The sequence below is a fragment of the Oncorhynchus keta genome, chromosome 36 (assembly GCF_023373465.1).
Source record: "Oncorhynchus keta strain PuntledgeMale-10-30-2019 chromosome 36, Oket_V2, whole genome shotgun sequence".
Lineage (NCBI taxonomy): Eukaryota > Metazoa > Chordata > Actinopteri > Salmoniformes > Salmonidae > Oncorhynchus > Oncorhynchus keta.
In genome coordinates, this window is record NC_068456.1 from 9,019,302 (window position 1) to 9,091,390 (window position 72,089).

General features: G+C 43.0%; 2 protein-coding genes across 5 annotated transcripts; one reads left to right on the forward strand and one right to left on the reverse strand.

Annotated features, from left to right (window-relative positions):
* Positions 1 to 19,641: 19,641 nt before the first annotated feature.
* Positions 19,642 to 25,268, reverse strand: LOC127916497 (uncharacterized). 2 transcript variants are annotated; one of them, XM_052498417.1, is made up of 4 exons: positions 24,870 to 25,268; positions 24,510 to 24,770; positions 24,302 to 24,403; positions 19,642 to 24,177 (listed from the first exon to the last, which is right to left on the reverse strand). In XM_052498417.1, the coding sequence occupies exon 4, from the start codon at positions 23,736 to 23,738 to the stop codon at positions 21,720 to 21,722; it is 2,019 nt and encodes a 672-aa protein (XP_052354377.1). In that variant the 5' UTR covers positions 23,739 to 24,177; positions 24,302 to 24,403; positions 24,510 to 24,770; positions 24,870 to 25,268; the 3' UTR covers positions 19,642 to 21,719. Both variants share the same exon structure in this region, with proteins under 2 accessions (XP_052354377.1, XP_052354378.1).
* A 2,130-nt stretch (positions 25,269 to 27,398) lies between these two features.
* Positions 27,399 to 46,898, forward strand: LOC118369571 (alpha-2,8-sialyltransferase 8F-like). Of its 3 annotated transcripts, none has more exons than XM_052498420.1 (7): positions 27,400 to 27,751; positions 28,266 to 28,346; positions 30,675 to 30,761; positions 38,438 to 38,695; positions 38,910 to 38,993; positions 46,220 to 46,502; positions 46,613 to 46,898. In XM_052498420.1, exons 1-7 carry the CDS (start codon positions 27,660 to 27,662, stop codon positions 46,787 to 46,789), a joined length of 1,062 nt encoding a protein of 353 aa, XP_052354380.1. In that variant the 5' UTR covers positions 27,400 to 27,659; the 3' UTR covers positions 46,790 to 46,898. The 3 variants fall into 3 exon arrangements, with proteins under 3 accessions (XP_035609952.1, XP_052354380.1, XP_052354381.1); XM_052498421.1 differs by having other exon boundaries at positions 28,269 to 28,346; XM_035754059.2 differs by lacking the exon at positions 28,266 to 28,346 and having other exon boundaries at positions 27,399 to 27,751.
* Positions 46,899 to 72,089: the final 25,191 nt, after the last annotated feature.

Consider the following 72,089-nt stretch of genomic DNA (forward strand, 5'->3'; position numbering starts at 1 on the left):
CAAAATTGGAAGGATCACCAGCAGAGTCACTTTCTTAATGGAGATAGTACATCTGTTTCTCAATTGTCTGAAAGATTGCCAGTCCACTACAGAGTCAATTTTCCTTGCTTTGGCACAGTCCTGATTTCTCATCTGAATGAGCTCAGATAGCTCTGAAGACAGATCTATCTATGAATTGTTTAAAAAGGGTGTGTTTATAGATAGAGGGAGAAATAGAGAGAGGGAGGGAGAAAGAGAGGGAGAGAGATATAGGTAGAGAGTGTGAGAGAGAGAGAGTGAGAGAGAGAAAGAAAGAGAAAGAAAGAAAGAGAGTGAATGAGTGAGAAGCATGAGAGAGTGAGAGAGAGAGAGGGCGAAAGCGAGAAGGAGAGTATGTGACTGTGGTGTTTGTATAGTTCGGTCTGAATGTGTGTGTCGGTCTGCATTTTATGTAATCTCTTTACCACTTTACCTTACAGTATCTTGATGATAAAACCTGTTGATCTTGCTCTGTCCCCAACTCACCCCAACACTTCAGTTCAGTTGAGTTCACTTCAGTTCAGTTGCAGTATCTCTGAGAGGGAGAATGAGAGAGAGGGAGAGAGAGAGAGAGAGAGAGAGAGAGAGAGAGAGAGAGAGAGAGAGAGAGAGAGAGAGAGAGAGAGAGAGACGGGGAGAGAGAGAGAGAGAGAGAGAGAGAGAGAGAGAGAGAGAGAGAGAGAGACGGGAGAGAGAGAGAGAGAGCGTGAGAGAAGGAAAAATAGCGAGAGATGGAAATAGAGAGAGAGAGAGAGGGAGGGAGAGGGAGACATATCGAGAGATGTAAATTGCCATAGAGAAAGAGAAGGAGAGAGAGAGCGAGAGAGAGAGAAAAAGATGGCTAGAGGGAGAGTGTGTGACTGTGGGGTTTGTAATAGTTCGGTCTGAGTGTGTGTGTGTCAGTCTGCTTTCAACGTCATGAAAACCTTTTGATCTTGCTATTGTCTGTCCCCAACTCACCCCGACACTTCAGTTCAGAAGCAGCATCTCTGAGAGGGAGGGAGGGAGGGAGGGAGGGAGGGAGAGAGAGAGAGAGAGAGAGAGAGAGAGAGAGAGAGAGAGAGAGAGAGAGAGAGAGAGAGAGAGAGAGAGAGAGAGAGAGAGAGAGAGAGAGAGAGAGGTATTTGTATTGTTCGGTCTGAGTTTGTGTGTCAGACATGTCAGGGGCAACATCTCAACTTCTCTGTGAGGAAAATAGAGAGTGTGAGAGTATTTGTGTGTGCCATCTATATCTGTATGTGTGTAGTAGTGTAATGGTTATGTAGTATTGGTTTGTGTGTGTGTTTCTAGCAGTAGTACTGTGATAGTAGTGTAGAAGTAGTGTCATAGTGTAGTAGTAGTGTGATAGTGGTTTGATAGTAGTGTACTAGTAGTGTAGTTGTGGTGTAGTAGTGGTGTGATATTAGTGTTATAATGTAGTAGTAGTAGTAGTAGTAGTAGTGTAGTGGTGTTATATTACTTTCATAATGTAGTAGTAGTGTGATATTAGTGTACTAGTATTTGTGTAGTAGTACTGTGATAGTACTGTACTAGCAGTAGTGTGATAGTAGTAATAGTAGTTGTGTAGTAGTAGTTTAATAGTAGTGTGATTGTAGCATAGTACTAGTGTAGTAGTAGCATGATAGCAGTGTAGTAGTAGTGTGATACTAGTGTAGTAGTAGCAGTAGTATTTGTGTAGTAGTAGTACTAGTAGTCGTAGTAGTAGTCGTTTGATAGTAGTGTAGTAGTAGCAGTAGTGTGATAGTAGTGGTGGTAGTAGTGGTATGATAGTATTGTAGTTGTAGTGTAGTGGTGGTGTAGTAGTGATGTGATATTAGTGTTATAATGTGGTGGTAGTAGTAGTAGTAGTTGTGTGAGAGTAGTGTTGTAGTAGTAGTAGTAGTGTGATAGTAGTGGTGGTAGTAGCGGTGTGATAGCTGTGTAGTAGTAGTAGTGTGATAGTAGTGGTGTTAGAAGTGATGTGATAGTAGTGCAGTAGTAGTGTAGTGGTGGTGTAGTAGTGATGTGATATGAGTGTTATAATGTGGTGGTAGTAGTAGTAGTAGTAGTAGTAGTAGTGGTGTGATAGTAGTGTAGTAGTAGTAGTAGTAGTAGTAGTAGTAGTAGTAGTAGTAGTAGTAGTAGTAGTAGTAGTAGTAGGGTAGTTGTAGTTGTAGTGTGATAGTGGTAGTAGTAGTGGTGTAATAGCAGTGTAGTAGTGTGATAGTAGTAGTGTAGTAGTAGTAGTAGTAGTAGTAGTAGTAGTAGTAGTAGTAGTAGTGTGATAGTAGTAATAGTAGTAGTAGTAGAAGTGGTGTGATAGCAGTGTAGTAGTAGTGTGAGAGTAGTGGTGTGATAGTGGTGTGATAGTGGTGTAGTAGTATAGTGTAGTAGTAGCAGCAGTAGTAGTAGTGGTGTGATAGCAGTGTAGTAGTAGTGTGATAGTGTTGTGATAGTGGTGTAGTAGTAGTGTAGTAGTAGAAGCAGTAGTAGTAGTGTGATAGCAGTGTAGTAGTAGTGTAGTAGTAGTGTGATAGTAGTAGTGTGATAGTGGTGTAATCGTAGCAGTAGTAGTGTGATAGCAGTGTAGTAGTAGTGTCGTGGTCGTGTGATAGTAGTAGTGGGATAGTGGTGTAGTAGTAGTGTGATAGTAGTGTGATAGGGGTGTGATAGTGGTATAGTAGTAGTGTAGTAGTAGCAGCAGTAGTAGTAGTAGTAGTAGTGTGGTAGTAGTGTAGTAGTGGTGTGATAGTGGTGTGATAGTAGTGTAGTAGTAGTAGTAGTGTGCTAGTAGGAGTAGTAGTAGTGTAGTAGTAGTGGTGGAATATCAGTGTAGTAGTGGTGTGATAGTGGTGTGATAGTGGTGTAGTAGTAGTATAGTAGTAGCAGTAGTAGTAGTAGTAGTAGTGTGATAGTAGTGTAGTAGTGGTGTGATAGTAGTGTAGTAGTAGTAGTAGTAGTGTGATAGTAGTAGTAGTAGTAGTAGTAGTGGTGTGATAGCAGTGTAGTATTAGTGTGATAGTAGTGTGATAGTGGTGTTATAGTAGTGTAGTAGTAGTAGTGTGATAGCAGTAGTAGTAGTAGTGTGATAGTAGTGTAGTAGTGGTGTGAATGTGGTGTGATAGTAGTGTAGTAGTAGTGTGATAGTAGGAGTAGTAGTAGTGTAGTAGTAGTGGTGGAATAGCAGTGTAGTAGTAGTGTGATAGAAGTGTGATAGGGGTGTGATAGTGGTGTAGTAGTAGTGTAGTAGTAGCAGTAGTAGTAGTAGTAGTAGTAGTGTGATAGTAGTGTAGTAGTGGTGTGATAATGGTGTGATAGTAGTGTAGTAGTAGTAGTAGTGTGATAGTAGGAGTAGTAGTAGTGTAGTAGTAGTGGTGGAATATCAGTGTAGTAGTAGTGTGATAGTGGTGTGATAGTGGTGTAGAAGTAGTATAGTAGTAGCAGTAGTAGTAGTAGTAGTAGTAGTAGTAGTGTGATAGTAGTGTAGTAGTGGTGTGATAGTAGTGTAGTAGTAGTAGTAGTGTGATAGTAATAGTAGTAGTAGTAGTAGTGGTATGATGGTTGTGTAGTAGTAGTGCGATATTAGTGGTGGTAGTAGTGGTATGATAGCAGTGTAGTAGTGGTGTAGTAGTGATATGATATTAGTGTTATAATGTGGTGGTAGTAGTAGTTGTGTGATAGTAGTGTAGTAGTAGTGTGATAGTAATGGTGTGATAGTAGTGTAGTAGTAGTAGTAGTGTGAAAGTAGTAGTAGTGGTGTGATAGTAGTGTAGTACAAGTAGTATTGTGATAGTAGTGTAGTAGTGGTGTTTTGATAGTAGTGTAGTAGTAGTAGTAGTGTGATAGTAGTGGTGTGATAGTCGTGTAGTAGTAGTGTGATAGTAGTAGTAGTGTAGTAGTAGTGTGATAGTAGTGTGATAGTGGTGTGATAGTAGTCTAGTAGTTATGTAATATTATTATTATTATTATTAGTAGTAGTAGTAGTAGTATTAGTAGTAGTAGTGTGATAGTGGTGTGATAGTAGTGTAGTAGTAGTGTAGTTGTAACAGTAGTAGTAGTAGTAGTAGTAGTAGTAGTAGTAGTAGTAGTAGTAGTAGTACTAGTAGTAGTAGAAGTGTGTCAGGTTGACATGTCAGGAGCAACATCTCAACTTCTCTGAGAGATAGAGGGGGGGTGAGAGTATTTGTTTGTGCTATCAAATCAAATCAAATTTATTTATATAGCCCTTCGTACATCAGCTGATATCTCAAAGTGCTGTACAGAAACCCAGCCTAAAACCCCAAACAGCAAACAATGCAGGTGTAAAAGCACTATATCTGTATATCTGTGTGCGTGTGGTTTTGTATTAATTGATCATGTGATCATAAATGTTGACACTGTATATAACATTAGTTTTATGATATGGAAATATGACGTGCACATTTGGACTCACAAATCCTCAATGACTCATCTTTTCAAATACATAGAGTCCTCTTAATTTACAGCATTTTCCTTTCTCAGACAACAAAACGTGCAAAAGTTGCCCAATTAGCGGGAGGGGTGGGGGCAATTTGTTGTCACGTGAGGTGCTCAAGTTCAGAACAGCTGTCAGTCAAAACCCATCCAGCGCTGTGAAGCTGTGAAGATTTATTGGTATGGAAAACACATGTTTACAATGCCAAACAAATGGAATAGATAATAAATAAATGGGAAATAAACAAGGGAAACATTAGTGGACGTTACATTCGCATATGTTTTAAAAGAATATAGACATTTCAAATGTTTTACTATTGGCTATGTACAGTGTTGTAACAAAGTGCAAGTAGTTCTCTCCCCCTCCTCTCTCTCTTCGCTTCTTAGCATCAACACCAGGACTTTACAGTTTTCTTTATTGCTTTGGTGCTATTTTCACAAGTATGTGGTAAGTTTTCTAAACTCTTAGTACAACACTCCAAACTGGTAACACTTGTTACACAGTCTTATATTGAAAACTTTTTTATTGTTCATTCGTTTTGTTTGGAGACATCTTTCACCACACATCCATTGATTCAAAATATACGTTTATTGTGCAATACCATGACAACTCACCAAAACACAACATAATGAGTAGTACCGTAAATGACAGTACATTACCCTATTTTCACATTAGGCTATACACTTGCACTACCCATTAAATATCACCCATCAAAAATGTAAAATTCCATCCCATGTGCAAATAAAGGTGTTGTCACGCCCTGGTCTTAGTATTTTGTGTTTTCTTTATTATTTTGGTCAGGCCAGGGTGTGACATGGGTTATTTATGTGGTGTGTTTTGTCTAGGGTTTTTTGTAGGTAATGGAATTGTGGTTAGTGGGGTTGTCTAGAAAAGTCTATGGTTGCCTGGAGTGGTTCTCAATCAGAGGCAGGTGTTTATCGTTGTCTCTGATTGGGAACCATATTTAGGCAGCCATATTCTTTGAGTGTTTTGTGGGTGATTGTTTCTGTCTGTGTTTGTTTGCACCAGAATAGGCTGTTTAGGATTTTTACGTTTATTGTTTTGTTTGTGTTTATCTTTTATTAAAGATGTAGCGATATAACCACGCTACATTTTGGTCCTCCTCTCATTCACCGGAAGAAAACCTTAACAGGTGTGATAATTTAAGACATCTTTCAAAACCATTGAACCAAAAATATATTCTTCAGATATAATTACAACATAGGTGTACTGTAATCAAATGAAACGAACATAACGTTTAGCGGGCACTAGTTGCATCAAGCCTGTCTTTAACATTTTTGGCCATAGGTTCTCATCAACAGTGCAGTGAATGTCCTCGTTGTTCATGCATCTGTGGAAAAAAAAAACTTTTAGCGTGGCGAATCCAAGCCTTGCATACAGCAGGTCAGAAATGATGTCATTGCATGCCTCATCCATGGCCTGGAGGAGGGTGGCACGCTCATAGGGATGAAACACCTTCCACCTGCATAGAATAGAATCAAACTTTATTGTCCATCCAGGATAGACATTTTTCTTTGGCATCACCTTCCATTAATATATCTAGAATATATAGAATCACATACATTCTCACATCAGACACATTTAAACCAGTCAGTCCATCATGTTGCATACACTAACAACATAGAGGACATGAATACATTCACTCACAAACGACCACTGACCCAACTGCACTGGATAGATAAATACATGTACTGATGCAATTTCCGTTGCACTTAGTAGTCCAACAGCACAGGGAACTAATTAATGTTCTGTCACGGTGCTGACTTTTGCCCAATACCTGCAGCAAAAGCCTCTACCCCGTCCTCTGGCCGGGCAGAGTACTTTAAGATTTGAGTTACTTCGGTGTAACAAGGGCCTTGCCGTGTGGCCCTATCAACCTTCCTATGTATTCGTAATGGCCCTTCGCGTGAGTTGGGGTTGTTCCTTCTTTCACGTTGTCACTTCCTTATTTTCCGGTCTAGTATGAGGCCTTGGATAGATATACTCCTATTTAAATATTCTTAAGCGTTATGGATTCCTATATTTCCTTACCCTCAAGTTATCTTTACCTATGTATATATCAATACCTAATAACAACTCCTATTAGTTATTATGTAAGTCGCTTTGGATAAAAGCGTCAGCTAAATGGCATATATTATTATATTATTATTATTATTATTATGCTCGTCAGCTAGTAGTCACTCAGAAACTAGTATTGGTATATGTTTTGACTCTCTTAAAAATATATTATTGTCCACACAATGAAATATTCTTTAGTGCAATCACTTTAACCTAAAACCAGGGTCACTTTCTGTTCAGTGAGAGTGTCAAAAGCGTTTGCTCTCCAGATCGTTAATCTGGCGGAGTTGTCAAAGTTTCTAGCTTTTATTAAGTCACTCTGTTTTTTGTCTTATACACATCATTACAATTCAATGGTTATACAGTTTCTAAATACAACATTAATGCTCAATCAATCCTTAATATGCCAGATAATATTGCAAAACTTTAAACTTTAAAAACTTCTAACAATATTGACTAAATAGCAAAAATAGTTCAATTACCTTAAATGCTCAGCCCCTTGGTCACTTTCCCGTAATCGGTATTCTCGCAGCTATGGCGCTAGATTCCGAATTCCAGTATTTTAATACCCTTACAACTCTGTGTATGGACTCAATATATTGTAACTGGTACTTTGCTGTTTCCTTGTATTGCCAATCACATCTGTACATGATGTCTCACTGAGTGACTGCCACTTCGTCTGTATTCATGTCACGCCTTGGTCATAGTGTTGTGTGTTTTCGTTATATTATTTGTTCAGGCCAGGGTGTGACATGGGTTTATTGTGTTGTCGTATTGGGGTTTTTGTAGGCATTGGGATTGTGGCTGCCTGAGGCGGTTCTCAATCAGAGTCAGGTGATTTTCGTTGTCTCTGATTGGGAACCATATTTAGGTAGCCGGGGTTTCACTGTGTATTTCGTGGGTGATTGTTCCTGTCTCTGTGTAGTTGTTCACCAGACAGGCTGTATTAGGTTTTCACGTTCCGTTTGTTGTTTTTGTACTTATTAGTTATTTCATGTATCGTCATTTGTTTTATTAAAGACATGAGTAACCACCAAGCTGCATTTCGGTCCGACTCTCTTTCGACAAACGAAAGCCGTTACAGAATCACCCACCCTACACGGACCGAGTGGCGTGGTTACAGGCAACGACAGCAGGAGCAGCGAAGGGAGGACGTTATGGACAGCAGAAGTATGGAGTATACGACGTGGGAAGAAATAGACAGGTGGGCGGTCGACCCAGAGAGAGTGCCGGAGCCCGCCTGGGATTCGCTGGAGCAGTGCGAAGAGGGCTATAGGAGAATGGAGTTGGAGAGAATATCACGACGGCGCAGAGGAAAGCCCGTGAGTCAGCCCCAAAAATGTATTGGGGGGGCTCAGAGGGAGAGTGGCAAAGTCAGGAGTCAGACCTGAGCCAACTCTCCCTGTTAATCGTGAGGAGCAGCGATCAAAGGACTTCTGGACTTGGGAGGAGATATTAGACGGAAAAGGACCCTGGGCTCAGCCTGGAGAATATCGCCGTCCCAAGGAAGAACTGGAGACGGCAAAAGCGGAGAGGCGCTGATATGAGGAGGCAGCACGGCGACGCGGATGGAAGCCTGTGAGTCAGCCCCAAAAATGTATTGGGGGGAGGCTTACAGGGAGTATGGCTATGCCAGGTAGGAGACCTGCGCAAACTCCATGTGCTTACCGGGGGGCTAGAGAGACCGGGCAGGCACCGTGTTATGCTATGGAGCGCACAGTGTTTCCAGTGCGGGTGCATAGCCTGGTGCGGTTCATACCAGCCCTTCGTATTGGCCGGGCTAGAGTGGGCATCGAGCCAGGTAAGGTTGGGCAGGCTCGGTGCTCAAGAGCTCCAGTGCGCCTGCACGGTCCGGTCTATCCAGAGCCACCTCCACACACCAGTCCTCCGGTAGCAGCTCCCCGCACCAGGCTTCCTGTGCGTGTCCTCGATCCAGTATCACCAGTTCCAGCACCACGCACCAGGCCTTCAGTGCGCCTCGCCTGTTCAGCGCTATCAGAGCCTTCCTCCTCTACAGCGCTGCTGGAGTCTCCTGTCTGTTCAGCGCTATCAGAGCCTTTCTCCTCTCCTGCGCTACCAGAAGTCTCCCGTCTGTTCAGCGCTTCTAGAGCCTTCCTCCTCTACAGCGCTGCCGGAGCCTCCTGCCTGTTCGGAGCAGCCTGAGCTGCCAGTCTGCATGAAGCAGCCAGAGCTGTCAGTCTGCAAGGAGCTGTCAGTCTGCAAGGAGCTGCCAGTCTGCAAGGAGCTGTCAGTCTGCAAGGAGCTGTCAGCCTGCATGGAGCAGCCAGAGCTGTCAGTCTGCATGAAGCAGCCAGAGCTGTCAGTCTACATGAAGCAGCCAGAGCTGTCAGTCTACATGAAGCAGCCAGAGCTGTCAAGTCTGCAAGGAGCTGCCAGCCTGCATGGAGCAGTCAGAGCTGTCAGTCTGCAAGGAGCTGCCAGTCTGCAAGGAGCTGTCAGTCTGCAAGGAGCTGTTAGCCTGCATGGAGCAGCCAGAGCTGTCAGTCTGCAAGGAGCTGCCAGTCTGCAAGGTGCTGCCAGCCTGCATGGAGCAGCCAGAGCTGCCAGTCTGCATGAAGCAGCCAGAGCTGCCAGTCTGCAAAGAGCTGTCAGTCTACAAGGAGCTGCCAGTCTGCCAGGATCCACCAGTCTGCCAGGATCCGCCAGAGGTGCCTGTCGGCCAGGATCTGCCAGTCAGCCAAGATCCTACTACCTGCCTGAGCTTCATCTCAGTACTGGGCTTCCTCTCAGTACTGGGCTTCCTCTCAGTACTGGGCTTCCTCTCAGTACTGGGCTTCCTCTCAGTACTGGGCTTCCCCTCAGTACTGGGCTTCCCCTCAGTCCCGAGCTGCCCCTCAGTCCCGAGCTTCCCCTCAGTCCCGAGCTTCCCCTCAGTCCCGAGCTGCCTCAGACCCGAGCTGCCCCTCAGTCCCGAGCTGCCCCTCAGTCACGAGCTGCCCCTCAGTTCAGTGGGGTTCTGGGTGAGGACTATTAGGCCATGGTCGGCGGCGATGGTGGATTATCCCAGGACGCGAAGGGGAGGAACTATGACATTAATGGAGTGGGGTCCACGTCCCGAACCGGAGCCGCCACCATGGACAGACGCCCACCCGGACCCTCCCTATGGTTTTGAGGTGCGTCCGGGAGTCCGCACCTCATGGGGGGGGGGGGGTTATATTATTTGTTCAGGCCAGGGTGTGACATGGGTTTATTGTGTTGTCGTATTGGGGTTTTTGTAGGCATTGGGATTGTGGTTGATTAGGGGTGTGTGTAGTATAGGCTTGGCTGCCTGAGGCGGTTCTCAATCAGAGTCAGGTGATTTTCGTTGTCTCTGATTGGGAACCATATTTAGGTAGCCGGGGTTTCACTGTGTATTTCGTGGGTGATTGTTCCTGTCTCTGTGTAGTAGTTCACCAGACAGGCTGTATTAGGTTTTCACGTTCCGTTTGTTGTTTTTGTATTTGTTATTTCATGTATCGTCATTTGTTTCATTAAAGACATGAGTAACCACCAAGCTGCAATTCGGTCCGACTCTCTTTCGACAAACGCACGCCGTTACAATTCAAGAGGCGTTTAGACCTCTGTGTTTCGTAGACTCAGTCTCGGGGTCACTAAATTCAACCAAGTATATTCAGATAGTGATCCAATAAGTACTTAGGCAAAATAATCCAGTTCTCTAATATTGGTATAGTCTAACAAAGAGAGTATAGTGCAATAGTAAATTTACCTGTGATGATTCTCCATATGAAGTCTGTCTCATATGTTAACGAGGATCATACTGTCTTATGATCTCTGTTCTCTTTATATACCTTTTTACATGGGAAGTTCCCACTGGTGCTGTAGACCTACATAACCTTAGGTCTGTGTGTTAAACGGAAGCTTCCTATTATTACTATTTAAGGTCATGCACTACTGACTCTCACATTGCTGCTTCTGTGTTACTGTTGGCTGATTCGACTCAATCATACCAGCTGAGAGAGTAATAGGATACGGCATGTGTCAAAATGATTGATTGCTGACCTTATGGCCTGATGACGTGTACATGTCTGAATATGCCCCCCCCCCCCTGTTCCTGTGTTCACGTGTTAGAGGGTGTGTGTTATTTTGTAGCTTTATGTTATGCTTTGAAGTAGGCCTGTTGTTTGATGTCTAGGGGGGTTGGTTGAACTGGGGAGGGTGGTGTTTGAGTGTTTGAACTTTTGGGGCCCGTACATGTCCCCCCACCCCCCAGTTTTATCTCCCTTATGGTTGTTATCTATGAAGCAGGAATGTCCAGGCTTGTGTATCTGGGGCCTAGGCTTTATAGATGTCCAGAACAAGCCATTTTTTAAGATCTGAATATTAAACATCTAAAATATGTCTACAAGGGGAATTCTCGGAGTGCTCTGTAGCTCATGTCACGAACCCAACGCCAAAAGCTTGGAGGATATTTTGGTAGAGGCTCCCGAATGTTTTAACGGATTTCTGTGTACAAGCGAGGGCCATATTTCGTACATATTCAACCCGGAGGAATCTACGGTTAAGATATTCACAGACAGCGTGTCCCAACCCTTTTATCGTGCAGAACCTGAGCCTTTTTCTCCAGCGCTAAGGATGCGAGAATGGCTTAAAATAAGGCTAGCTTTGTGTCAAATGGAACGAGCCCTGAGTGCTTCAAGGCTGCCAGGATATGCGTTGGAAGAACAAGTCTGTGGACGCCAGGATCTAATGGCTCTGAGAGTCACTTCCATGGGGTATACCCCGGACTACCCCCCTACGTCATGATGACGCGTGCATGTTTAAATATGTGCCCCCGCCCCCCCCCCCCTGTTCGTGTGGTCATGTGTTAGAGGGTGTTTGTTATTTTATATCTATATGTTATGCTTTGAAGTAGGGTTGTTGTTTGATGAGTAGGGGGGGCTGGTTGAACTGGGGAGGGTGTTGTTTGAGTGTTTTAACTTTTGGGACCATGGCCCCCATCTTTATCGCCCTTATGTTTGTTATCTGATGAAGCAGGAATGTCTGGGGCTATAGCGCTGGGGCCTGCCTCAGCATTATAAATGTCCAGAACAAGGCTTGCGAACCCAGAACCGTAAACCCTATTTTTTAAACATGGATTTTGCGATCAGTGGCAAAGCTGTGATGACTGTAGCCTCGGAGGCAGGACCGCGTCTGAAACATCGAGAAAGGGCAAAGTATACAGCCGCAATATACGATGCCCCCAAAAAGCGGTTTCTAAACGTGTATAGAACCCAGATACCGCCCGCAACGGCGCTGAAAGATGAAGTGTTGATGTCTAACGGACAGCAATGGGGGTATCTGTTTGATTACTTGGCCTGTAGCGTGAAACTCTATACGTTAGCCGAAGGAGAAGAATATACCGACCAGAAATTAGGCGTGACTTATGATGTTGAAGACTGGACGGTTTTTCGACAGGTTTTGTGTCCCGAACTGAGCCGTATCACCAAGGGTTACAGCTTGTTCACAGGCTACGAGACCCATTGGGAAGGTACCCCGGACACCTCAGGAAGAGTATTTCACAGAGTTAAATTACAACGTAAAAACGGACTCCCTTGCGGTTGCGTGGAATTTTACGTCAGCACCGCGGAAATCCGAAACCAAAACATCAGGGATGGCGGTTCGGACGGGGATTTCCGGCTTCGAATGCTTATACCCTTTAAAAGCTGGCCTTTAATGGAATTGAAAATGTTGGAGCTGTTGGACACTCTGTTTGTACAGAGCCAAAAGTGCCAGAGCATTGTACGGATAAAGAAGTGCATAATATATACGAATCCTGAGGATTACGACTCAAAGCAACCCCAAGAAGATACAACATCAGGAGAGGCAGCCCCCAAAGAAAGCGAGGTAAGCGGTGTTGTTAACCCCGCCCAGATACCCCGAGGGTTGGTTCAAGAATAAAAAGGCTGGTTCTTAATTAAAACCTACAGTTCTTAACCTACGCATTGACCATGGATATTCCTAACGCATACCCGAACTCCGAAACGGCCTGGGCTCCCGACACTAAGGATTGTATGCCTCGCAGCCCTCCATTCTACTCCCCCCTGGCAAGACCCTCGACACCCCCTACCTGTACACAACCTGAGGACGTGTTTGATGGGGTGGTCAGTACTATTTTTGACACAATCAAGGCCTAAGTAGCCACGCTTTTAGACGTGGTGATTGGAGAATATATACGAGAAAAATGCATCGGTTGTGAGATTAATCACCCCAGCCAGCGAAGGCACCCCTGCCTATACGATCCCCCAAGATACTACTTCTTCAACAATTTTGAGGCGCTGGTGAAAAGACTTTGGTCCCGCCGGTTTATACCATCGCTGGTCAGAGCCCTGGAGGCTATGGGCCTTGTGCCGTCTATCCCCAGAGTTTACGGGGTAACCGAAGCATTCCTACACGAGCTAAAGGAGGCAATTCACATACACGAGAAACTCAAAGAAATCCGACACACCCTGGTGGAGGATAACAAATACAGGGAGGCTGTGGTGTCGGATGTGATGACTTTCTGGCTCAATAAACCCCAAGAGCCCGAGTGACATTTTTGTTATTTAGATGTAGAGCAATGGGTAACTATATGTATACGATGTTAGATAGAATAAATACATTTTTTCTTTTGAGAGAACTTACAAGTGTTATGCATCAAATAATTGAGAATAAAGTGAACAATGTCTCGTTCTACAAAACCCCCAATTCCGGGGCTAATGTAGAGCGTGTTTTGAAAATGGACCAAATCATGAATCATGTACGCCATGCTGGCGAGGTTCTACAATGGACACAAATGGTAACCCGGCTTGGTGGTGATTCTTAAGAACTAGAAACAACCTTGTCTAAGATTTTACTTTATGTGTTTGAAACACCTTTTAATTGTACCATGTATCATATTTGTTGTTTATATACTTTTATAGCGGATGTGTCTGTTGTAAAAATTCAGCGAAACAAACCTGTTAATCTAAGCCAAATATACAAGGTTTTACATGATTCGATCATAGAGAAAGGGGGGGGCATGTATCCTGCAACGAATTAGGGATTGTCTGTATACGTAATACCTAATGTTTTCATGAAAATAAAAATCCCAAAAATGAAAATGAAATGTTGTTGTTATTTGAAAGTGGCTCATTAACATTATTGTACCTCAGAGAGGCAAGAAGGATGGCAGAGCAGATTTTGAAAAACATTTATTATAATCCCTCTAACCCGGGGTCTTATGGTGGTAAGGAGCGTTTACAGCACGCTTTAGCCGAAGAAACAGGTCACAGGTTAAGTGATGCTAAAGTCACTGAGTGGCTATCCGAACAAGATGCGCACACTCTACATAAACCCGTGAGAAAACATTTTCCTAGAAATAGAGTTTTTTCTACACACCCATTGTCCCAATTTCAGGCGGATCTATGTGACATGCAGGCCCTTGCAGATAAAAATGAAGGAAACCGCTACATGCTAACGGTCATAGATATTTTCTCTAAAATAGCTTTTGTCCGGGTCTTAAAGAATAAGAGCGGCGCTGAGGTGACCAGGGCATTTGCCTCTATCTTGAAGGAAGGAGGCGCCCCCAAGAAAGTGCAGACCGATGGCGGAAAATAATTTTTTAATAAGACCTTTCAGAAACTAATGAAAAAGCACAATATAGTACATTTTGCTACAGGATCGGATTTGAAAGCTTCTGTGGTTGAACGCTTTAACAGGACTCTGAAGGAGAGGGTGTGGCGCTATTTTACAGCGCACAACACGCATAGATATAGTTCAAGATTTAGTAATTGCGTATAACAATAGTTATCATAAAAGTATAAGGATGAAACCCTCCGAAGTCTCTTCGGAAAACTCTTTTCAAGTCTTTAAAAATCTGTATGGTTTGCTCCCTCTTCGCCGTAAGAAAAAAATACATTTTAAATGTATTGTGGGGGACTTGGTTCGTATATCCAAGTTGAGGGGTGTTTTCGATAAAAAATACGTGCAAGGATACAGTGATGAGCTTTTCACGGTTACAGAATGTCTGCCGCGCATACCCCCGGTCTACATATTAAAAGATTATGACGGGGAACTTATAACGGGATCTTTTTATGAGCAGGAATTACAGAAGGTAACGGTTGGTAAAGACAAGGTGTTTCACGTAGAGGAGATTCTAGATCAAAAGAGAGAGAAAGGTCAAAAATGGGTGCTGGTCCGCTGGAAAAACTGGCCGCTAAAATTCAACAGCTGGGTATTAGAGAAGGATGTAGTGGAGGCATCAGGGGTTAATTTAAACCCCCATGCATGATAAAATACATCCTCATTCGGTTGTACACCGGAGGGCATAATGGAACACAGCGGCTTCTACCTGACTCTCCCCAGTAATGCGTCCGCACACATATATCGTAATAATCAGAGTTCTAATTATACAACCAATTTTCCAAAGCCTATAGAGTTATCAGAGGCCTGGGAAGTAGGGCTCAGCGAGATTACATACCCCCATAGCTGGTATAATATCAAAGATAAGGACCGGGAATTTTATTTCAAAAAGTTAACGGAACCTGCTAAATTTATTAAGGTTAAAAAAGGGTTCTATAGAACCGTCGAAAGGCTCGTCGAAAGGCTGAACGGCTATCGCAGAACAGTATGGAAATATTCCTGATGTACAACCCTATACATAAAAGGGTACAAATCTCAGGAGATGCTTCCGGGGGGATAAAGACCAGTGGTAATTTAGCCTACATGTTAGGGATGGGGCCCAATAAATGGACGTATGTGAGAGTTAAATTATTCCCATTCCCCGCGGATATACATGCAGGATTTTACAACATATTTGTGTATACCGACATCATATCCTATCAAAGGGTCGGAGACAGCTGTGTGCCACTCCTGAGAACGGTTCATATAGATGGAAAGGATGGGGACATCGTCACTGTCACCTACGACAAGCCACACTACGTACCTGTAAGCAAGAAATATATTGAAAACATTCTTGTTGAGCTTAAAACGGATCAGAACGAAAACATTGAATTTACTTATGGTAAAACGATTGTAAAACTCCACTTTAGACCCACCAAAACCTCTCTACATATATAATATTAGTATTATATATTTTATATACATAATACATCTAAATTAAAATTATGGAACACCGACATCTCGACCCTAACCGGTATGTCACATACTATGTGGATCAAGTGGGTAATGGGTTACCAGGATATTATGGATCGCCCACCATGTATGGTTCGGGGATCGGAGGGATATTTCGTAACCTCTTTAGGATGGTTTTACCGTTTATGAAGAGAGGCTTCAGCATAGCCAAACCGCATTTAAAATCAGCAGAAAAAAATATAGTAAGTGAGGTTGTCGCCAATGCGATAACCAGAAGGGCGTCACCAGATGTCGAGAGTCAAGAAGGCTCAGGGTTGATGATGTTGTCTCGAAGACCGAAAAAGAGACCGCCCGGTATAAGGCGAAGACTTGCGCCTAAAAAACGGAGGTTAACGGTTAAAAGAAACTCAGTTAGTCAAAGACGGGGTAAAGTGAGGGAGGTCTGGACCAAAAACGGTAAAAAGAATACTCGGAAGTATTTTCTAAAAGAACAAGCACCATGGCTCTTTTACACCGCATGTCCTCTGAAGCTATAAAAACAGAGCTCGATCTTTTCACGGCCCCCTTAACCCAACATTCAGTAGAGAGGTCCAGTTATGTGGAGATAGCCCCACTCTCTGCCATTACAGACAACGGCCCCATAGAGTTTTTCATACCAGGCCACGGTGACAACTATCTGGACCTCAACAACACCTTGGTGCATTTGCGTCTAAAAGTAACCAAAAGAGATGGTACTGATATTGCAAACGATGCCAAAGTGAGTCTCATTAATTACCCAGTGGCCACCATCTTCTCCCAAGTGGATGTGACTTTGGGGGAACGGCTAATCAGTCAAAGCAGTGCCACATATCCCTACCGTGCCATCATGGAATGCTTACTCAACTACTCTGAAGACACTCTCAAGACCCAATTCAGCGCAGGGCTTTTTAGCAAGGATACTGCAGGAGGCTCTATGGAATCGACAGACCCATCCACAGGTGCAAATAAAGGCCTGGCCGCCCGGGCTCGCTACTGTGCAGAATCTCGAGAGTTTCATCTGCTAGGCCCTATACACTCTGACATTTTCTTTCAAGAACGTTTACTCTTAAATGCGGTTGATTTAAGACTAAAATTAACCAGGGCCAAGGATGAGTTTTGCCTAATGTCTGCAACGGATGGGGACTTTAGCTTAAAAGTGTTGGGGGCCACGCTTTTTATTAAAAAAGTATCGGTATCTCCGGCAGTTCGTCTGGGTCACTCACAGGCTTTGCTGAAAGGAAATGCCCTTTACCCTCTCCAAAGAATTACCATGAAAACCTTTAGCATACCTGTGGGCAGCAGAATCTGCAGTCAAGAAAACCTATTTCTAGGCCCTTTACCGCGATACGTAGTTATAGGTTTGGTTGATCACGCCTCCAATACGGGCAGCTTAAATAAAAAACCCTTTAATTTTCAACACTTCAATGCAGAGTATGTCGCTCTGTGTCAGGACGGACGTCAGGTCCCTGCTAAGGCTTTCCAACCGCAATTTAATAACAACATATCTGTGAGAGAATTTTACAATCTATTCCTGGCTACCGGGAGGCATCTAAAAGATCTCTCTTTACCTATTGACAGAAATGATTTTGCCGAGGGTTACACAATGTATGCTTTCAATTTATCCCCAGATGATGACACCTCAGGAAATCTTTCTGTGGTGTCCCAAGGTAACCTCAGGCTGGAAATGCGTTTCCGTACACCTTTAGCCTGTGCCGTTAGCATGATTGTTTATGCCTGCTCTGATTCAATCTTGGAGGTGAATAGCCGAAGACAGGTTTTAGTAGATTATTATTAAGGATCGTTGAGCAAAAGACATGAATACCCAAGAGTTGGAAGGGCTGATGAGCCGACTGATTGGAAAACAATTTTGCGGAGTGTTGGCTTGTGATGAATTACCTATGGAGAAATGGAAGGTGCGGCCTGCAATGTTTATTGTCAATACCCATCCTAAAAACATGCCGGGTGAACATTGGCTAGCTGTGACCTTAGAAGAGGAAGGAGGAAGAAAAATCTCAACTTTTTTTGATTCCTATGGTTTTCCCCCCGGTTTTTCACATTTCCCCAAATCTATTAAAGAATTTCTGACCAAAAATGGCTCAAAGATATACTACAATATCAAACAGGTGCAAGATACCCTTTCAACGACATGCGGTCAACACTGTGTATTCTACCTATGCCAAAGAGCCCGGGGAGTTTCTTTTGAAGATGTTATGTCTCTTTATAAGGATGATTTAAGAAGTAATGATAAAGTTGTAGCTTGTTTTGTTAGAAAATATCAAAAGTGTTCAAATGTGTATCCTCTAAGAACGTGTAATCAAAGCGTATGCTCACGCCAAATGTTTCAAGAATGCCACAAATGTTAAATTGCTTATTTTTCAAATAAAATTTATTGAATTTAATCATAGTCATTCAAAAGTCATTCAAAAGGCTAACCACCCAGAGAGATCGGGATTAGGGAAAGGTCCAGAGGCGTTCAGGGGGGTAAATGGGTTATCGTCATTCATTTCATTAGGATGCGAGGGTTTTTGGGCATCTTTAGGGGTCCTGTATCTCGGTGACGGTTTGTGTTTTAAAGAGTGAATCTGTTGCCGAATCTTATAGTTGGGTACACCCGAGAGGGGTATGTTGAGGATGGCAAGGGCCTTAAGAAACTGAAGCCACCCTGGAGGTCTTCGGTCATCAGCCACCTTGTGGGCAGATGTGGTACTTTTAAGCAAGTCAAGTATATGTGAACCCTTGACAACAGCCCCCTGAAGGATAAACTCTCCTTTGTCATTCCAAGTAGCTGCCCCATTTGAGTCTTCTAGCTTGTTCATAATGTAGCTAACATTTTTCCTGTTACGTGCCGGAACATGGGTTAACAAGTCATGCATAACTTTATCTTCAACAGGCATTTGATCTTCAGATGGTAAGCCACGCCCCCTTACAGGGGCGTGGCTCTCGCGAGGCTCGTCATCTTTTAAAGGGTCCTGTAGGGAAATAGTTAAATGGCCTGTCTCTCTCTCCCCTTGTTTCACCAAGGACAAATACCTTTGCAAGAGGTTTGTGTATTTTTGGACCTTATCATAGGGGTTCAATCCTTTTTGATTCAAAATATCCTTCATGGCCGTATCCAAATCATTTTCCGCTGTTTGTCTGATATTTTCGGGGGCCCCTGCATTTGTTTTTTTTAAGTCTATCCAACTCTTGTTGTGGCACCAGATACATTTTATTGGCCATCACCCTATGTGTTCAACCACCACGTCGGGCTGCAATAAGGCTGGTGATGAAGGGCACGGCTATACTTAGTAAAGGTAGAATAAAACCGCCAGACTGTTGTACGCTATGTCGTTTCTTTTGAAGACTGACCCTTTTATTGGCAAAGAGCTTGATTGAGGTCTTTTGTCTCTTTAATTTTTTCAATTGTGTCAGGGTGAGTGGAATGCGTCCTTTGAGAAGATTCAAAACAATCTCACATAGGGATAATATGAGATCTGAAGAACAGTGACCCAAGATGGCCTTCCGTTCATTAGATGTAGCCCCAACTAGGCTTCTCAAGAGGGGCAAGTTTCTTTTTAAACGCAGAGACATAGTGGCTACTTTTTTTTAGGAATGTACGCAGCCGGCCACTCCCACGGGAACAGACCGGTTCGTAGCCTCAGGTGTTCTGGAGTATTTGCTTTTAAATCCACGATTAAATAAGAAAATGGCGCTTGGGTTGCGTCCTCGTAGCTCTCCATGAAGTAGGATTTCCTTCCCGGGTACATCTGCTGAGCTAGAGTGTTAATTTGTAGTTTGTCTCTAGGATTTTTGAACAAAACCATGTAATTGGCGTTCAAACTGATGGTGCAGCTATTTTTACCTTGGTGAAATACATTCTGCACCAAGTAAAGCACGGACAGGTTTCTATGATGAGTATATTGGGTAAACGCTCGGGCAATTTCGGGATGTTCGCTACCTGCAAATAGCATATCGTCCAAAACCAACAGATTGTTTTTATGAGGAGGTAAAAGTTCATCATCAGACAGGGTATCAGGTATTCCTTCAACAAACTTGATTTTTATTGTCTTCAACAATTCATCATACAGAGGTTGATAACATGAATAACACCACACAACATTATCAGGCTTTTGAGATAACACATGTTCAGAATTCTCTAAAATACTTTTTACAAAACAAGTTTTACCACTATTCGAAGGCCCTGCGATTAAGGCCGAAAATGGTAGTTGCAACCGGGGGTCAAAACCTTCTACAGCAGTCATTATATCTTAAGCTTTAAGACCCCTGTAGCTTGTAGCATAAGTCAACACCCAAAGGGGTAATGTGGTCCAGTCAGGCAAAAGCAGTCTCTTGTCATAGACAACCCTGAATATTTTAGTAAGTGGGGCCTTCCTCAGATGGAAGCCCTTTATTATACACAACAATCTTTTTGTAGGAGCTCCTAAATCTCAAAGTCACTATTCCTGTCATTTAGGAACCCCCCCTCAAACAAACGTGTGATTGATTCCTAGTTTTTACACGAGGGGTATTTTTTTCATAGTTTTTGAGTCACGCCTGACACACTGCGGCCTGTAGCATAAGTCAGTAGCCATAGGGCAATGTAGTCCCGTCAGGCAAAAGCACTCTCTTGTCATAGACAACCCTGAATCTTTTAATGAGTGGGGCATTCCTCAGATGGAAGCCCTTTTTATCCCTAACAATCTTTTTGTAGGAGCTCAAAATCTCCAAGTCACTATTCCTGTCATTTAGGAACCCCTCGACCAAGCGTGTGATTGATTCCAAGTTTACACGCTGGGCATTTTCATAGTTTTGAGTCACTCCTTTGGCTTTCAATACCACGTGATTCTTTAGCGTTCTAAAAGCATAGCTTTTGGGCCCACAGGATGACCATTCTGTGATATGGTCACCCTCTGCGAGTTCGCTCGTTAAGCCACCCAGATAGTTGCTGAGTGGGGGGCTCCAATCCCCTGGTTTGCTTACATAGACCACAGAGTCTGTGTCGTGGTAAAGTACCCGCCTCTGAAGCTGCTCCATGAGCCTGTACAGTTCAAGTCGGCCATAGGCCGTGGTAAATGCTGCAAGAAACACATTTAGAGAATTCAGCTGTGACCCATACACCTGTCAGTGCTCTTTCTTGATCGGTGTGATCACATGGGGTTTGTTGTATGTTTTCACTGCAGGTGCGACAAAGGGGAAAGAAACGTTTTCCTTGAGGACCCCTGTAAGGCAACACAGGTATAAACAAACCCCTTGGAGGGTAGACTGTTGCTTTGATCAGACCAAAATAGTTTTGAGGTAAGTCAAAATCACGATGAATAATTTCAGGATGACCTATAGGATAGCATGAGGAACTCATTACATGAGGATAAAGGGATGTAAAATCCACATAGCCTATTGTCTCGCCGGGTTGCGCTACATACCTCAATGTCAAAGCATTGGTATGGCCGCCATACAAGGCCTGTCTTGGTTCCAGAGGTTCTGGGATGTCAAAGCTGGAAAGGAATGCTTGAACATGAGGATCAGACTTTTTGAGGGCTGTCCATTCGTGCTCCCACAAAACAACCACTTTTAGACCGTAAGTAGCCTGTAACGAATCAACTTTGTCTTGAAACTCTTGGTACATTTCCCCAAAAGTATTTTGGGTTAGGACACATATGTTCTGGGGCACAAAGCAAGATTTGCAACCATGGAAGAAACAACCGTTGTACTCATACACGGTCTCAACCCCGTCAATCTTGGTGTAGCCATCTACATGGTAAGAGCCAAATGCCTTCTCCCCTCGATTCAAAGCATGTTGAATAAAAATGTCTTTATCCTGGGCCATATACTCTAGCCATTGAATGGACCCACTAGAGTAGGCCTTGAACTGGCGTCGGTAGTTGTCAGGCGAGGGGATAGCTATAGAGGATGTAGGCATATAGTGTGTACGGTATGTTTTCATGCATGCCGATGCAATCGTTGTACAACTCCAAGGGTCAATACCTGCATCTTTGATTACCTCTTCTCTGAATCTGAGGCATCCTTCACGAAGTATAACCACATCATTGTCACAGTATGATTCCATATCTTTATGGAAATCAAAGGTGCCATGTCTTACTGTCTCATACCAAGTCATGAATCTCTCTCGCTCTTTGGGAGACATTTAATCACACCCATACATTTCTGGGCTGGGATATGATCCTATATAGTGTAGATTCTCCTCAGATGTGAAGAAGTGGGGGAACCAGCCTTTCACAGAGTTTTCAAAACCCAAGGCCTCTGGCATTTGAGCCAATCTCATGGGTAAGAAGCTTAAACTGTCAATGTATCTCTGGTTGAAGGCGGGATCTACAAAACACAGGATTTTACTCCCTTGCGCTAGGACCCTGGGCGCTATGCCTTGCTGTATCAAGGGGTTCAGAAGAAGGTAAGAGTCGTAGGCTCTAGCATTGTGCGCTATGAACGTAAAGTTTCGGTACTGTGGTTTTCTAAAATGTTTTAGAAAGAGTAGTGCACAATTGGATCCTTCTGCAGACCACTTTTCCCCCGTGAATGTCATGGTAGATACAAAAATAGGCAAATGATCCCCCGATTGCTGATTTGTCTCAAAATCATAGAACACATATTTCTCTGAATGTTCATCTTCAGCCAAGGGCTGAATATAACACTCGTGTGGCACTTCTTGAACCACTTCAGCATTTCTGCTTTTCAGAGCCCCTTTACAGATTGGACAATGAGGGATTCCACAAACATGTGGTTTAGGGCTATCTATTTTAAGGCTGTAATTGCAATGACATTTTGGGCATTTCTTGTTAATGGCACAAATGCTTACAGATTTACAGGCCTTGGGGTGCCATGTTTCAATTTTGTGTTTATCGTAACAGTAGGTCGAACGACATGTGCGATGGCAATCCTCACATGGTGTCAAGTTTAGGGTCTGCATAGGGCACTCTGCATCCTGACATACCGAACAGTTATAACGGCACGAGTGCCCCCCCTTTCGGTTGTAGCCGGTATGGCAGGATCTACACACATAGGTTGCCCCTAGGAACGCCGTGACGTTTGTAACGGCATAGTAATGTTCGTTTTGCACATAAAAGTACAGAATCTGGGGGTGCGGTTGGGGTGTGTTTTGGAACTTCAAGAGAGCTGCATTAGCTCTACTGTGGTACAAAACCACAATCTTGATATTCAGAAGGTTTTCAAATTTGACAATGTCTGAGAATGCCACGCCTTCATGGATCCCGAGACCCACCGCCGTTTGGATCTCTCTAGCCTTTTGCAATGCCGTCAGATCAGTACATCCGGGGTTAAGTAAATGCGCTAGGCCTATTGCAAAACATAGCTTATTATCGGGATTGTGAACGTTTATGAGGTAGGCCCTTTTATTGCTTATGATTTCTGACTGCATTAGGCTATCAAGCTTCCTTCTCTGCCCACCGCCCCCCTGCGGCTGACGTATTATTTGCACTACAAGCTCTAGGGTCCGATCGGCTATGATGGCTAAATTTGACTGAACAAGGCGTTCTACCAGCGCTGTAAATTGTTCAAGATCTGCTTCGCCATTGGGTAAAATAAGAGATACTGTATTATGCAGGCTATCTCCACATATTTCCAACTGTAAGACATCACGAGGTTCGCCATAATCTCTTGCTGTTTCTAACAGGTCATTCAGAGTGTCCATTATCATCATGTAAAATACAGCATAGTCAAGATTCTGATTCACACATAGGAAATTGAAAAACTGTCGAATCTCTGTATTGTTGAATTTATTCCTGTACACAACCCTGACACATCTATCATGAACATCTGCCGCCAGATTTATTAGACAATTGTCCAATTCCCCAAAAACATCTTGTGGCGTTTCAGACTCTACGGACCTAGGCGTTACGGGTTGTTCTATCGCTGTCGGGGTTGTCGGGGCCGAAATTGTCTGACTCTCGTTCATCCGATTAATTAAGGTTATGAGGGCTTCGGGAAACTGGGATAACATGTTTTCCTCAACCCCCCCTGACTGGTTCATACGATTAATCATTTCTAAGAGTTCGGATGGAATCTGTGTTAATATGCTTTCATCTAACGTTCCTGAATCGTTCATACGTCTTATAATTTCTAGGAGTTCGTCTGGAATCTGGGATAAGAGGCTTTCAACTGTCTCCCCGTGTTGCGTTAGTTCTGCCATTTTTGGATAATTAAGAGTGTTCGTTTTTTTTTCTTTCTGTAATGGTTGGTGTTACATGTATGATTTTAGCGTCTGTATTTGCGTTTTTTAATGGGGTTGCTGTTTAACATGCGTGGAATTGTTCTATGCCAGAATAACATATCGTCTCTGTACTGTCTCTCAATTAAATCCCCCAGTCGTTTGTATAGCAAAACATTCCTCGATTTCAAAGCCCTGGAAAATAATGTGAAAAACCTTTCTTGTTCGGCTGCAGGTACTGAGGCCGTAGAATTGACTGGGTCTATAAGGTTGGCCGCATCAGAGAATAGCTGGTCATCAACATCTGACATGTCATTAAAAACAGGTCTCTCGGGTGTTTCATCCGGAATGCTCGGGGCGCCGGAATCCCCCAGCTCTAGATGTATGTGGTCGTCTGTGCCGTTTTTCGCCGGGGCGGAGTCTGAATGAAAATAATACATACATAATTACGTTATTAGATATAAAAAAAATTATGTTAGCTACATACAAATGTCAAATACCTTTCCGTTATAATAATATATATTAACAATACATAGTTAAAATACCTCGGCTTTTTTGGCGCTTGTTGTGACGAATCGCCGAAACCGGGGGTGTGTGACTTTTTCCCTCTAGCGTTCCAGATTCTGCTGGGCCTGTCTCCGGGCAGTCTGAAAAAAACATTATTTGTCCTTGTTTTAACATAGGCTATCAACAGATCTATAACTAATAAAAAAGGCTGATAACTAATAACAAAACTGTATAATGGTCCCATACCTTGTCCCTGGAGCGCCGGCTCGTGAAGCAGCAAGTTCCCGGCCCAACAGTAGTTTTCGGGTGGGCTTGATTCTGAGCAGTGTACTTGGGCCGCAGTTGTTCGTTGCCTGTTGGGGTCTGGAATATGTCGGGAGGGGGTCGATGTTCCCTGGATTCGCGGTGAGTTTGAAAAATCGCTCGTACAGAACGGTAGAATTGCATCAAAGTCCTGCGTGTCAGATGTCCATAATGCATCCTTTAGCATACCGGGCTGTATGTCGGCTGTAAATACATAAAATAGTTTTTAAAAATAGTACATCCTATTTTTAAAATGTTTATATATAAATATGCTTGGGTATGTGTTTAATTATAAGGACTTACAACGAAAAAAGGCCGTTGGTGATTGTCTGCCAGACTTTTGCTCCTGCGAACCCCCATCATGTTCCAGATCAGGTAAATCGCGTAAAAGCTGCGTAAATGTCGGGGATCCTAGATTCCATTAGACAATGTTAACAGTTATACGCTATATCTACACTTTTTTTTTACCTATATTGGGCTTTTGGCCTGAAATACCCAAATAACTAGGGGTTAATATTCCAATAATATTCAAACAAATCTTAAAATATGTTTTTTTCATTTACTCACATCCAGAAATATCCATTATGCGAGATTCCCTTATTCCGAATATTATTATTATTATTTTAATCTGTCCGTGCAGCTCAATATTCGGGCCTTTATGTTTGCGCTAAAGCAATGCTAACAACGTTATTAAATAGTTCTGTCCCTAACTATCTAAAAGTACGGAATTAGTTTTTTTGAGAGATGTATGCTACACCCCACCCCTGTATGTCTGTTTTAGAACCCCCCAAAAGGCTTTGAATTCAAAGTACCGTTCTGTCTGCATTGGGTTTGCTAGAATCCCTGTGTGTTGATTAGATATCAGTGTTTAACCCGGGCTGTAGGCCTATATCTTGACAGGCCATATGGGGGATAATGTAAACCTTGGTTTCAAACGATTCTCTACAGATAAGAGTTCTGGGACCCCTGGTTGAAACCCCCCAATTTTAGGATTTATGTAACACACACACACAACCACACAACCACACACACACACACACGCCTGTTGCTACACCTCAAGACCACTCCCACACACCCAAACACTCTGATTCTATTTTACTTCTCGACAGAGCTGGAAGACGTTGTGAAATAGGCTGTTCCCATAGTTAAAGGGTGAGATACCGTTTTTAAACATTCCTTTTATTGAATTCCAAAATATTTCGTACAACCTTTAAGACATGTTTGAATTAAGTAACACATTTGAATAATATTTAAACATGCAGCACACGTGTTTTATGTAAAAATAAAAAAACCTTGGATGCAGGTCTTTGTACATTATTACAAACTTTAATAAAACGTAATGTTCATAACATACCCATGTAGGAATAGACTATAAAATAATACATGTTTTTTTTCAGATCTTACAGTTGTCTGCGCCAGACCCTAGCTTGAGAGAAAAGAGCGCTACCCCTTAGTTAAATGGGGGGTATACATTTTCAAAAATTAACACCTACATTTTAACACACGTTATAATTCAACATTTATTTTAACTATTTCTTACGGATATAGGGGTCCTGTTAGCCCTGAACATTATCCGTTTCCAATTCCCCATCACAAAGTCTTTTCCGCGCTCCGTCGAAGCTCTGTCCACTTTCCTGCCAGGGAAAGATCCGCCTTCGAACTTGTTGTTGTTCCGGGGTATGTCTCAACGATAACCTCGGCCATCGCCGTAATTGTTCACGATTTTCGAAAAGACTGTCCTGCTTATTCATCAGGGTTCGGAAAATGTGGTAATCGCGCCATTTAAAACTGAACATTATTTGAAAAAAATGTACATCCTTGCATGCTTTGGAGGATACATATGAACTGACCGTTTTCGTAGCATTTGACCTGTCAAATTGTTCACATGCTAAAATTGTCACTCTGGAGTCCGGGGTATACCCCATGGAAGTGACTCTCAGAGCCATTAGATCCTGGCGTCCACAGACTTGTTCTTCCAACGCATATCCTGGCAGCCTTGAAGCACTCAGGGCACGTTCCATTTGACACAAAGCTAGCCTTATTTTAAGCCTCCTTAGTGCTGGAGAAAAAGGCTCGGGTTCTGCACGATAAAAGGGCTGGGACACGCTGTCTGTGAATATCTTAACCGTAGATTCCTCCGGGTTGAATATGTACGAAATATGGCCCTCGCTTGTACACAGAAATCCGTTAAAACATTCGGGAGCCTCTACCAAAATATCCTCCAAGCTTTTGGCGTTGGGTTCGTGACATGAGCTACAGAGCACTCCGAGAATTCCCCTTGTAGACATATTTTAGATGTTTAATATTCAGGTCTTAAAAAATGGCTTGTTCTGGACATCTATAAAGCCTAGGCCCCAGATACACAAGCCTGGACATTCCTGCTTCATAGATAACAACCATAAGGGAGATAAAACTGGGGGGGTGGGGGGACATGTACGGGCCCCAAAAGTTCAAACACTCAAACACCACCCTCCCCAGTTCAACCAACTCCCCTAGACATCAAACAACAGGCCTACTTCAAAGCATAACATAAAGCTACAAAATAACACACACCCTCTAACACGTGAACACAGGAACAGGGGGGCATATTCAGACATGTACACGTCATCAGGCCATAAGGTCAGCAATCAATAATTTTGACACATGCCGTATCCTATTACTCTCTCAGCTGGTTGTTTCTACCACTGGAGGTGGCGTAGGTGGTATGTCAAGCGTCAGTTGGGAGATGTCTATGATAGGTATCTCCTCTGCCTCTACCTGTTGTTCAGGTTAATGTTTGACGAGTGTTATCAAAAACACAAAGAACATCTCTTTCACTCTCTCTCTCTCTTCTCCCTCTCTATTGCTCACAATCCCCGCCCCTCTCCTCTCCCTCTTTCTGTTGGTCTGATAGTGTTATACTTCATGTTCGTGTCTGTGCCTTAAATGCAAAATACATTTAAAATCTATGTATTAGGCGACAGATGTCTTGTTCATTATAGAAAATCTATATCTACGAGGATTAAGCACCTCATTCTGTAGATCACCAACTTGGGAGTGAGAAGGAACTAGATGGTGATGAATGGTTGACTGGTTATTGTGGCAGTTGGCATCATGCGTTATAGTATATATCTGGTTCTATTCATTCTGTTATGCTCTACTTCTCTGCTGTCTGTCACACTCATAAGGATATACTACCACAAAAGGTATGTTTCTTTATTTTATGTGATTAATCAAATTAACTATGGGGCAAATTTCAGATGTAAGTGGTATTTTCTCGAACACTCTTGAGTAAGGACTTACCACGGTGTTTTACCAAGAAGGCTCAGGCTTTTATGCTTCCACCTCTACGGCCCGGTTGTAATGTCACTGAAGCCATGGCCTCAGTGGACCTGCTATGACTTGGGGCAAAGGTTAGGCCACTGGTACTTTTCAACTGGTACTTTTGGTAGGCCACTGATACTTTTCAACTGGTACTTTTGGTAGGCCACTGGTACTTTTCAACTGGTACTTTTGGTAGGCCACTGGTACTTTTCAACTGGCATTTACACAACAGTGGCTATTTGTGGAAGTGTTTTGTGAAACACCATATGAACTGTGTGTGTGTGTGTGTGTGTGTGTGTGTGTGTGTGTGTGTGTGTGTGTGTGTGTGTGTGTGTGTGTGTGTGTGTGTGTGTGTGTGTGTGTGTGTGTGTGTGTGTGTGTGTGTGTGTGTGTCAGGAGTGGTGGGTTTGACCACTATGCAGCTCTTCTCTGTAACAGACTGAGACTCAAGTTTCTCACTCTCACTTCAGCCAAGACGTAAGTTAACACACAAACACACACCACACACTCGAAGAGGAACATTATTTCTGTCTGATATACACTACCGGTCCACAGTTTAAGAACAACTACTCATTCAAGGGTTTTTCTTTATTTTTTTACTATTTTCTACATTGTAGTTCAATAACACATACGGAATAATGTAGTAACCAAAAAAGTGTTAAACAAATCAAAATATATTTTATATTTGAGATTCTTCAATATATATATATATATATATTCTTGGCATTCTCTCAACCAGCTTCACCTGGAAGGCTTTTCCACCTGTCTTGTTGGCTGCTTTTCCTTCAATCTGCGGTCCGACTCCTCCCAAACCATCTCAATTTGATTGAGGTTAGGGGATTGTGGATGCCAGGTCATCTGATGCAGCACTCCATCACTCTCCTTCTTGGTAAAATAGCCCTTATACAGCCTGGAGGTGTGTTGGGTCATTGTCCTGTTGAAAAACAAATGATAGTCCCACTAAGCCCAAACCAGATTTGATGGCGTATCGTTGCAGAATGCTGTGTTAGCCATGCTGGTTGAGGCGAGGGTTTCCCCCTCCCGTTCAGCTGAAACGTTGGCGTAGGGAATGCAAAAGTATTCTTAGAAATATTTAACCTCCACACATTAACAAGTCCAATACCTCAAATGAAAGATAAGCACCTTGTTCATCTACCCAGCGTGTCAGATTTTTTAAATGTTTTACGGCGAAAACACAGCATATATTTATGTTAGACCACCACCAACACAAAGAAAAAACGTAGCCATTTTGTCCAGCAAAATATAAATTGACAAAAGCAGGATAAAAAAAAAAAACATTCACTAACCTCTTGAAAATCTTCATCAGATGACAGTCATATGACATGTTACACAGTAAATTTATGTTTTGTTCGATAATATGCATTTTATATCCATAAATCTCGGTTTACATTGACGCCATGTTCAGAAAATTCTCCAAAATGTCCGGAGGAAATACAAAATTACAACATATATATTCCCTTACCTTTGATGATCTTCCATCAGAATGTAGTGCAAGGAGTCCTAGTTCAACAATAAATAGTTTTGTTTCATAATGTTCAATTCTAGTGTCCAAGTAGCAGCATTTGCTACCACTTTCAGCTCAAATGCCCAAAAAATGACTTCTGGTCCAGGATAACTTTGCATCAAAACTTCCAAATTACATATTACAGGTCGACGAAACTGGTCAAACTAAGTGCAGAATCAATCTTCAGGATGTTATGATCATACAGACCGAATAGCATTCCAACCGGGCCATTCATGTTCATCTGGGGCTGATTGGAACGTATCCTCTGCAACAGAGGTAACTCTGGGTCTTCCCTTCCTGTGGCAGTCCTCATGAAAGCCAGTTTCATCATAGCACGTGATGGTTTTGGTGAGTGCACTTGAAGAAACTTGAAAAGTTCTTGAAATTTTCCGCATTGACTGACCTTCATGTTTTAAAGTAATGATGGACTGTTGATTCTCTTAGCTTATTTGAGCTGTTCTTGCCATAATATGGACTTTAACCCCCTACCTTGTCAAAACACAAGTGATTGGCTCAAATGCATGAAGAATGAAACAATTCCACAAATTAACTTTTAAGAAGGCACACCTGTTAATTGATATGCATTCCAGGTGACTACCTCATGAAGCTGGCTGAGAGAATGTCAAGTGTGCAAAGCTGTCATCAAGGCAATGGGTGGCTATTTGAAGAATCTCAAATCTAAAATACATTTTGATTTCTTTAACACTCTTTTGGTTTCTACATGATTCGATATGTGTGAGGGTCGACGCTGGCAGACGAGAAGCAGGTACAGGGAGTGAACATTTAATTACCAACAGACATGGAACCGGACAGGACAGCGTTTGGACATGAACACATAAGGACATTAATGCTGATACAGGGAACAAACGGGGTATCAGACAGTTATAGATGGGGAAATCAACAAAGGGAAGGAGTCCAGGTGAGTCCAATGAGCGCTGTTGCGTGTAATGATGGTGACAGGTGTGCGTAATGAAGGGCAGCCCTCGAGCGCCAGAGAGGTAGAGTGGAAGCAGTCGTGAAAATATGTGTTATTTCATAGTGTTTATTTCTTCACAATCATTCCACAATGTAGAAAATAGTAAAAATAAAGAAAAAACATTGAATGAGTAGGTGTTCTTAAACTTTGGACCGGTAGTGTATTTTAACCGTAAAATATATCAGAAATACAACACGCTCACACTTTGTTTGTTTCTCTTCTTTCTTTCTTTCTTTGTTTTTCTCCCCCTCATTCTCCCCCCTCCTCACTCTCGCTCCCCACTCCTCACTCTCCCTCTCTAAAGTATCAACACGAGTACTCTAATAATGGACGTTAGACAGTTGATGAACTGCCCTCACAGACCCAACATCACCCAGAGAGAACTCTACAGGTAATGTTTGATCACTGTAGCCTATCTGAGATCTACAGGCAATGTCTGATCACGTCTCTCTCTATTTGTGCTCTAAAGATAATGTCTGATCACGTCTCTCTCTATTTGTGCTCTAAAGATAATGCATGATCACGTCTCTCTCTATTTGTGCTCTAAAGATAATGCATGATCACGTCTCTCTCTATTTGTGCTCTAAAGATAATGTCTGATCACGTCTCTCTCTATTTGTGCTCTAAAGATAATGTCTGATCACGTCTCTCTCTATTTGTGCTCTAAAGATAATGTCTGAACACGTCTCTCTCTATTTGTGCTCTAAAGATAATGTCTGATCACGTCTCTCTCTATTTGTGCTCTAAAGATAATGTCTGATCACGTCTCTCTCTGAGCTTTGTCGGTAATGTCTGATAGACATTGCTCAGTACCTGTTTACATATTGTCATCCATTCTCTAGAACCGATTTGTTTCATTCCATATCTCTCTCAGTTCAATTCAATTCAGTGACCATATTGCCAAAGCTTACTTTGGACGTTTAAAAATATGAACATAATTAATAATAATAATCAATATTGTCAACGGGACAACAGTAACAACAATAACCAAAGGTCAAAATAACCATACATTTAACAATAACAATAAGCATAAAGGACATGTGTAGGTTGGTTGGTCTTCTCGGACAGTGTCCCTCATTTTATGGCAGGCAGCAATGTAGTGCACTGCCAAACCACAGCTCTCTGCGTCCTCCCCCAATAGGACGGGTAGCCTATCCTCATCAGAAAGGTCTTTGAAACCTTGAATAAGGGGAAATTACACCCTCTAATTGTTTTATATTTTTTTAATTTTGTCAGGAAATGCAGCTCTGTCTCGGGTTCTGCTGTGGTGTAGTGTTTGTAGTGGTTGCCTTTCCTGTATACAGGGAGCCATGTTTTCTTGTGGCTTCTCAATGGAAAGGCTGTGCTCACTGAGCCTGTACTTTGTCAAGGTTTTTCTAAGGTTTTGATCAGTAACCATGGTCAAACAGTTTGCCACAGTGTACTGTTGAGTTAGGGCCAGATAACACTCCATTTTGCTTTGTGCTCGTGTTTCCCAATAAGTAATGTAGTTTTGTTTTGACTGTGTTGCAATTTGGTTTGTTCTGATTGATCGGATGTTCTGGTCCTGAGTCTTCGGTGTGTTAGTAGAACAGGTTTGTGAATTCAGTCCCAGGACAAGCTGGATGAGTGGACTCTTTTCTTTGTTCAGCTATTGGTATTGCAGGGCTTGTTAATGATATGGTATGGTATATTGCGCCAACAGTTGTTGCCTTCTCACCAAGCTGCTTGCCTACTGTCCTGTAGCCCATCCCAGCCTTGTGCAGGTCTACAATTTTATCCCTGATGTCTTTATACAGCTCTCTGGTCTTGGCCATTGTGGAGAGGTTAGAGTCTGTTTGATTGAGTGTGTGGACAGGTATCTTTTATACAGGTATAAAGTTCAAACAGGTGCAGTTAATGTGGAGAACAGGAGGGCTAAAAGGTCTGTGAGAGCCGGAATTCTTCCTGGTTGGTAGGTGATCGAATACTTATGTCATGCAATAAAATGCAAATTAATTCCTTAAAAATCATACAATGTGATTGTCTGGATTTTTTTTTTAGATTCCGTCTCTCACAGTTGAAGTGTACCTTTGATAAAAATGACAGACTACATGCTTTGTAATTTGGAAAACCTGCAAAATCGGCAGTTTATCAAATAGTTGTTCTCCCCACTGTAGATACTTTTGTACCTGTTTCCTCCAACATCTTCACAATGTCCTTTGCTGTTGTTCTGGGATTGATTTGCACTTATCGCACCAAAGTACGTTCATCTCTAGGAGACAGAACGCGTCTCCATCCTGAGCTGTATGACAGCTGCATGGTCCCATTGTGTTTATACTTGCGTATTATTGTTTGTACAGATAAATGTGGTACCTTCAGGCATTTGGAAATTGCTCCCAAGGATGAACCAGACTTGTGGAGGTCTACAATTTGTTTTAGTATATGTAAAATTCTGACCCACTGAATACAGTGAATTATAAGTGAAATAATCTGTCTGTAAACAATTGTTGGAAAAATGACTTGTGTCATGCACAAAGTCGATGTCCTAACCGACATGCCAAAACTATAGTTTGTTAAAAAGAAATGTGTGGAGTGGTTGAAAAACAAGTTTTAGTGACTCCAACCTAAGTGTATGTAAACGTTCAACTTCAACAGTAGGTCTCCAGCTTCAGTGATTTTTGCAATTCGTTCCAGTCATTGGCAGCAGAGAACTGGAAGGAAAGGTAGCCAAAGTCAGTGTTGGCTTTGGGGATGACCATTGAAATATACCTGCTGGAGCAAGTGCTATGGGTGGGTGTTGCTATAGTGACCAGTGAGCTGAGATAAGGCAGGGTTTTACCTAGCAAAAACTTGTAGATGACCTGGAGCCAGTGGGTTTGGCGACGAATGTTTAGCGAGGGCCAGCCAACGAGAGCATACAGGTCACAGTGGTGGGTGTGTATGGGTTTTTTTGGTGACAAAATGGATGGCATTGTGATAGAATTACATCCAGTTTGCTGAGTAGAGTGTTGGAGGCTATTTTGTAAATTACATTACCGAAGTCAAGGATCGGTAGGATAGTCAGTTTAATGAGGGTATGTTTGGCAGCATGAGTGAAGGAGGCTTTGTTGCGAAACAGGAAGCCGATTCTAGATTTCGTTTCGGATTGGAGATACTTAATGTGAGTCTGGAAGGAAAATTAACAGTCTAACCAGACTCCTAGGTATTTGTAGGTTTCCACATATTCTAAGTCAGAACCGTCCAGAGTAGTGATGCTAGTCAGACGGGCGGGTGCGGGCAGCAATTGGTTGAAGAGCATGCATTTAGTTTTACTATCATTAAAAGCAGTTGGAGGCCATGGAAGGAGTGTTGTATGGCATTGAAGCTTGTTTGGAGGTTTTTTAACACAGTGTCCAAAGAAGGGCCAGATGAATATAGAATGGTGTTGTCTGCGTAGAGGTGGATCAAAGAATCACCAGCAGCAAGGGCAACATCATTGATATATACAGAGAAAAGAGTCAGCCCAAGAATTGAACCCTGTAGCACCCCCTTAGAGACTGCCAGAGGTCCGGACATCAGGCACTCTGATTTGACACACTGAACTCTATCAGAGAAGTAGTTGGTGAACCAGGCGCAGCAGTCATTTCAGAAACCAAGGCTATTGAGTCTGCCGATAAGAATGCGATGATTGACAGAGTCGAAAGCCTTGGCCAGGTCGATGAAGATGGCTGCACAGTACTGTCTTTTATCGATGGTGGTTATGATATCGTTTAGGACCTTGAGCATGGCAGAGGTGCACCCATGACCAGCTCGGAAACCAGATTGCATAGTGGAGAAGGTACGGTTGAATTCTAAATGGTCGGTGATCTGTTTGTTAACTTGGCTTTCGAAGATTTTAGAAAGGCAGGGCAGGATGGATATAGGTCTATAACAGTTTGGGTCTAGAGTGTCTCCCCTTTGGTGATCTCAGACGATTCAAAAGAGAGGTTGAATAGGCTAGTAATAGGGGTTGCAACAATTCAGACGGAAAATTTTAGAAAGAGATGGTCCAGATTGTCTAGCCCAGCTGATCTGAAGGGATCCAGATTTTGCAGGTCTTTCAGAACATCGGCTGTTTGGATTTGGGTGAAGGAGAAGCGGGGGGGCTTGAGCAAGTTGCTGTAGGTGCTGCAGAGCTGTTACCTGGGGTAGGGGTAGCCAGGTGGAAAGCATGGCCAGCCGTAGAAAAATGCTTATTGAAATGATCGATTATCATACATTTATCGGTGGTGACAGTGTTTCCTAGCCTCAGTGCAGTGGGCAGCTGGGAGGAGGTGCTCTTATTCTCCACAGACTTTGCAGTGACCCAAAACGTTATTATTTAAGATGGTGAGGAAAGCACTTTTAAAGATGCCTGCTCATCTGCGAAAATATTGAAGAGTGCAGGGCTCAGATTGCAACCCTGGCGAAAGCCTCGCCTCTGGTTAAAGAATACTGTTATTTTCTTGCCAATGTTGATGCTGCACGTATTGCCATTGATTTAATTATGACATATGTTTTACCCCGTACACCACTTTCAATAACTTTGTAGAACAGTCCTGTAGGCCAAATAGAATCAAATGCTTTTTGGAAGTCGATGAAGCAAGTGTACATTTTGTTATTATTTTGGTTGACATGTTTCTCTATCCGGGTGTGTAGGGTGCAGATATGATCGGTCATATGATGTTTTGGTATAAATCCAATTTGGTTTTTACTCAAGACATTGTGCCTATTAAGGAAGTTTAGAACTCTTACATTTATAATACTACAGAAAACCTTCCCCAAGTTACTGTTCACACAAATGTCTGTTTTGATGTTAGGGTCAAATTTGTCTCCGTTCTTAACTTCTTGCGTCGAGCCATCCCGGATCCGGTATTGTGACTACAGCCTTAAGCTCATTACCATAACGCAACGTTAACTATTCATGAAAATCGCAAATGAAATGAAATTAATCTATTTGCTCTCAAGCTTAGCCTTTTGTTAACAACACTGTCATCTCAGATTTTCAAAATATGCTTCTCAACCATTGCAAAACAAGCATTTGTGTAACAGTATTGATGGCGAATGTAGCATTTAGCGTTAGCATTCAGCATGCAACATTTTCCACAAAAACCATAAAAGCATTCAAATAAAATAATTTACCTTTGAAGAACTTCAGATGTTTTCAATGAGGAGACTCTGTTAGATAGCAAATGTTCCGTTTTTACAAAAAATATTATTTGTGTCGACTAATCGCTCCGTTTTGTTCATCGCGTTTGGGTAAGGAAAAAAAAAAGTAATTAAAACGCTAACTTTTTTCCAAATTAACACCATAATATCGACAGAAACATGGTAAACAATGTTTAGAATCAATCCTCAAGGTGTTTTTCACATATCTATCGACGATAAAATCCATCCTGGCAGTTTACTTTCAATTCTGAAGAAATGGAACGCGCATGGACTTACTGATTACGCACACAGGACACCGGGCGGGACACCAGGTAAATGTAGTCTCTTATGGTCAATCTTCCAATGATATGCAAACACGTCACAATGCTTCAGACACCTCGGGGAATATACAGAAAGCGCAGGCTCATTCCTGGCGCATTCACAGCCATATAAGGAGACATTGGAACACAGCGCCTTCAGAATCCGGGGCATTTCCTGTATGAAACATCATCTTGGTTTCGCCTGTTGCATTAGTTCTGGGGCACGCACAGATAATATCTTTGCAGTTTTGGAGACGTCAGAGTTGTGTCTTTCCAAGGCTGTCAATTCCATGCATCAGGGGTCCCCAAACTTTTTCCTGTGAGGGCCACATAACTTTTCCCTTCTCTGATGGGGGGCCGGTGTCAGTTTGTAACAGAAAAAGTGTGACGATCGTAGGGGAGCTTAAAAAATTGATTGTTTTCCAGAAAGCCACACATAACCAAATAACCCTTTCCAGGTTCTTTACAGAAAAAAAGTCAGGAAACAAATAATAACACTATTAATGAAATAAATAATAACTAAATAACCCTCTCTGAGTTCTTCACAGAAAAAACAGGAAATAAATAATAACTAAATAACTCTCTCTGGGTTCTTCATAGAAAAAAAAGCCATGGAACATTAACTTTCTGTCGTGCCATGCACAATCTTAACAGATAAAAGTTCAGCTCAGTTGTCAGAGCAGAATCTCTCTGACACATATGAGCAGTCTCTTAAAGTTATTGTGTTCCTTCCTTATAATCCTTTTGTAGGTTCCAGTAGGCTTGTAGACACCGCTGTTTGCAGCTCTCTCTCATCAACTTCCTTGTGAAAACCACAAAAGAAGCAGGTTGAGAAACTGAACTAAGTGATACAGCACCTACACAGCACAATACATTTCACTACCAGTATGGTTGTAAAGATGGATTTTATCCCAGTAGATTTTATTATGATTATATTTGTTTATGCTCAGAATGACTCATTCAAGTCAGAAAAGTGAGCTTACCTCTATGTATGTTCATCAGTGTGAACTGTGGGCCTGCATCTGGCTGGTGAGAAGTTGAATATCAGGTTCCATTCTAGTTACAGCCAGTCTCAAGCACTGATGCAAATGTTCATCTGTCAATCTTGATCTCATCGGGGTTTTCAGCAGTTTCATGCGAGAAAAGGTTTTCTCGCAGATATATACGTGCTGCCAAAAACTGTGGACATTTTCATTGTGTGTTTTTTGATGCTTGGATATGTGTCGTTTGGGAGGGCGGCATAGAAGTCAATGAGACTGTTGGGCTTGAATGAGTCTTTCAGAACATCACAGTTCTGTAACTCAGCCAACTCAAACTGATATGAAGGCTGGGCTTCATCAATGTCGGCAACAAAGGGGTTCTGAAAAAGACGGATTTCTTTTGCATGAACATGTAGTTCACTGAATCGCACACCGAACTCCGCCTTCAGCATTTCCAGTGCTTCCACGCACTTTTCAGCTGGGAACGGGACTGCTGGGTTCTCTGTCGACAGGTTTTGCGTAGCAGGAAGATGGACGAAGTTGCGCTTTTTCACTTGTTCCAAAAGCAGCGCTAATTTCACCTCAAATGCTTCTTTGTGTGAATACATGTCGCAAATGAGTTTCCCCTCGCCTTGTAGGGTTAGGCTGTAGTTAAGGCTGTTAAGTATTTCTGTCACGTCTGTTAAAAATGCGAGGTGCCATTTCCATTCTGGGTCGATCAGCTCTGGGACCGTTTTGTTTTGATTTCTTCAACGCGTCTGGTGATTGTACTCGCCGACAGACTTACGGCATTAAATGCATCTTTCTTCTCGGGACACACCTCCTCCGCGACAGCATCCATACATTTCTTAACAAACTCTCCGTCAGTGAAAGGCTTACCGCTTCTTGCTATCAGTTTAGCAACCCGAAAGCTGGCCCGAACGGATGCCTGGTTCAGCTGAGCTTGGCGTACAAATGTATTCTGCTGAGATAGTAGTCCACTTTTTAGCTTTGAGAGTTTGTCTGCTCGTATTTGGCCTTGCAAGCTATCGTACTTGTCTTTGTGACGGGATTCATAGTGTCGGCGAAGATTGTATTCTTTGAATACCGCCACCGTGTCTTGACAGATGAGACAAACAGCCTTTTCTTTGCATTGAACAAAAAAATAATCGTTTGTCCACTGCAGGTTAAATACCCTGCATTCTGAATCCATTTTTCTCTTACCTAACCTTTTCGCCATTATTCCGTTCTCTCTTTGACAGGGCCGGGCCTAGGATTTTTTTTCTGGAGGCCAAATAGGAAAAAAATTCGATAGCGTCTCTGGTATTGTTCAGAGGGCCGGGCCAAATGTGCTGACGGGCCGTATCCGGCCCGCGGGCCGTAGTTTGGTGACCACTGCCATGCATAGTCGAGCATCTTTTCGTGACAAAATATTGCGCTTAAAACGGGCACGTCTTTTTATCCAATAATGACACAGCGCCCCTATAGGTTCAAGAGGTTAAAGATTGGGCTTTTGAGTCCTTGATTCCAGATGTCAGGGAAATAACCTACACTCAGGATCAAATTAAACAGTTTTAATATGGCCAATTGAAAATGGGCACTAGTGAGTTTGACCATCTCATCTCTCTCGCTCTCTATCCCTCTCCTGCTCTCCCTCCCTCCTCTCTCCTCTCCTATCCCAGGGTGATCTTACGTTCCTGTTGTAATGCTACAGGTGAGATGATCCTGACCAATCAGAACACTAAGTCTGGCCAAAAGATCCACTATGAGACCAACCAAAAGCTATTTAAAACGGTTGACAAGAAACTACACAGCATGCTGGCAAAGGACTTACCTTGGAGCAATGGTTTGTTGGGTCATTGTGCCGTGGTGGGAAGTGGAGGAATCCTGCAGAACAACAGCTGTGGAGCAGAGATAGACCGTGCTGATTACATCATCAGGTAACCTTCATCATTATCACCATCACCATCATCACCACCCCCATCATCCTCAACAACATCTCTCTCTTTCTCTCTCCTCCCTCACTTCACTTCTCTCTCCCCCTCTCCCCCTTTCTCTCCCTGTCTCCTCTCTCTCTCCTTCCCTCCTCTCCCCTCCCCCTCTCTTTCTCTCTACACTCTCTCTCTCACCTCCCTCCTCTCTCACTCTCTCTAGGTTTAACCTGGGTCCGGTCACCAACAGTAAGGATGTAGGGAACAAAACCCACCTGATGACCATCAACCCCAGTCAGATCAGAAGGTGAGAGAGAGAGATAGAGAGGAAGGGGACCAATGACTCACTATATGAATGGACAAAGCCAACAATCACATGGCCCCATTCATTCCTAATTGAAGACTCAATAGCACACTTGAAGCCAAGAGTTTCGCTTTTAGCTTCTAAGATGATGTCTCAGGGGGGAAACTTATGTAGACATAACATGCACAGTTTGAGCTACTCCAGGAAGTGACGTTGCAGGCTAGCTCAGTGCTGCACCCTCTCATTGAGTATCTCAAGTTCAAGGTCGTCTGGGTACTGTAGGTTGCCAGTAGCCACTGAATTATCCTTATAACTTCTTCTGTGTGCAATTTAAAAATAAATCTGTGTAATAGAAGCAATTATTGGTACCACGATTGTCTTGAAAAAAATATGTACACAAATATTACCATTTCCCCATTCACTTTTAAAGGGGAACCTGTTTCCTGAAAACAATGCCTGCACTACTGGGGTCAGCATTGAACTTTGTGGCTTCAATGAGAGTTAGCTGTCGTTCTCTTCTGGAGAGGACAGAGAGAGAGGGAGGAAAGGAAGAGAGACCAATTGGGATCATAATAAAGCTAACTAGAAGGTAATCTTCCATGAAGAAAAATTGTGTGTTGTTTCCGCTGGCCAAAATCATTTTTATAGTTGTCTGAAGTTTAAAGTAAAAAAAAAACTGTAGTAGTAGTAGTAGTATCAGCAGCAGTAATATAAGAAGAAGTAGTAGAAGTAGTGGTAGTATATATTGCAGGGGTCTCAAACAGGTCGATTGTGAGCTACCAGTAGCTCGCAGCCCACCTATGAGTAGGTTGCCAAACAATTCTGAAAGTACGTGTTCTTTTGACCAAGCTTCATCTCCCTGACTGATGTCTTGAGATGTTGCTTGAATATATTCACATCATTTTCCGTCCCCATGATGCCATCTATTTTGTGAAGTGCACCAGTCTCTCCTGCAGCAAAGCACCCCCACAACACGATGCTGCCACCCCCGTGCTTCATGGCTGGGATGGTGTTCTTCGGCTTGCTAGCCTCCCCCTTTTTCCTCCAAACATAACGATGGTCATTATGGCCAAACAGTTCTATTTGTCTTTCATCAGACCAGAGGACATTTCTCCAAAAAGTACAATCTTTGTCCCCATGTGCAGTTGCAAACCGTAGTCTGGCTTTTTTTAATGGTGGCTTTGGAGCAGTGCCTTCTTCCTTGCTGAGCGGCCTTTCAGGTTATGTCGATATAGTACTTGTTTTATATACTTGTGGATATATACTGTATCAGAAATACAGCACGCTCACGCTTTTTTCTTTCTTTCTCTTCCCCTCCCTCTTGACATTATCCCACCACTGGTTATGCACTATTGGCTTAAAAAGCCTAACCTAACACAATATTGCCCCTGTCTGTCTGTGTGGTGCGCACGTTTGTCTATCCCTCCATGTGTAGCCAGTTGATGTGATAACTATCTTGTAGGTTGACAGAAATACTTTCCCCAACACCTTCTCAAGCAAATGTTAACTTCAAGTAGGCTTACCTGGCAGAAGTAGATCATGAGTAAGTATGTCATTTGTATCTATTATTTGTAATTTGCTAACTTTGCCATGAAATGAGCAGCAGCAGTACAGAACCATCGCAAGACCGGCACATTAAAACGGAACATTCCCGTGTACTTTCTCTTGTACACTAAGGACCCGGGGAAGAGTTGGAAAATGTGCCTTTTTGAAAGCTCGAAAAAAAATTGTCGGTCACGAGTTGTTTCATTTTTTAAAAGTAGCTCCCATGCTAGTAGAAGTTGGAGACCCCTGATATGGTAGTAGTGAGTGTGGTGGTAGACCTAATAGTAGAAGTAGTTGAATATCTGGAATGGTCTTGTGAAGCAAGGCTAAGTAACTATAAGTCAGAAGTCAGTGGAATTCTTAGGGTTTTGGCGAGATGTTACCCCACTGACGTTAAGGGATAACATTTGTGTAGTTACGAAGACATCACTGATCAGGACCATGTAAGAGTTTTATAGGGCATTCTCAGGACGTCACGCGATGGTTATCTGGGTGACCTTTTTGTAGTTCCCTGTAAGTTACCAGGACGTCATCAAGGAACATGTTAGGACGTTTGTAAGACATTCTCAAAACATTTGTTTTACCAGCCATTAGGATGTCATGTGATGGTCCCAGATGTCCCAAATCATTGTATGTAATGTCATTAAAGGGGTTTTAAGGTAAGCGGGAGGTAGTACAGCTAAAATTGTGTCAAAAATATTTCACCAATTATAATATGACAAAATAAATAAATCAACAACCAAAAAAATGGGCAATATGATAACATTTAACATGAGTACTTAATAATGACTTTTCAATAAATATGACCCCATCACTGAACTCGCAACTTCTGGATTTGAGTTTCACTTATCTTTCTGCTGCACCACAAAGTCTGTATCATTCTCAAAAGTCCCCTACACATTCATTACCTATAATGCATCTCTGCATTTAGAAAAAGAGTGCCATCTGCACTGCTATTTTAGTGATCAGTTAATCTGACTCTCATCAATGATTTCATTGACTTATTTCAGCAATTTGATGGTTTTCTCTACAGTTGACTAATGTTGATGGGGCATATTATTATGTTTTAATGTTTCTCCTGAATAGTGGCGGACCGTGACTATACTGTAGATGTACCAAAAATCTTCCAATAACCTGTGTTGCATCTTCTGTAGTCGGACCATTCTAGTTGTAGTGAAGGAGGAGTAATGCTTTTTGATGACATTATGAATGAATCAAACAGGCTGGACACGCTTCGAGCAGTCGCTCACACAGAGACAAAACCGACACGGACACAAACGTGACACACAGCATAAAATAATGCGAACAGCAAAAAAAAAACACACAAAAAAAACACTGTTTACACAACCTATGGTAGCCTAACACCACTCTCACTAATAGCGACAACAACAGTGTCACAAAAAAAGTGACAGGCTATTGGTGCTGAAAGGACAGCGACCATAATACCTGTGCACTCCACTGAAAGAGAGTGCAGTTTTGGTCGAGCACATAGACCCGGCAGATAGACGGCAGACACACGCAGCATCCAATAATGTTAAAGAATAAGCAAGCCCATCCATTCACTCCAGTAGGCCCCAATCATAACAGTACAAAAAAACACAACCATTTAATTTCCAAAATGACAAACCAGCTATTACTTCCAATTGCAAATTGTTAATCACATTCATCACACGAACCAGTGATATAAAGAAAATGCATCAATGTTTCAGACTCATTTATTTTCAGAGACAGCTACAGCAAGCAAGCTGCAATAAAAAAAAACAGTGCCACTCACCAGATGATGACCATTTGAAAACTAAGTCTGTAAGTTCATCTTGAACACGGTCATGCTAACAAATTAGCAACCGCATCCACCTTGAAGTTGATGACAACGGCTGCAGCTGCCGTCGCCGTTGTCGCACGACCACAACACAAGCTTGTTACTAGCGTGGGAAAACTGCCACTGTTCCTTTGCTCTTGAGTTCTCATTAGTGAGGTGTGTGTGTCTTTGAGAAGGCCATGGACAAATCACTTTTATTTTAAACGGTCCCACCCATTGCAAATCAAAATGTGATTGGTTCATTACACTGTCACTCCAGAATTCTGCTCTAATACAGTTGAATGTGCTGACCAGTTGCACCCTCTACAACCACTGATTATTATTTGACCCTGCTGGTCATCTATGAACGTTTGAAAATATTGAAGAACGATCTGGCCTTAATGGCTATGTACTCTTATAATCTCCCCCTGGCACAGCCAGAAGAGGACTGCCCACCCCTCAGAGCCTGGTTCCTCTCTAGGTTTATTCCTAGGTTCCTGCCTTTCTAGGGATTTTTTCCTAGCCACTGTGCTCTTTGCGGTTTTATGATGTGTTCTGTAAGAGCACTTTGTGACATCTGCTGATGTAAAAAGGTCTGTACAAATACATTTGATTGGATTTGAATGGCAGAGGCCTTCTGTCCAGCTTCTGAAGGCCTAGCCAATGGCTGGCTGAGCTAGCTACATTTTTCTACCCAGAGACCACCAAAGAATATCCATGATTGGATATGTTTTTCTTGAGTAATAATCTTTCTCTTTCCAACACAAACTGAAGAGATGAAATCTGAAATCCGGATTATTGAAAAGATGAAATAGAAAACTAAGATGACATTTTATTGTACAATATAGAGACATTTTATTTATCCTTAGGTCTCTAAAAGGCCCTCACATTTCCCCACTGCTCTTGAACCACTATGATAAATACAATAGTATAGTATTTGAGTTGAGAGTTACTTTGAAATGTAGGAATTTAACATGTAGATAGAAATTTGGTAGAACTGATTTAAGTTTCCCTGCATTAAAGTCTCCGGTCACTAGGAGCGCCACCTCTGGACGAGTGGTTTCCTGTTTGCTTATTTCCTTATACAGCTAACTGAGTGCGGTCTTAGTGTCAGCATCTGTCTGTGGTGGAAATTAAACAGCCATGAAAAGTATAAGTATAGTTGAAAACTCTCTAGGCAAGTATTGTGTCCTGCAATTTATCACAATATACTCTACCCCAGGCGAGCAAAATCTAAAGACTTCCTTCGATTTTGTGCACCAGCTGTTGCTTACAAATATGCACAGACCGCCCCCCCTCGTCTTACCGGAGTGTGCTGTACTATCTTGCCGGTGCAGCGTATATCCCGCTAGCTGAATATCCATGTCGTCATTCAGCCACGATTCCGTGAAACATAGGATATTACAGTTTTTGATGTCCCGTTGGTAGGATATTCGTGATTGTACCTTGTCTAGTTTATTGTCCAATGATTGCACGTTGGCGAGTAGTATTGACGGTAATGGCAGCTTTCCCAGTCGCCTTCTCCGGGTCCTGACCAGGCATCCGGCTCTTTGTCCTCTGTACCTGCGTCGCTTCCTCTTGCAAATAACGGGAATGTGGGCCCTGTCGGGTGTTCGGAGAATGTCCAGTGCGTCTTGCTTGTTGAAAAAAAAAATCTGTGTCTAATCCGAGGTGAGTGATTTCTGTCCTGATATCCAGAAGCTCTTTTTTGTCGTAAGGTACTGTTGCAGAAACATTATGTACAAAATAAGTTACAAATAACGTGCAAAAAAAACACATAATAGCACAATTGGTTGGGCGCCCGTAAAACTGCTGCCATTTCTTCCGCCGCCATTTTATTGCACTTTATTGTTACTAGGCACCCACCCTGCAGTTGCCTTGGCAGACCTGCTCCCTCCATGGCTCTAGCCAGTGAGAGAAACATGCTAACAAATGTTTGTGCTTCGAAACGAAATAAATACTGCCACAAAACTTTTGCTAGATTGATGATAGTGTTGCTAGACATAGCAAGTAAAGTGAACTTCAAAACGTGATGTACTATTATTGGAATTTGGAGCACTTCTGGCATAACTTACTGCATCTTTAACTTCTTGCGTCGAGCAATCCCGTATCCGGGAGCGTAATCATAGCCTCAAGCTCATTACCATAACGCAACGTTAACTATTCATGAAAATCGCTAATGAAATGAAAGAAATATATTCACTCACAAGCTTAGCCTTTTGTTAACAACACTGTCATCTCAGATTGTCAAAATATGCTTTTCAACCATAGCTACACAAGCATTTGTGTAAGAGTATTGATAGCTAGCATAGCATTAAGCCTAGGATTCAGCAGGCAACATTTTCACGAAAACAAGAAAAGCATTCAAATAAAATAATTTACCTTTGAAGAACTTCGGATGTTTTCAATGAGGAGACTCAGTTAGATAGCAAATGTTCAGTTTTTCCAAAAATATTATTTGTGTAGGAGAAATCGGTCCGTTTTGTTCATCACGTTTGGCTAAGAAAATCCCCCGAAAATTCAGTAATTACAACGCCAACCTTTATTCCAAATTACCTCCATAATATCGACAGAGACATGGCAAACGTTGTTTAGAATCAATCCTCAAGGTGTTTTTCACATATCTATTCGCTGATAAATCATTCGTGGCAGTTTGGTTTCTCCTCTGAAGCAAATGGAAAAATACACGCAGCTGGAGATTACGCAATAATTTCGACGGAGGACACCAAGCGAGCACCTGGTAAATGTAGTCTCTTATGGTCAATCTTCCAATGATATGCCTACAAATACGTCACAATGCTGCAGACACCTTGGGGAAACGACAGAAAGTGTACGCTCATTCCTGGCGCATTCACAGCCATATAAGGAAGGAGACATTGGAACACAGCGCCTTCAAAATCTGGGGCATTTCCTGTTTGAAATGTCATCATGGTCTGTAGCCTGTAGCATCAGTTCTGTGGCACTCACAGATAATATCTTTGCAGTTTTGGAAACGTCAGAGTGTTTTCTTTCCAAAGCTGTCAATTATATGCATAGTCGAGCATCTTTTTGTGACAAAATATCTTGTTTAAAACGGGAACGTTTTTTTATCCAAAAATTAAAAGAGCGCCCCCTATATCGAAGAAGTTAATGAAAGCAGTTGATGGTTTACTAAAACAGCTCTACCTCTTGATTGGTAGAAGCTATTCCTGTTCTGCTTTCAGATTAGAAAATCAGAGAAGTAGTCTTTTTTGTCTAACCTTTTGGGAAAGTGGTACAAATGTCAGTTGTTTATGAAAAAGTTACTGAAAATGGTGTTAATATGGTTACAAAAAAGATTTCACACACTAACTTTTTGTCCAAGTTGATGCAAAGTGATCAAAGTAGCTGACTTGTGTGAAAAGTTGCATTGTTGCATTTATAGTGAATAGAATGTAGGAAGTGATGATGTCACAATGGAAGCTTTAGAATGTTGAAGAAATCCCATGAAAGTGGATGAAGTTGAATAAGTTGAATAAAAGTTTAATCATAAATAGTATCAAAAAGTTGTATGCAAGCACACTATTCCAGACCAGTCTGCACTTTTTAAAATTTGATATGGCGTTTCTAGCTTTAACGGTGTAAGAGGAGTAGCGTACTAAAGAAAAGAAGAACACAAAAAACTATAAAAAGTAAAAAGTAATTCGTAAAATATTGTGTGTGGCTGCTTTCGCAAGTCACATTAACAAGAAGTATGAAGAAGTATGAAGAAGATTTAAAGTCGGGACTTTTTCTTCACAAGTCCCGCCTAACTATAAGTAAGAAATAATTTGTACAATATCAAGAGTGTGGCTGCTGTTGTGGTTGAATATAGATTTAAACTAATAAAATACAAAGTTAGCTAGCTAACCATTGCATGTTTCCATAGTTACCGCAACCTGACGAAGGCCCCTCTACCGTTGGCCAATCGTGTCGCAGCTTATGGGAACGCCTCCCTGCTCCTGCCGGCATTCACCTACACAATCTGTACTAAACCGTCATTGGATGTTTACCACGCCCTCCGACCGCTGAGGCCCAATCAGAAGGTGGTATTCTTCAACCCCAATTTCATGCGTAATCTGGGCAGGAAGTGGAAAGGGCAGGGTTTAAAAGAGCGACGCCTCAGCACCGGGCTGATGCTGGCTAGTGTGGCCATGGAACTCTGCAAAGAGGTAAGGGTGTGAGTGAGTGAGTGAGTGAGTGAGTGAGTGAGTGAGTGAGTGAGTGTGTATGTGCATATTTGTGTTGTGTGTCTCTAAGTTTCTACCTGTCTCTCTGTCAGGTTCATATTTACAGTTTCTGGCCCTTCTCTCTGGATCTAAACCACAATCCTTTGCCCCATCATTACTATGACAACGTTGGCCCTAAGAAAGGCATCCACTCCATGCCTGATGAGTTCCTACTGCTACTGAAGCTTCACACACAGGGAGTGCTGCAACTACACCTGGGACACTGCTGAACACACACACACTCAAACACTCATGCACGCATACACACACACACACCATCTTTATTGTTGAGTGTTTTATGTTGATTTAAAAAAAATAAACATTTTCATAATATCAGAATGTCTCTAACTCTCTCTTGTTCTCTGGCTGGCTTTATCTGTCTACTGATGGTAAATGGCATGAATACATTGTATTTTGGCCATATGCCAAAACACACATTTATATGTTGCAGGGATTCACCACCCACCCACTGCACAGGTGCATGCTTTTGGTACTATTCAAACGTTTTTAAAACCTTTTCTGTCATCTGAATAAGTCGTTTTAGGGGATTTTAACTTAATTCGGCTTACCCCGGCCTCAGACCATTTTAATAAAATGTGTCTTGACTTTAACCTGACCCTGCTAGATTCCTTCAATCTCCACCGAGTTAGTTTTTAGTTTTAGTTTTTTTGCGCCTCATGTGGAACGATCTCCAAAACTTCTTAAAGTTGGTTGAGTTGGTCCCTATAGGGCAATCCAGTGTAATTGATGTGCTCAAAAAAATAAAGGGATCACTTAAACAACACAATGTAACTCCAAGTCAATCACACTTGTGTGAAATCAAACTGTCCACTTGGGAAGCAACACTGATTGACAATAAATTTCACATGCTGTTGTGCAAATGGAATAGACAACAGGTGGAAATTATAGGCAATTAGCAAGACACCCCCAATAAAGGAGTGGTTCTGCAGGTGGTGACCACAGACCACTTCTCAGTTCCTATGCTTCCTGGCTGATGTTTTGGTCACTTTTGAATGCTGGCGGTGCTTTCACTCTAGTGGTAGCATGAGACGGACTCTACAACCCACACAAGTGGCTCAGGTAGTGCAGCACATCCAGGATGGCACATCAATGCGAGTTGTGGCAAGAAGGTTTGCTGTGTCTGTCAGCGTAGTGTCCAGAGCATGGAGGCGCTACCATGAGACAGGCCAGTACATCAGGAGACGTGGAGGAGGCCGTAGGAGGGCAACAACCCAGCAGCAGGACCGCTACCTCCGCCTTTGTGCAAGGAGTAGCACTGCCAGAGCCCTACAAAATGACCTCCAACAGGCCACAAATGTGCATGTGTCTGCTCAAACGGTCAGAAACAGACTCCATGAGGGTGGTATGAAGGCCCGACGTCCACAGGTGGGGGTTGTGCTTACAGCCCAACACCGTGCAGGACGTTTGGCATTTGCCAGAGAACACCAAGATTGACAAATTCGCCACTGGCGCCCTGTGCTCTTCACAGATGAAAGCAGGTTCACACTGAGCACATGTGACAGACGTGACAGAGTCTGGAGACGCCGTGGAGAACGTTCTGCTGCCTGCAACATCCTCCAGCATGACCGGTTTGGCGGTGGGTCAGTCATGGTGTGGGGTGGCATTTCTTTGGGGGGCCGCACAGCCCTCCATGTGCTTGCCAGAGGTAGTCTGACTGCCATTAAGTACCTGAGATGAGATCCTCAGACCCCTTGTGAGACCATATGCTGGTGCGGTTGGCCCTGGGTTCCTCCTAATGCAAGACAATGCTATACCTCATGTGGCTGGAGTGTGTCAGCAGTTCCTGCAAGAGGAAGGCATTGATGCTATGGACTGACCCGCCCGTTCCCCAGACCTGAATCCAATTGAGCACATCTGGGACATTATGTCTCGCTCCATCCACCAACACCACGTTGCACCACAGACTGTCCAGGAGTTGGCGGATGCTTTAGTCCAGGTCTGGGAGGAGATCCCTCAGGAGACCATCCGCCATCTCATCAGGAGCATGCCCAGGCGTTGTAGGGAGGTCATACAGGCACGTGGAGGCCACACACACTACTGAGCCTCATTTTGACTTGTTTTAAGGACATTACATCAAAGTTGGATCAGCCTGTAGTGTGGTTTTCCACTTTAATTTTGAGAGTGACTCCAAACCCAGACCTCCATGGGTTGATAAATTTGATTTCCATTGATAATTTTTGTGTGATTTTGTTGTCAGCACATTCAGCTATGTAAAGAAGAAAGTATTTAATAAGTGTATTTCATTAATTCAGATCTAGGATGTGTTATTTTAGTGTTCCCTTGATTTTTTGAGCAGTGTATATACACTGAACAAAAATATAAACACAACGTGTAAAGTGTTGGTCCCATCTGCCCACTGCACTGAGGCTAGGAAACTGTCACCACCGATAAATCCACGATAATTGAGAAATTCAATAAGCATTTTTCTACGGCTGGCCATGCTTTCCACCTGGTTACCCCTACCCTGGTCAACAGCCCTGCACCCCCCACAGCAACTTGCCCAAGCCTCCCCCATTTCTCCTTCACCCGAATCCAGATAGCTGATTATCTAAAAGTGTTGCAAAATCTGGACCCCTACAAATCAGCTGGACGAGACAATCTGGACCCTCTCTTTCTAAAATGATCTGCCGCAGATGTTGCAACCCCTATTACTAGACTGTTCAACCTCTCTTTCGTATCGTCTGAGATTCCCAAAGGTTGGAAAGCTGCCGCGGTCATCCCCCTCTTCAAAGGGGAGACACTCTAGACCCAAACTGCTACAGACCTATATCTATCCTACCCTTCCTTTCTAAGGTCTTCGAAAGCCAAGTTAACAAACAGATCACCGACCATTTCGAATCCCATCGTACCTTCTCCGCTATGCAATCTGGTTTCAGAGCTGGTCATGGGTGCACCTCAGCCACACTCAGGGTCCTAAACGATATCATAACCGCCATCGATAAAAGATCATACTGTGCAGCCGTATTCATGGACCTGGCCAAGGCTTTTGACTCTGTCATTCACCACATTCTTATCGGCAGACTCAATATCATTGGTCACTCAAATGACTGCCTCGCCTGGTTTACCAACTACTTCTCTGACAGAGTTCAGTGTGTCAAATCAGAGGGCCTGTTGTCCGGACCTCTGGCAATCTCTCTAAGTCGGTGCCACACGGTTCAATTCTCGGGCCGACTCTTTTCTCTGTATACATCAATGATGTCGCTCTTGCTGCTGGTGATTCTCTGATTCACCTCTACGCAGACGATATCATTCTGTATACATCTGGCCCTTCTTTGGACACTGTGTTAACTAACCTCCAGACAAGCTTCAATGCCATTCAACTCTCCTTTCTTGGCCTCCAACTGCTCTTAAATGCAGGTAAAACTAAATGCATGCTCTTCAACCGATTGCTGCCTGCACCTGCCCGCCCGCCAAGCATCACTACTCTGGACGGTTCTGGCTTAGAATATGTGGACAACTACAAATACCTAGGTGTCTGGTTAGACTGTAAACTCTCCTTCCAGACTCACATTAAGCATCTCCAATCCCAAATTAAATCTAATCGGCTTTCTATTTCGCAAAACAAACATCCTTCACTCATGCTGCCAAACATACCCTCGTAAAACTGACTATCCTACCGATTCTTGACTTTGGCGATGTAATTTACAAAATAGCCTCCAACACTCTACTCAGCAAACTGGATGCAGTCTATCACAGTGCCATCCATTCTGTCACCAAAGCCCCATATACACCCACCACTGCGACCTGTATGCTCTCGTTGGCTGGCCCTCGTTTCATATTCGTAGCCAAACCCAATGACTCCAGGTCATTCAAGTCTTTGCCTTATCTCAGCTCACTGATCACCATAGCAGCACCCACCCATAGCACGCCCTCTAGCAGGTATATTTCACTGGTCACCCCCAAAGCCAATTCCTCCTTTGGCCGCCTTTTCTTCCAGTTCTCTGCTGCCAATGACTGGAACAAATTGCAAAACTCACTGAAGCTGGAGACTCATGTCTCCCTCACTAACTTCAATCATCAACTGTCAGAGCAGCTCACCTGACAGGTCTGGCATATCAAGAAGCATGATCATTACACAGGTGCACCTTGTGCCTTGGACAATAAAAAGCTTCTCTAAAATGTGCAGTTTTTTCACACAACACAATGCCACAGATATCTCAAGTTTTGAGGGAGCATGCAATTGACACGCAGACTGCAGAAATGTCCACCATTTTCTCTACCATAAGCCACCTCCAATGTCGGTTTAGAGAATTTGGCAGTACGTACAACCGGCCTCACAACCACAGACCACATGTAACCAAGCCAGCTCAGGATCTCCACATCTGGCTTCTTCACCTGCGGTAGCGTCCGAGACCAGCCACCTGGACAGCTGATGAATCTGAGGAGTATTTCTGTCTGTAATTAAGCCGTTTAGGGGGGAAAACTAATTCTGATTGGCTGGGCCTGGGCCTGGCTCCCCAGTGGGTGGCTTCACCCCTGCCCAATCATGTGAAATCCATAGATTAGGGCCTAATGAATTTATTTCAATTGACTGATTTCCTTACATGAACTGTAACTCAGTAAAATAGTTGAAATTGTTGCATGTTGTGTTTATATTTTTGTTCAGTAGATGTGTATAGTGTAATTGCTCTTTATTGATGTGTTTATGCAGGGCTCATCTGCGAAAGAGACCTTGGTCTCATCATGACTCCCTGCTTAAGTAAAAGTTAAATAAAATATAAAATAACGTCCTTATATTAATCAAATATTTTATTTTCTTAACAACAGTTTTGTATTCCTTTACCCGTACATAGTATCTGTGTCTTTACACAGTCTTCCCAGGATTAGAGAGGCTATGTCGGGAAAGACAGAAAAAACAGGTGAGATTCTGGGGTGAGACCTGTTTCTGTTACGTCTCCCTGGGAACAGAGGTTAGTCACACACACACACACACACACACACACACACACACACACACACACACACACACACACACACACACACACACACACACACACACACACACACACACACACACACACACACACACACACACACACACCTTACATGATATCCAGGGTAGCAGTAGTTATCCTCGCAACCTCCGAAAGGAAATCACTGTCAAAACAAGATACACCACGGACCAGAGGGACACATTTATATATCTTACCAGCATTTATCATCGTCCCAAAGTTCCCACAGACAATCCTTTTCCAACCCTGTGTTTCCAGGTCTACAGGTGTTGCAGTCAACATTGGCCTGTATCTCTCTTTGTTATTTTAAAATCACAGGAAGACCTGGCACTTCATTATAACTTGCACATGTTTTTCCTTGGTTACATCACCATTCATGTCATTCAGTCCAACACAGTTTCAATACAGGTTAAGAGTCTAACAATGTGTGCACTGCACCTTTAAGACCATTCAGGTCTCTGTGTCAGTTGAGCTGATGTCTCTACCAGGAGGCCTTAAGTGAGTGCGTGTCTCTCTCCCTGTGTGTGTGTGTGTGTGTGTGTGTGTGTGTGTGTGTGTGTGTGTGTGTGTGTGTGTGTGTGTGTGTGTGTGTGTGTGTGTGTGTGTGTGTGTGTGTGTGTGTGTGTGTGTGTGTGTGTGTGTGTGAAGGGCGAGGCAGGAGTTAGGTGGACAAACACAGAACAGTGGTAGAACAGCGGAGGGAGGCAAGCGAGAGAAAAGAAGAGAAAGGAAGGGAGATGATAGCCGAGAAAGGAAAGGAGAGAGATTATTATTCCACAGGCAGTTATATAACTGGCCCAGACACTGAGTCACCTCAGACAACAGAGTAAACCGAGTACAGACACACAGACAGGGAGGGTACTGGGACAGCCTATTCAGTATAGTGAATAAGGAATTAGGGCATAGCCAACACTAGGGTATTGGGACACTCTGTTTACTAGGGCGTTATAAGGCTTTGCCAAGAATAGTAAACAGACTAGACAAAGACATGACATAGGCAGGGGAATCTAAAGTACAACGTAATCAAACAACCATACCACCATTTCCTGTGGTGTCCAATGCTAGATAGAGATGGATAAGGATTAAAGTAGAAACGTGTAGTATTTAGTCTTTGAAACAAGTTTGGTCAGGGGGATGGAGGGAAGCATGGAGGGAGGGTACACCTTAGTGACGCCACAGAGGGGCCTGTCTCTAATGGGGAAGCTGAGTTTTTTTGAGCAGCCACCCAGGGCCCAGCTCCAAATTCAATCACAGAGGATGTGGTTCAACTTCTAATTTTACCAAAACATTTTGTCTGGAGCGGCTATGTATACGCTGGGCTGAAGGGGGGTGAAGGTAGGGGGGTGAAGGGTGAGGGGAGGTAGAGGGAAAGGGACCAGACCCCAGGGGATGGATGGGTGGGAGGGGGACTGATAAGCAACCACCGTTGCTGGGTGGGATGGGAAGGAGTGGGAGGCATGCTTTATTCAGGGTGTGTGTGGGGGTGGGGGGTGCGGGCGGGCGGGCGGGCGGGCGGGCGGGTGGATGGGGGCTGATCTTTATATGCCTTATCTAATTTTTTGGTTCCTGCAACCACCCTTTATTTAGACTAAACTAAATAAAAAGTTGGTCACAATTCTTTTGTATTACTTGTTGCCCTAGAAGACTAAATAATGCAGTGCTCACCGGAATAATGGCTTAAATTGATAAAATGAATGCATTAGTAATCTGGTTAACACAGTCACCAGTAAAGGATGTTTAGGGGCCGTGTCGGGGAGGAAATGTAATAACTGCAAAGCAATGGAAAGATTGTTTCCGTGCAAAATGTCCAAGTGTCATCAATTTGACTGGTGAGAAATCATTTCTGATAAGACTTCAGTTTGTCTTGGGTGCATAACTTGGGTGGTTGAAAATACTGTCTGCTTGCTTAACAGTGTCAAATATAACAAGTTACACATGCATTTGCATTTTTATCAAGAAATGCTCAAAATAAATAAATATTAATAATAAAATTAACATTTTGTGTATTTGTTTTACTGCAAGAAATCTATAATTCTACAGGCATTAATATTATATTAGGCTACTTGTCAGAGGTTATAGGCCTACAGTCAGTGTCTAGATTTCAGTTATTATTACATTTAACCCATATAAACTTAAATTAGGAATATTCTGAGCGGGATATCAAAGGTGCATGTAAGCAGCCAATCCAGAATAAGACCTTAAGCGGGATATGAGCTACTACCCAGAATACCGTGCACATGTAAATGTAGTCAGTAGGTTGAAGAGATTTCTGGTGCTGACTCATTTGGAGCAGGAACCCAGGGGTCATTGAGAGGCATCACTAACCCCTGCTCCACTCATCTGAGGAATACCCAGCATCATATTTAGGAATACCCAGACCATTCCTCCTAAAAGCTCTGCGACCAAGATTCTCTATGAGATCATGTATCTGCTTTCTCTCCATAGAAATGTCTCTATAGACACAAAGGCCATAATAGAGGGGGAGGATAAGTGTGTGGGCAGCCCTGCGTGAATGTGTGTTTGGGGTAAGTGGGTATGCATGGATTTTTGTATGGAGCAGTCATTGTGTGTGTGTGTGTGTGTGTGTGTGTGTGTGTGTGTGTGTGTGTGTGTGTGTGTGTGTGTGTGTGTGTGTGTGTGTGTGTGTGTGTGTGTGTGTGACACAGGAGGCTGAGTGTGCCCCTCCTGTAATGAATGGTTACCTGATCCTCGCGTCAGTCAGCCCCCTCACCCATGCGCCTTCAGACCACAACGTGTCAATCACCGCAACACACACACACACACACACACACACACACACACACACACACACACACACACACACACACACACACACACACACACACACACACCTACAAATGGAGTGGCCAACGACACACATAGTGATATGTGCTGGATTCAGAGTGATCAAGTAGCCTAACTGTCAATTCACACACACATCATACACACACGAATTCACTCAGTATATCAGCACCCATGCTCTCATATACATGTGCCATTATTATATTATACATTTTTATTTGTCACATACGCCGAATCCAATATGTGAAGAACTTACCGAAAAATGCTCACTTACAAGCCCTTAACCAACAATGCACTTTTAAGAAAAATAAGTGTCAAGAAAAAATATTTACTAAATAAACTTAAGTTAAAAATAAAAGAGTACCAAAATAACAATAACGTGGCCATTTACAGGGGGTACCGGTACCGAGTCAATGTACGGGGGGTACAGGTTAGTCGAGGTAATATGTACATGTAGGTAGGGGTAGACTATAGATAATAAACAGTGAGTAGCAGAAGCGTCAAAAAAGATGAGGGAGGTAAATGCAAATAGCCCAGGTAGCCATTTGGTTAGCTGTTCAGCAGTCTTATGGCTTGGGGGTAGAAGCTGTTAAAAAGCCTTTTGGACCTAGACGTGGCACTCCGGTACCGCTTGCCGTGAGGTAGTAGAGAGAACAGTCTATGACTAGGGTGGCTGGAACACCTTGCATTATTTTTGTAATGCTGGAACGTAATCACTGCAATTCTGAATGTATGATCAAACCAACACATTCACTCAGTAGTTTTCTGTAATTATTCAAAAAGTTTTCACTCAACACTGTAGATTATTTAATAAAGTACAAGTAGTGCCTTCAAACAAGAACCTTAACTTGTAGAGAATCCACGGTTTGAATCTACAGCGCCTTCAGAAAAGTCAAACCCGTTGACTTTTTCCATGTTTTGTTACAGCCTTATTCTAAAATTGATAAGTGTTTTTTTTCTCATCAATCTAAACACAATACCCCATAATGACAAAGCAAAAACAGTTTTTTTGAAATGTTAGCTAATTTACAGTTGAAGTCAGAAGTTTACATGCACCTTAGCCAAATACATTTAAACTCAGTTTTTCACAATTCCTGACATTTAATCATAGTAAAAATTCCCTGCCTGAGGTCAGTTCGGATCACAACTTAATTTTAAGAACGTGAAATGTCAGAACAATAGTAGAGAGAATTATTTATTTCAGATTTTCTTTCTTTCATCACATTCCCAGTGGGACAGAAGTTTACATACACTAAATTAGTATTTGGTAGCATTGCCTTTAAATGGTTTAACTTGGGTCAAACGTTTCCGGCAGCCTTCCTAAAGGTTCTCACAATAAGTTGGGTGAATTTTGGCCAATTCCTCCTGACAGAGCTGGTGTAACTGAGTCAGGTTTGTAGGCCTCCTTGCTCGCACACACCTTTACAGTTCTGCCCACACATTGTCTATAGGATTGAGGTCAGCGCTTTGTGATGGCCACTCCAATACCTTGACTTTGTTGTCCTTAAGTCATCTTGCCACAAATATGGAAGCATGCAAGGGGTCATTGTCCATTTGGAAGACCCATTTGCGACCAAGCTTTAACTTCCAGACTGATGTCTTGAGATGTTGCTTCAATATATCCACATAATTGTCCTCCCTCATGGTGCCATCTATTTTGTCAAGTGCACCAGTCCCTCCTGCAGCAAAGCACCCCCACAACATGATGCTGCCACCCCCGTGCTTCACATTTGGGATGGTATTCTTCGGCTTACAAGCCTCCTCCTTTTTCCTCCAAACATAACGATGGTCATTATGGCCAAACAATTATATTTTTGTTTCATCAGACTGAAGGACATTTCTCCAAAAAGTATGATCTTTGTCCCCATGTGCAGTTGCAAACTGTAGTCTGCACAAAGTAAATGTCCTAACGGACTTAAGACATTTGTGGAGTGGTTGAAAAACAAGTTTTAAGGACTCCAACCTAAGTGTATGTAAACTTCCGACTTCAACTGTATTGCAAATAATCAACTGAAATATCACATTTACATAAGTTTTCAGACCCTTTACTCAGTACGATTGCTTTTCTGATTTCCGTGACCAAGTTACCTGCTGCTAGCTGGACAAAATGCTATGCTAGGCTATCGATAAACTTACGCAAATGCTTGTCTAGCTTTCGCTGTAAGCATATTTTGAAAATCTAAGATGACAGGGTGATTAACAAAAGGCTAAGCTGTGTCTCAATATATTTCATTTGTGATTATCATGAATAGGAATATTTTCTAGGAATATTTATGTCCGTTGCGTTATGCTAATTAGTGTCAGGCGATGATTACACTCCCGCATGCGGGATGGGTAGTCTCTAGAGGCTAAGTGTATGTAAACTTCCGACTTCAACTGTATTGCAAATAATCAACTGAAATATCACATTTACATAAGTTTTCAGACCCTTTACTCAGTACTTTGTTGAAAAGCCTTTGGCAGCAATTACAGCATGGAGTCTTCTTGGGTATGACCACTAGCCTCGTGGTTAGCTCTTTCGACCAGTAACCGAAAGGTTGCTAGATCGAAACCCCGAGCTGACAAGTTAAAAATATGTTGTTTTGACCCTGAACAAGGCATTTAACCCACTGTTCCTAGTCCGTCATTACAAATAAGAATTTGTTCTTAACTGACTTGCCAAGTTAAATAAAGGTACAAAAAAATTACGCTACAAGCTTGGCACACCTGTATTTGGGGAGTTTCTCCCATTCTTCTCTGCAGATCCTCTCAAGCTGTGTCAGGTTGAATGGGGAGCATCACTGCACAGCTATTTTCAGGTCTCTCCAGAGATGTTTGATCGGGTTCAAGTCCTGCCTCTGGCTGGACCACTCAAGAACATTCAGAGATAGTCCCGAAGCCCCTCCTGCATTGTCTTGGCTGTGTCCTTAGGGTCATTGTCCTGTTGGTAGGTGAATCTTCGCCCCAGTCTCAGGTCCAAGCACTCTGTACTTTGCTCCGTTCATCTTTGCCTCGTTCCTGACTAGTCTCCCAGTCCCTGCCACTGAAAAATCCCCACAGCATGATGCTGCCACCAACATGCTTCACTGTAGGGATGGTGCCAGGTTTCCTCCAGATGTGATAATTGACATTCAGGCCAAAGAGTTCAATCTTGGTTTCATCAGACCAGAGAGAGAGAGTCCTTTAGGTGCCTTTTGGCAAACTCCAAGTGGGCTGTCATTTGCCTTTTACTGAGGAGGGGCTTCAGTCTGGCTACTCTGCCATAAAAGCTTGATTGGTGGAGTGCTGCAGAGATGGTTGTCCTTCTAGAAGGTTCTCCCATCTCCACAGAGGACCTCTGGAGCTTTGTCAGAGTGCCCATCGGGCTCTTGGTCACCTCCTTGACCAAGGCCCTTCTCCCCCGATTGCTCAGTTTGGCCGGGCGGCCAGCTCAAGGCTTGGTGGTTCCAAACATCTTCCATTTAAGAATGATGGGAGCCACTGTGTTCTTGGGGACCTTCAAAGCTGCAGACATTTTTTGGTACCATTCCACAGATCTGTACCTTGACACAGTCCTGTCTCGGAGCTCTACCGACAATTCCTTCGACCTCATGGCTTGGTTTTTGCTCTGACATGCACAACTGTAAGATCTTATATAGACAGGCGTGTGCCTTTCCAAATCATGTCCAAACAAGTTGTAGAAACATCTCAAGGATGATCAATGGAATCAGGATGCACCTGAGCTTAATATTGAGTCTCATTGCAAAGGGTCTGAATACTTTTCTAAATATTTTTTTAAAATAAATGTAAAAACATTTCAATAATCCTGTGTTTGCTTTGTCATTTTGGGGCACTGCGTGATTGCTGAGGATTTGTTTTTAATTGAATACATTTTAGAATAAGACTGTAATGTAACAAAATATGGAAAAAGTAAAGCCGTCTGAATACTCTCCTACTCTCTCTCTCTTCTTTTTTTGTCTCTTTTCTGTTTATGATGGTGCAAGCTGGATCCCAGTTTAATTGTACTGCCCACAAAGAGGCGTGAGGCCTGCCAATAGTTTCCCCGCCCGAGAAGGAGAAGTCCCCCCACCTCAACACTCCTCTTCTTCCACACTCATCTCTGTCAATCTGACTGACAAGTACAATTTCTCTCTAATTCGCTATCTGGAATGGCTCTCTGCTCTCAAATGGCGGGTCAAGAGAGAAAACTCATTTGGAAGTGAAATAAAAAAGCCACAATACTTTAGCAGGTTATGGGAACATCCTGAACATTCTGTGAGATTTAGGCTAGCCTGTTTGCGGGACAACTTCCGGTGAAACTGGAGGGCGCGCAATTCAAAAAAGATAATCATAAAAATTATGGATATTAAACATTCAGGTACATATAAGTGTCTTATATTGGTTGAAAGCTTAAATTCTTGTTAATCTAGCTGCACTTTCCGATTTACAGTAGCTATTACAGCGAAAACATGCCATGTGATTGTTTGAGGATGGCACCCCACATCAAAATATGTTTCTACCGGTATAGGTTTCATACATTCACATATAATGATTAAATATTCAGTTACTTTTTGAAAATCTTCCTATGATGTGTCATCCAAAGGGTCCCAGCTATAACATGTAAATAAAATCAAACCAAGTCAAATCAAATGTTATTTGTCGCATCCAACGTGGTTAGCAGATGTTAATGCGAATGTAGCGAAATGCTTGTGCATTTGTACTGTCGTTGTGTTAGATAAAATCATTTTTTATATCCCAAAAAGTCAGTTTAGTTGGCGCCATCGATTTGAGTAATCCACTCGTTCAACATGCAGAGAAAGGAATCCGAAAATCTACCCCTAAACTTTGTTTAAACAAGTCCAAATATGTTTCTATTTACTCCTCAGATACCCTAAAATGTAATCAAACTATAATATTTCCTATGGAAAGAAGTATGTTCAATAGGAAACTGTTTGTAGCAGGTGCATCTTGTCTTCTTGGCACGCGCAAACACAAATTTCCAAGACTGTGTGACTGTACTAAAACTGATATATCTTATTTGTTTTTGAAGTTACATGCCTGAAACCTTGAACATAGACTGCTGACACCATGTGGAAGCCATAGGAATTGCTTACAGGGAGCTAATTTACAAACAAAATTCTGGTTGGTTTTTCTTTTTCATTCTCCTACATTATTTTAACATTTCTTCAAACTTCAAAGTGTTTTCTTTCCAATGGTACAAATGATATGCATATCCTGTCTTCAGGCCAGAGCAACAGGCAGTTTACTCAGGCGGAAATTTAGAAAAAAGGGGCCTAGCCCCTCTTGAAACATCAACCAAAACAATGTCATCTCCACCCTCTTTTTTCTTTCTTTAAGAGAACTCTATTTAATATATATTTTTCATATTTATTTATTTAATATATATTTCTGTTATGGGTACATAAATGTGCTGATCATAATAATATCAAACACACATTATTGGCATGAGCCATAAAGCAAATATCGGTACTCAAATAATCAAATATCAAAAAGACACAGCTCTCTTTGTCTGACGAAACGAACACACCTCAAGCGAAAAATATGTAAATCAACAAAGCTCAATACCAATCAGACATAAATCTGTAGATCTTCCAAACTAAGCAGAGAGAGTCTCTCCTTATCAATCAGTCAATCAATGAATCACATTTATTGATAAAGCCCTTTTTACATCAGCAGATGTCACAAAGTGCTATACAGAAACCCAGCCTAAGACCCCAAACATTAAGCAATGCAGATGTAGAAGCACGGTGGCTAGTAAAAACTCCCTAGAAAGGCCAGGAACCTAGGAAGAAACCTAGAATGGATCCAGGCTCTGTGGGATGGTCAGTCCTCTTCTGGCTGTGCCGGTTGGAGATTTTAAGTGTACATGGCATTTTAAGGCCAGTTGTTCTTCAAGATGTTCAAACATTCATAGATGACCAACATGATCAAATAATGATCACAGTGGTTGTAGAGGGTGCAGTACCACAGGAGCAAATGTCAGTTGGCTTAGCCGAGCATTCAGAGGTCGAGACAGCATATGCGGTAGAGAGACAGAGAGTCAAAAACAGTGTGTCCGGGACAAGATAGCGGTTGAAACTGGAGCAGCAGCACAACCAGGTGGACTGGGGACAGCCAGGAGTCATCAGGCCAGGTAGTCCTGAGGCATGGTCCTATGGCTCAGGTCCTCCAGGAGGGGAGAGAGGGAGAGAGAGAGAGAATTAGAGGGAGCATGCTTAAATTCACACAGGACACCAGACAAGACAGGAGATTTACACCAGATATATAACAGACTGACCCAAGTCCCGCGGCACATAGACTATTGCAGCATAGATACTGGAGACTGAGACAGGGGTGGGTAGCGGGACACTGTGGCCCTGTCTGAAGATACCCCCGGACAGGGCCAACCAGGAAGAATATAACCCCAGCCACTTTGCCAAAGCACAGCCCCCACACACCACTACAGGGATATCAACAGACCACCAACTTACTACCCTGAGACAAGGCTGAGTATAGCCCACCAAGATCTCGTCCACCGTACGAGCCCGAGGGGGCTCTAAACAGTATAGGAAGATCACGTCTGTGACTCAACCCACTCAAGTGAATCCCCCCTCCAAGGGATGGCATGGAAGAGCACGTTTGATTGGTATTGAGCTTTGTTGATTGACACATTTTTAGCTTGAGGCGTGCTCGTTTATGTACACTGAGTATACCAAACATTAGGAACATCTACCCCCCCCCACCCGGTCAGTCAATGTTCTGTACACTCAGTGTATTTATATACAGTAATATTCAAAAGTTCTGACACACATACTCATTCAAGGGTTTTTCTTTATTTTCCCTATTTTCTACATTGTATAATACACTCCTCCACACCTCCAGGCTGTGTAAGGGCTATTTGACCAAGAAGGAGAGTGATGGATCAGATGCATCAGATGACCTGGCCTCCAGAATCACCCGACCTCAACCCAATTGAGATGGTTTGGGATAAGTTGCACCTCAGAATGAAGGAAAAGGACCCAACAAGTGCTCAGTATATGTGGGACCTCCTTCAAGACTGTTGGAAAAGCATTCCTCATGAAGCTGGTTGAGAGAAAGCCAAGAGTGTGTAAAGCTGTCATCAAGGCAAATGGTGGCTACATTGAAGAATCTCAAATATAAAATATATTTTGATTTGTTTAACACTTTTTGGGTTACTACATGATTCCATATGTGTTATTTCATAATGTTGATGTCTTCACTATTATTCGACAATGTAGAAAATTGTAAAAATAAAGAAAAACCCTTGAATGAGTAGGTGTGTCCAAATGTTTGACTGTTTCTATATACAGTATATATATATATATAAGCGAAGAAGAAAGGGGGAGACGTACAAGCTAGCTAAAACGATATGCTACCAATGCAGTTAAATTTGTAACGACTACATTAGAAAAGATCGGTCTGAGAAGAGAGAGAAAGGTGAGAAAGCAGAGGGAGGGGATTGCAATTCAACCTGTCGTAACACTCCAGTCAGTCAGCGCTGAAGTCATAGGACAACAGATAGGGGGTCAGAGGAGAGTTGACCTTCTGTCCCTCAAGATGAATCTATTGTGATTTAGTATGAGGGCCTCAGCTCAAAGACAGGGCTCAACTTGTCTATCTAGAGTAGTGGCTAGGGCACACAGAGAGAGCCCCAGTTCTGAGTCTATACCCCAGACCACCCATCTAACGGAAACACAAAAACTAGGCCCAAAATTAAGCCTCAGTGTTGAGAGATAAATTGGAAGGCACTAAACTTGAGAGTTACTGTATCAACAGAACTGCCACAGTCGTCAGGGGAGAAGGCTCAGCTTCACGGGGTCTGTCGCCACAACAAAATACAACCACTCAGGGGAGGCTGGAGCTGGGGTTTGAAAGGCATTCTGGGAAAACTTAAGACACGTGTCAAAAGCAGGCAATTTGCTATGTGTCAACACAGGTCGGCACTTGACGGACATTGCTATCGCTGAGGACTGACCAAATAAACAGGTTATTTTTTGAGTTGATGGAAAGAAACTGAGAAGACAGACGAGGGCCTGCATTGCTAAAGCATCTCATAGTAGGAGTGCTGATTTCGGATCAGTTTTGCATTTAAAATCACAATGAATAAGATTACATTGATGGGGATCATAGATCAAGAGACAAAGTCCAGGTTTTCATTGAGGAAGAGGTTAACTGACCTCAATGGGACTGGTTAAATAAATATATTTTTTTAAATGATCCTACTCTGAGATGCTTGATACATACAGCCCCTTAAATGGAGAAAAAAATGTGTAAGGACTCTAAACGTAGTGTGCCATTATGCGTACCATTACGATGAGGAAGATGATATGCACACAGACCCACACAGATTCTAACTCCTCCTGCACCATACTGTAACTGTAAAACACCCCTGCAAAGGCTAAAGCCCTCAATCTGTGTGTCTCAGACAATGATAAAGCCCCATTACTTCATTCCGAAAATTACAACCATGTGAAATATCTCCCAAGGTTCAAACATACACGGCTGGCAACCACACCACACCACATGGCAGCCGGAGCTGGGTGTATTTTTCTATTTTTTCCCCTCCTGTAGATTAGGCACTTCAAGGCTTGCCAAGCATAACACAATTGGGACAGCATTCCCGTCCACTACACTCGCAGATGTTGTCGTTTCCTTCGTTTTTCTTTTCCCTGGTTAGTTTTTTCTCCTTTCCGAATGTAAATGTTAAGGTCGATTTGGTATTACCTGTTCTGCTCGAACAGTTCGAATCAAAAGATTGGATGGGGAGGAGAATGCATGAGGGAAATGTAGATTTTAACCCCCATGATGCGGGTTCTTCAAAACAGCGACAATGTAGTCGTCATTCCAGCTGGGTTTCAACAGCAAACGGAGTGAGGCGAGAGCTGGCGAACCCCCTCCCCAACACACATAAAGGCACACACGCACTGACCCCCCCCCCACCACCACCAATACACACACACATGGTCACACACACTGCTGTACCCCCTCCACCAACTGCACACACTCCCAACAACACTGTACATTACAGATCAGAACACTGACATTACTCAAGCTTTGCTGCATAGCCGTACTTCACAGGCTACTCTAATACTGTTTGCCAGTGTCCTGGTTTCTGCTAGAAAACGAAGCCTCTGCGTCTTAGTGAAGTCCATCAGGGTTCTGCAGGATCATGGACAGTGGTGGATACGCCACTTCCAGGACCCAGTAAAGTTTTGAGTTTCAGAACATAAATACAGTCATCAAATCTATATTATACCGTCAAACTTGCAAATACAGTCATCGAAAGAACACGACTGCCTGCAAAAAGATAAATGCAACCATATTTATCTCGAGTCCAAGCAGACAAAACAGAAAGTTAGTCAGTCTTTACATTTGCTTGTAGTCACTAATGATGATCAAAATTGCAAATACAACTATCCAAAGGTGGCGAATTATGGGCAATTACTCTTCCTTAATGCATATTTCTCCAAACAATTACAATTTCAACAATTTCATATTATTCCTGATAAGAAATCGAATAAAAAATAAGCACATTGCGTGCAGGCTTCATTCACTGGTATCATCGCCATTCAATTCAATGTATTCAATACGTAGGCTTGTTTGCTCATGTTATTGCAGACCTTCCATTCGCACACAGAAACACAATCCACAATATAAATACCAAAGCAAAGCTCTATAATGGAAGGGCACAATATTGGAGATGATGACTTAGGAGTAACTCAGTTCCTTAGATGTTACCCAACGTAACTGATTTCACTACAGTCACAAAGAGCAACTGTAGCCTGTAGTCTCGACAAATGGAGTCATGACATACAGTAGATGTTCATAAAGTGTCTCAGAGTAGGAGTGCCGATCTAGGTTCAGGAGTCATGATCTAGATTTTGCACAAGGGTCCATGTTCATAAAGCATCTCAGAGTAGGAGTGCTGATCTAGAATCAAGTCCTACATCAGCACTCCTTTTCTGAGACAGACTATGAATACGGGCCCAGATTTTATAGAGTCTTAAGTCCCCAGCTCCCCCTTGACCTGGCCTATAGCCCCGACCCATGCTACACTTCTCCACCCCTCATCTCTCAAGAGAGAAGGCCGAGGCCTTCTTCGAGATGCAGGAAATCGTCCACTTCTTAATGATTGTCAGGATTGAACAGGAAGTGACATCGCTCCCTTGGCCCCGGTGCTGCAGAAAGCAGGTCCTGTTATATATTGCTTTTGTATCACACATGGGCCTAAATAATTCCATCCCCCTTGCCCCGTACCCCTCATTCACACAGGGTTCCTCCCTGAGGGAGCGCTAACTGGTAACTCAGAACAGATGTGGAAATGTTGTACTAAATATAACTTAAAGATATCAGTAGCAGGTCATGATGAGATTGGTGCCTCTGGTAAAATCAGTGTCTTCCTAGATTATTGAGCCTCCAATGTACAGTACCAGTCAAATGTTTGGACACACCTACTCATTCAATGGTTTTTGTTCATTGTTTATATTTTCTACATTGTAGAATAATAGCGAAGACATCAAATCTATGAAATAACACATTTGGAATAATGTAGTATCCAAAAAAGTGTTACTGAAATAAAAATATTCTTTATATTTGAGATTCTTCAAAGTAGCCACCCTTTTCCTTGATGACAGCTTTGTACACTCTTGGCATTCTCTCAACTAGGTTCATGAGGTAGTCACCTGGAATGCATTTCAATTAACAGGTGTGCTGTCACACCCTGACCTTAGTTATCTTTGTTGTATTTATTTATTTTGGTTAGGTCAGGGTGTTGAGGGTGGTTTGTTTAGTTTTTGTATTGTCTAGGGGTTTTTGTATGTCTAGGGGTTTTTGCAAGTCTAGGTGTTTATATGTCTATGGTTGCCTAGATTGGTTCTCAATCAGAGGTAGCTGTTTATCGTTGTCTCTGATTGGGGACCATATTTAGGTAGCCATATTCCTTGGGTATTTTGTGGGTTCTTATTCTATGTTTAGTTGCCTGTTTGCACTAGCCATATTAGCGGCACGGTTCGTTTTGTTGTTTTTGTATAGTTTGTTCAGTGTTCGTTCTTTCATTAAAGAAGTATGTACGCTTACCACGCTGCACCTTGGTCTATGACGACCATGACATGTGCCTTGTTAAAAAAATTGTGGAATTGTGGAATTTCTTTCCTTAATGCGTTTGAGTCAATCAGTTGTGTTGTGACAAGGTAGGGAGGGTATACAGAAGATAGCCCTATTTGGTAAAATACCAAGTCCATATGGCAAGAACAGCTCAAATAAGCAAAGAGAAATGACAGCCCATCATTACTATAAGGCATGAAGGTCAGTCAATACGTAACATTTCAAGAACTTTGTGCACTCGCAAAAAACCATCAAACCCCATGATGAAACTGGCTCTCATGAGGACCTCCACAGGAAAGGAAGACCCAGAGTTACCTCTGCTGCACCTCAGATTGCATCTCAGATTGCACCTCAGATTGCATCCCAAATAAATGCTTCACAGAGTTCGAGTGACAGACACATCTCAACATCAACTGTACAGAGGAGACTGCGTGTATCAGGCATTCATGGTCGAATTGCTGCAAAGAAGCCACTACTAAAGGACACCAATAATAAGAAGAGACTTGCTTGGGCCAAGAAACATGAGCAGTGGACATTAAGATTGGATCGTACTACACCGGCTCTGACACTCGTCGGATGTGGCAGGGCTTGCAACTATTACAGACTACAAAGGGAAGCACAGCTGCAAGCTGCCCAGTGACACAAGCCTACCAGATGAGCTAAATTACTTCTATGCTCGCTTCAAGGCAATTAACACTGGAGCATGCATGAGAGCATCAGCTGTTCCGGATGACTGTGTGATCACGCTCTCCGTTGCCGATGTGAGTCAGACTTTTACACAGGTCAACATTCACAAGACCGCAGGGCCAGACGTATTACCAGGACGTGTACTTTGAGCATGCTCTGATCTACTGGCAAGTGTCTTCACTGACATGTTCAACTTGTCCCTGATTGAGTCTGTAATACCAACATGTTTCAAGCAGTCCACCATAGTCTCTGTGCCCAAGAACACTAAGGTAACCTTTCTAAATGACTACTGATACATAGCACTCATGTCCGTAGCCATGAAGTGCTTTGAAAGGCTGATCACAGCTCACATCAACACCATTATCCAAGAAACTCTAGACCCACTCCAATTTGCATACCACCCCAACAGATCCACAGATGAGGCAATCTCTATTGCAGTCAACAATGCCCTTTCCCACCTGGACAAATGGAACACCTATGTGAGAATGTTATTCATTGACTACAGCTCAGTCTTCAACACCATAGTGTCATCAAAGCTCATCACTAAGTTAAGGACCCTGAGACTAAACACCTCCTCAGCAACTGGATCCTGGACTTCCAGGTGGTAACGGTAGGTAACAACACACACGGGGGGCCCTCAGGGGTGGGTGCTCAGTCCCCTCCTGTTCACTCATGACTACATGGCCAGACACGATTCCAACACCATCATCAAGTTTGCAGATGACACAACAGTGGTAGGCCTGATCACCAACAAACTATCATGGTCCAAACACACTAAGACAGTCGTGAAGAGGGCACGACAAAGCCTATTCCCCCCTCAGGAGACAGAAATTACTTGGCATGGGTCCTCAGATCCTCAATAGGTTATTTTGCTGCACCATCAAGAGCATGGTTGCATCACTGCCTGGTATGGCAACTGCTCGGCCTCCGACCGCAAGGCACTACAGAGGGTAGTGTATACGGCCCAGTACATCACCAGGGCGAAGCTTCCTGACATCCAGGACCTCTACACCAGGCGGTGTCAGAGGAAGGCGCTAAAAATTGTCAAAGACTCCAGCCACCCTAGTCATAGACTTTTCTCTTTGCTACCGCACGGCAAGCGGTACGGGAGCGCCAAGTCTAGGTCCAAGAGGCTACTAAACAGCTTCTACCCCCAAGCCATAAGACTCCTGAACATCTAATCAAATGGCTACCCAGAGTATTTGCACCCCCCTCTTTTACACCACTGCTACTATCTGTTGTTATCATCTGTGCATAATCACTTTAATAACTCTACCTAGGACTGAGAATGCACTTGAGAAGGTGGTAAATTACTTTTTAATGGAGTCAGACCGAGGCTCTGCATCTGTCCTCATACTCCTAGACCTTAGTGCTGCTTTTGATACCATCATTCACCATATTCTTTTTGAGAGATTTCAAACCCAAATTGGTCTACATGGACAAGTTCTGGCCTTTTTTAGATCTTATCTGTCGGAACGATATCAGTTTCTCTCTGTGGATGGTTTGTCCTCTGACAAATCAACTGTACATTTCGGTGTTCCTCAAGGCTCCGTTTTAGGAACACTATTGTTTTCACTATATATTTTACCTCTTGGTGATGTCATTTGGAAACATAATGTTAACTTTCACTGCTATGTGGACGACACACAGCTGTTCATTTGAATGAAACATGGTGAAGCCCCAAAATTGCCCTCCCTGGAAGCCTGTGTTTCAGACAAAATGAAGTGGATGGAGGCAAATGTTCTACTTTTAAACTCGGACAAAACAGAGATACTAGTTCTAGGTCCCAAGAAACAAATAGATCTTCTGTTGAATCTGACATTTAATATTTACGAACATATCAAAACTGTTTCACTTCTAGGTTAGACGACTGCATGCTCTACTTCAAATCAAATCAAATCAAATTTTATTTGTCACATACACATGGTTAGCAGATGTTAATGCGAGTGTAGCGAAATGCTTGAGCTTCTAGTTCCGACAATGCAGTAATAACCAACAAGTAATCTAACTAACAATTCCAAAACTACTGTCTTATACACAAGTGTAAGGGGATAAAGAATATGTACATAAAGATATATGAATGAGTGATGGTACAGAGCAGCATAGGCAAGATACAGTAGATGGTATCGAGTACAGTATATACATATGAGATGAGTATGTAAACAAAGTGGCATAGTTAAAGTGGCTAGTGATACATGTATTACATAAAGATGCAGTAGATGATATAGAGTACAGTATATACATATACATATGAGATGAATAATGTAGGGTATGTAAACATTATATTAGGTAGCATTGTTTAAAGTTGCTAGTGATATATTTTACATAATTTCCCATCAATTCCCATTATTAAAGTGGCTGGAGTTGAGTCAGTGTGTTGGCAGCAGCCACTCAATGTTAGTGGTTGCTGTTTAACAGTCTGATGGCCTTGAGATAGAAGCTGTTTTTCAGTCTCTCGGTCCCAGCTTTGATGCACCTGTACTGACTTTGCCTTCTGGATGATAGCGGGGTGAACAGGCAGTGGCTCGGGTAGTTGCTGTCCTTGATGATCTTTATGACCTTCTTGTAACATCGGGTGGTGTAGGTGTCCTGGAGGACAGGTAGTTTGCCCCCGGTGATGCGTTGTGCAGACCTCACTGCCCTCTGGAAAGCCTTACGGTTGTGGGCGGAGCAGTTGCCGTACCAGGCGGTGATACAGCCCGCCAGGATGCCCTCGATTGTGCATCCGGCTACCCGGATAAAGCAATAAATAAACTTCAGTTAGTGCTGAACACGGCTGCTAGAATCTTGACTAGAACCAAAAAATATGTATAATAATAATAATTTTATCATATTACATTTACATTTAAGTCATTTATCATATTACTCCAGTGTTAGCCTCTCTACACTGGCTTCCTGTTAAGGCAAGGGCTGATTTCAAGGTTTTACTGCCATCCTCCAAAGCATTACATGGGCATGCTTCTACCTACCTTTCCGATTTGGCCCAGCTGTACATACCTACACATACGCTACTGTCACAAGTCGCAGGCCTCCTTACTGTCCCTAGAATTTCTAAGCAAACAGATGGAGGCAGGGCTTTCTCCTATAGAGCTCAATTTTTATGGAATGGTCTGCCTACCCATGTGAGAGACGCAGACTCGGTCTCAACCGTTAGGTCTTTATTGAAGACTCATCTCTTCAGTGGGTCATATGATTGAGTGTAGTCTGGCCCAGGAGTGTGAAGGTGAACGGAAAGGCACCGGAGCAATGAACCGCCCTTGCTGTCTCTGCCTGGCCAGTTCCCCTTTCTCCACTGGGATTCTCTGCCTCTAACCCTATTACAGGGGCTGAGTCACTGGCTTACTGGGGCTCTTCCATGCCATCCCTAGGAGCGGTGCATCACCTGAGTGGTTTGAGTCGCTGACATGATCTTCCTGTCTGGGTTGGCGACCCCTCTTGGGTTGTGCCATGGGGGAGATCTTTGTGGGCTGTACTCGGCCTTGTCTCAGGATGGTAAGTTGGTGGTTGGAGATATCCCTCTATGGCTGTGGGGGGTGTGCTTTGGCAAAGTGGGTTGGGTTATATCCTGCCTGTTTGGCCCTGTCCGGGGGTATCGTCGGACTGGGCGACAGTGTCTCCTGACCCCTCCTGTCTCAGCCTCCAGTATTTAAATCAATCAGCTGATCATCAGCTGATATCTCAAAGTGCTGTACAGAAACCCAGCCTAAAACCCCAACAGCAAGCAATGCAGGCAATGTGCTACCTGTCCCAGACCTGCTGTTTTCAAATCTCTAGAGACAGCAGGAGCGGTAGGGATCCTCTGAATGATCGACTATGAAAAGCCAACTGACATTTACTCCTGAGGTGTTGACCTGTTGCACCCTCTGTTGCACCCTCTACAACCACTGTGATTATTATTATTTGACCCTGCTGGTCATTTATGAACATTTGAACATCTTGGCCATGTTCTGTTATAATTTCCACCCGGCACAGCCAGAAGAGGACTACCCTCATTTCTGTACAGCACGGTGGTGGGTTTGGAACAGGTTTCTATGCAGGTCTATGTTCATACAGGAGAGCTTGAATTCTCTCGCATCCCTCCTGCCCCTGGTGCCGTCCTCTCTCTCCCTATGTCTCTCGCACTCTTTCCCTTTTTCTTCCTAATAATATCATCCTATCTTCTCAATTTGTTTTCTTTATCAGACATTATTCCTCCATTTCTGGTTGACTTTCTTTCCTTTTCAAACTCATTCTCTCTGCTTGCATATGAAGCTCTATTTATGGTATCTGTCTCCTTGGGCATGAGTTTGTTTGATGCAAAAACACTATCTCTATTCTCGTAACTTCACCTGGCCGTTCGGGCCTCTCAGGTGGACGTGAAGTGAACCCAATGGAAATGAACCGGGTTCGTTGCCCATGCCCTACTCCCCCTCCCTCCGGCAAATGTGGTTGACCGAGCGTGCCACAGCCATAGAGAACACAAACAGAGCCTCACCGAGGACCCAACGTTGCTATCAACTCTATCCTTTCATTCATAATCCGGCCCTCCTCTCTCTTACGCCCCGTCTCCCCCACTGATTGTCCAGGCGGGAGCTGATTGTGCCTGAAGACTGACATAGTCAGTTAGTACCTCTACCTCTACCTCTACCTCACCCCCACACCCCCTATTCTCCTCTATCCTCCCACCTCACTGCTGCCAAGCAGGTGCACACACCCTGCTCGTTATGTCACCTTCTTTTTCTACTTGATTGAACATGTTCCTGCATCAGGGACATGGGTTCAGTTTACCCGTGAACACAGGGCCCGGCTCAAAGAGGATTAATTTACACAGCCTGGGAAAAATCCAGATGTATGTGACTTACACTTCTCCGTGTCCAACCGATGGAACAATATTGATGTTTAAAAACTGCATTAGTTTTTTTTTCTCCCACTCCTTTTGGAGACAAGGAGCTCTTTTAGGGGAGGGAAGAAAATATGGTTAAGTCCTCTTGATTACAGACCTTTTTCTCCAACCCCCAGGTCAGCTGAGGGTCAAACCCCCCCAGCCCCCAATCCCTCTCTTTCTTTACAATGTTTGGTAATAGCGCCCAAGAATGTATTAATCTGACATGCAGTCTGAAAGATTAATTGAGGGGATCCTTTGATCAGACCACGGTATCCCATGTTTGAAAAAATGTCCACCAATCAACAGTTATCAATTAGGAGAACAATGGTGTGGGGTCAGAGTTGAGGAGTGGCGGCCGGTAACTCTTTTCACTGTGTTCACTGAATTTAGTCTGCTGACCCCCCAGTTTATAATCAGAGCAGCAGAGGAAGGATTAAAACCTACATTAACTATGATTAATGGGAACAATAACAAGACCACTAAACAATGACCCAGAGGCAGCTTCTAGCTTCCATGGCATCTATTGTATAAGCATCTTCGAACACTGGCCCCAGACATGCTCTTTTCTGTTCCTCACACAAAAAAACACACATAAGCGTGTGAAAACACACAAACACACACATGCGTGTGCAGTCATATACTCACAGACCTCCCTCCCTCTGTGGACCCCCTTTATTCAAACTATAGGCCCACAAATCAAAGCTCAAGAGGGAGGACCACTGGGCTGTGTGTGTGTGCGTGTGTGCGTGTGTGTGTGTGTCAGTGAGATGGGGCTTGCATGTCGTTTTGTGCATGTCTGTGTATGAGAATGTGTCTATACGTGTGCCTGCCCAGGCGTGTGTTTGTGTATGCACTGTATACAGGGTTGAAGTGGATCCCTCTGTAGCAGGCAGGATGTTCCCATGCTACAGCGTGTGAGGCAGCTGGCTGGACGCCTGCCAAACCAAACCTGTGGTCGGCTAGATGGAGAGCGGTACAGCCAGGGATCCAGTTTCTTTGTTTTGCTGAGACAGAGGGAGAGGGAGAGGGAGAGGGAGAGGGAGGGAGAGGGAGAGAGGGAGAGAGACCAAAACAAAGGCAAAGTCTTCTCATGCTTTGTTGATTTCGAAAAAGCCTTCGACT

What these genes read in the sequence shown, in the direction of transcription:
- LOC127916497 (XM_052498417.1), bottom strand. Translation starts at nt 23,738, where the DNA reads ATGGCAGAACTAACGCAACACGGGGAGACAGTTGAAAGCCTCTTATCC.
- LOC118369571 (XM_052498420.1), top strand. Translation starts at nt 27,660, where the DNA reads ATGCGTTATAGTATATATCTGGTTCTATTCATTCTGTTATGCTCTACT. An exon ending in ACCCAGAGAGAACTCTACAG is followed by an intron (nt 30,762 to 38,437) that starts GTAATGTTTGAT and finishes CTCCTATCCCAG; the next exon opens with GGTGATCTTACGTTCCTGTT. An exon ending in CCATGGAACTCTGCAAAGAG is followed by an intron (nt 46,503 to 46,612) that starts GTAAGGGTGTGA and finishes TCTCTCTGTCAG; the next exon opens with GTTCATATTTACAGTTTCTG.